The sequence below is a fragment of the Arvicola amphibius genome, chromosome 9 (genome assembly GCF_903992535.2).
Source record: "Arvicola amphibius chromosome 9, mArvAmp1.2, whole genome shotgun sequence".
In the NCBI taxonomy this organism is placed as follows: domain Eukaryota; kingdom Metazoa; phylum Chordata; class Mammalia; order Rodentia; family Cricetidae; genus Arvicola; species Arvicola amphibius.
In genome coordinates, this window is record NC_052055.2 from 41,046,863 (window position 1) to 41,109,706 (window position 62,844).

General features: G+C 44.3%; 3 protein-coding genes and 1 long non-coding RNA gene across 9 annotated transcripts; 1 reads left to right on the forward strand and 3 right to left on the reverse strand.

The window, feature by feature from the left end:
- Window positions 1-16,163: 16,163 nt before the first annotated feature.
- On the reverse strand, window positions 16,164-20,479 carry LOC119823027 (cytochrome P450 2D20-like). Of its 3 annotated transcripts, none has more exons than XM_038342766.2 (9): window positions 20,209-20,478; window positions 19,283-19,454; window positions 18,888-19,040; window positions 18,648-18,772; window positions 17,758-17,934; window positions 17,432-17,573; window positions 17,047-17,234; window positions 16,521-16,662; window positions 16,164-16,420 (listed from the first exon to the last, which is right to left on the reverse strand). In XM_038342766.2, exons 1-9 carry the CDS (start codon window positions 20,395-20,397, stop codon window positions 16,242-16,244), a joined length of 1,467 nt encoding a protein of 488 aa, XP_038198694.1. In that variant the 5' UTR covers window positions 20,398-20,478; the 3' UTR covers window positions 16,164-16,241. The 3 variants fall into 3 exon arrangements, with proteins under 3 accessions (XP_038198694.1, XP_038198693.1, XP_038198695.1); XM_038342765.2 differs by having other exon boundaries at window positions 18,648-18,808; window positions 20,209-20,477; XM_038342767.2 differs by lacking the exon at window positions 16,521-16,662 and having other exon boundaries at window positions 18,648-18,808; window positions 20,209-20,479.
- Window positions 20,480-20,584: 105 nt separating this feature from the next.
- On the forward strand, window positions 20,585-26,465 carry LOC119823031. The gene is made up of 5 exons (XR_005286890.1): window positions 20,585-20,756; window positions 21,126-21,229; window positions 21,369-21,613; window positions 25,096-25,275; window positions 26,074-26,465. It is a non-coding gene; the product is annotated as an uncharacterized LOC119823031 (long non-coding RNA).
- Window positions 26,466-26,743: 278 nt separating this feature from the next.
- LOC119823022 (cytochrome P450 2D3-like) lies at window positions 26,744-30,989 on the reverse strand. 3 transcript variants are annotated; one of them, XM_038342758.2, is made up of 9 exons: window positions 30,668-30,989; window positions 29,694-29,865; window positions 29,286-29,438; window positions 29,046-29,206; window positions 28,218-28,427; window positions 27,946-28,087; window positions 27,589-27,776; window positions 27,099-27,240; window positions 26,744-26,998 (listed from the first exon to the last, which is right to left on the reverse strand). In XM_038342758.2, the coding sequence occupies exons 1-9, from the start codon at window positions 30,854-30,856 to the stop codon at window positions 26,820-26,822; spliced, it is 1,536 nt and encodes a 511-aa protein (XP_038198686.1). In that variant the 5' UTR covers window positions 30,857-30,989; the 3' UTR covers window positions 26,744-26,819. The 3 variants fall into 3 exon arrangements, with proteins under 3 accessions (XP_038198686.1, XP_038198685.1, XP_038198687.1); XM_038342757.2 differs by having other exon boundaries at window positions 28,218-28,430; XM_038342759.2 differs by having other exon boundaries at window positions 28,218-28,394; window positions 30,668-30,988.
- A 23,389-nt stretch (window positions 30,990-54,378) lies between these two features.
- Window positions 54,379-58,651, reverse strand: LOC119823024 (cytochrome P450 2D20). Of its 2 annotated transcripts, XM_038342761.2 has the most exons (9): window positions 58,362-58,650; window positions 57,446-57,617; window positions 57,030-57,182; window positions 56,790-56,950; window positions 55,990-56,166; window positions 55,664-55,805; window positions 55,276-55,463; window positions 54,734-54,875; window positions 54,379-54,633 (listed from the first exon to the last, which is right to left on the reverse strand). In XM_038342761.2, exons 1-9 carry the CDS (start codon window positions 58,548-58,550, stop codon window positions 54,455-54,457), a joined length of 1,503 nt encoding a protein of 500 aa, XP_038198689.1. In that variant the 5' UTR covers window positions 58,551-58,650; the 3' UTR covers window positions 54,379-54,454. The 2 variants fall into 2 exon arrangements, with proteins under 2 accessions (XP_038198689.1, XP_038198690.1); XM_038342762.2 differs by lacking the exon at window positions 54,734-54,875 and having other exon boundaries at window positions 58,362-58,651.
- Between the last annotated feature and the right edge of the window lie 4,193 nt (window positions 58,652-62,844).

The window sequence follows — 62,844 nt, forward strand, 5'->3', positions numbered from 1 at the left end:
CTTCATGTTTTTTTTTTTTTTCTTCTGAGACGACATGCAGGCAAAATGTCAGGAGGCAGCTTAGGAGATGGCTCTGGGGTTAAAGAGCTTGCTGTGGAGGCAAAAAGATCTGAGTTCAGATCCCAGTACCTTTGCAGACCTGGGCTTGGTGGTATATGACAGTATCCACTTCTGTGGTGGCAGAAACTGGTCCATCCTGGGAAATCACTGGCCAGCTACTCTGAATGGATGATCTCCAGGTTCTCATAATAATAACAGTAATATTAGTAGTAATAGTTAAAATAGTAGTAGTAGTGGTAGTAGTAGTAGTAGTAGTAGTAGTAGTAGTAGTAGTAGTAGTAGTAATGTGCGGGCTGGAGAGATGGCTCAGCATTTAAGAATACCAGCTGTTCTTCCAGACGACTAGGTTGAATTTCTAGCACCTAGATGGCAGCTCACAGTTGTCTAGCTCTACGATCTGACACCCCTACACGGACAGATAAACAGGCAGAACCCTACTGCACATAACATAAAAATACCATTTAAAAAAACAAGGTGGAGGAGGACATTGAAAGACGCTTGAGATTGCCCTCTAGTGGCCAAACATAGATTCACAGGCAGTTGCACTAACCAGGAGTGTGCACCCTCCCACATATATATAGCATGGAGAAATACACACAGACACATATGCCACACATCCACAACTGTGGACATGTGCACACACAGATGTGTACACACAGACACATACATGCACATAGAAACATAAACACGAGATATAAATACATGCACACATACTCACACACAGACACGTGCACTTACTAGATGCATACAAACACAGAGACAGACAGTAACATAGACATGCACACACACAGACACACATGTGTATACACAGAGACACATGAATTCACATACACGCAGACCCATGCACACACAGAGCTACATGCACACAGATACATGCATACACCACAGACAGACACATACACATAGACTCATGCATACCCAGATATATATGTATATATACATATATATGTATACACACACACACACACATTCATAGACTAGGTGCACACACATAGAAACATACTCACACAGAGATTCATGGGAATATCAGGTGGTAGAACACTTCTGGAAATCTGTATAGTGGATCCAAAACACAGAGAAAAGAAAATAAAAAGTCCAAGGACAGAAATTATCTAAGTTTAATAAAAGAGAAATACCACGTGCTTCATGTTTTTTTTTCTTCTTCTGAGACTATATTCAGGCAAAATGTCAGGAGGCAGCTTGGGAGATGGCTCTGGTGTTAAAGAGCTTGCTGTGGAGGCAGAAAGATCTGCGTTCAGATCCTAGTATCTATGCAGGCTTGGTGATGCATGACCGTATCCATAGCTGTGGTGGCAGGAACTGATCCATCCTGGGAAATCACTGGCCCATAATAGTAATATTAATAGTCATAGTATTAATAATGTGGGGGTTGGAAAGATGGCTCAGCATTTAAGAACACCAGCTGTTCTTCCAGAGGACTAGGTTGAATTTCTAGCACCCAGATGGCAGCTCACAACTGTCTCACTTTAAGATCTGACACCCTCACATGGACAGACAAACAGGCAAAACCCAATGCACATAAAATAAAAATATCAGGGAGGAGGACTTTGGAAGACACTGGAGATTGACCTTTAGTATCCACAGGCAGATGTACAGGCAGTAGCATCAACACAAGTGTGTGCGTACCCTTTCATATATGTACACACATAGACATACACACAGACACACATGCCACACACCCACACCTGTGGACACATGCACACACAGATGTGTGCACACGGACACATACACACATAGAAACATAAACACGAGATATAAATGCATGCACATGCATACACACACATACTCACACAAGATACATGTACACTTATTAGAATGCATGCAAACACAGAAACAGACAGAAACATAGACATGCACACACAAGTCACACATGTACACACATAGAACCACATGCATTCACACAGGCAGACCCATGCACACACAGAGCTACAAGCACACAGATACATGCTCACACTCACAGACATATGCTCTCACACACACATTCATAGACACAGGTGCACACACATAGAAACATACACAGAGGTACCTGCACACAGACACATGCACATATACATGCATACACAACATTCACATACACCACCACACACGAACCTACACCCCCCACATGCCTACACACCACACACATGCCTATTCAGAAATGCACCTACACCATAAACACATATACCTACATAATGAACATATGAATCCACACTCATACACTCTGAGGCATGGAGCACTGGAGCATGCTGGCTGAGCATGAATAAGTCCTTGGGATCAATTCCCAACACCATGAGAAATAAAATGGTAAGGCTGATAAATATAGTGATGTCTATCCAACATAAAAAGAAAGATGCTCAGACAAATATGTCAATTTGCGTGCAGGCCAAGGAGCATGACCAGGGCAGTAGAATGACCTCAGCTTGGGCAGTTCTGTATTGCACCTTCCTGTACATACGCTTGAGATCCATGAGCCCGTGGGGAGGCAATGTCTGAGACCTGGAACATGTTGATAGCAATGTCTCTGCATAGCTAGTGCTGAGGTCACTCATACCAGCAATGGAATTTAGGAAAGTGACCTCAGATTTCCTGAGTCTGACTTTGAGGGGGTGGTGTTACTGAACTCATAAAAGGGGGATGAGGACAGGAGTCAAATAATTCCAAACTAACTCCAAAAGATTCCAGTTACTATTCCTTATTGTAAGGGGAAAACTTACAGAACGGGAAACAAGAAGTTTAACCTCAAGGTGTGTAACAAGGGAAAGAGGGGAAGGAGGAGAATGAGTGCTGGGTACCCAAAAAGTGACATCGTAGCCAGGTCCAGCCTCTTAAAGGTCACTGGGTGAAGCAGGATCCCTATCACCTCCCCCTTTTTTCTAAATAAGAGAGTTCCAAAACCCAGTACAAAACTTTATACACTAGGAACAGATATCAAGTATAAAATTAGGGTTACAACCAGCATAAACAATATTAAGCAAGGAACATATGCTAAATGTTTTAATAATCATTCTATCCTAAGGAGTCTAAGTCTTGCATAGCAAAAGACTTGGCTAAATCATAAGAGGAAGATAACTACAACTATCTAATTTATCCCTTCGAAGGCCTGAGAAGGGAGATAATATTACTTGAGTAGGCAGGATGTACAGTCTAGCAGCTTCCAAAATGTGCAGTATATGACAGAGAAAACTGGCTACCTGAGCAATCATCCAAAGTCTCATTTGTAATGTTGAAGTAACCAAGTTTGGCTAAGATCTAGAGTAACTGACAGACCATTTTTAGAGGCATGAAAAATTTCAAAATGTCTTACCCTATCTTGGCATGGTTTTGAAGTCTTTTTCCTTGTATCCTGTTTGTCCAGTCCGGACACCTTGCACTTTGTCAGTGGTCGAGGCATGGGTAGTGTTTTTTCTCCAAAGGCCAGTTGTGCCAAGAAGAAAACAAACTCTAAGTGGAGTGTCTTCGGTGCTCAGTATTCTCTCAGGAATAGATTGGCGCTGTCATGAGCAAACGTGTCTCACATCAACAGAACCCTAAGTTATTTAAATGTTCTATAGACCTTTGAAGTGGTTGAAGATTACATATATATATATATATATATATATATATATATGCAGAATACAATCTCTATGTATCTAATGAATCTAATTCGTCTGATTATAAGTATAACGATCATGAATGACTATTGACCTATAATACTTAATACCTGTATAACTTAAAGACTAAGACTTCATCAGAATATTAAATAATCTATAAGTATTGAGGACCTCAAAATGTAAACAATGTATAAGTATCTTGATCAGAGGTAGAAATATATAATGCAATATGATAAATATATCCTAAAAATTGTATTAATATACAAAATGTCTTAAACAGAAGTAGTAACATGCATGTATACAAACTGATAAAACAACTTTGCATAGGTGTACAAATATTATAAGCAGAAATAACAAATATAATTTGAACTTGTATCAGTATACAAGAATCTATACCAGTGTAAATTGTTAATAAATAAGAGCTCACAAGTAATCACTCTATTACTCACTATTATTATTAGTGTGAGTAAGTTCACAGTAAACTGCGTATTATCCCATTCAATTTCCCCCTTTATTTTTAAGGAGATATGTGGGCCTACATAATTTCCACCCAACCCTCTACCATATACAAGTAATAATCAACCCTTAAATAGTATCCCCAACCCTGAGAATAAACTTTGTTGGGAGAAGGAATGTCATCTTCTAGAATTGCTTCCAGCTGTCATGGGGGCAATGTTCTTTCTATGAGATCCTGTAAAAGTAAAGCTATGGTTTGAAAGACCCCCGAAGAGGACCTTTCCTCAGGAGGAGACCCCGGGACCCAAGGATCAAGCCGAGACCACGGATGCAAACTGCAAGAGGTTTATTAGGTAGTCACAGGTACCTGCGGGCGGCAAAGTCACTCGGGAGACTTGCGCTCCGCTAGGCAAGGTGACCCCCCTTTTTATAGGGTAGGGGAAGCAAAAGCGCGCGTACAGAAGCAGATGCCTGGTTACAGGGTTGTCATTGGTGGATTCAAATAGGGTGGTGGGTTCACCTTGGAGACATGCAGGGGACTCAGATAATAGCTGACTTGGCCCTATCTAAGGTGTGGAACGGGTCCCAGGGACTTTCTATTCCCCGTTTAGGGCCAGATGGCTGACCACAGATATCTTTTTGGTGCCTAAGGGCCCTAACCTTTCATCTGCCCTGTTTGTGCAAGCCCTGCAAAATGGTGTTACTGCTGCTAGCTTATTGTCTTTGGGTAGAGGTTTCAGGGGTCTTTCAGGTTAAGTTTCAAGATCACTGTCTAGCATAATTGAAAATGATTTCTGAGTAGCTGATAGCTTTTTTCTAAAGTTCTTATTTGGAGTTCTGGCCAGAACATTGTCAGAAGGTGCACTATTTCAGCAGCTGGTACCCAAAACTGTTCTTACAGTAGTGCTATCAGCATCATGATGCCATCTCAACCAGGGGGAGTCGTTGCTGTGGGGCCCCATCTTCTTCCTGGAAACTTCAAAGATTACTGCAGGAAAAAGACCTGTGGAAAAATCCACTCTTCATTGTGGAAAACATAAGCATTATTTATATAGACATATATTCAATGAAAAATATGGCATGGACAAAATAGGATGGAGAAAGTAAAATTTTTCCTAAATTCTTTCTATTTTTGTCCCATACCAGATGGCTTCTGACATGAGACAGAAACTCTGAATTTTTCTTTAAACAACATACTTGGATTTAGAGAAGGCTAGCCATTGTCCAACTCCAAAGCCCCTCCCCCCCATGTATATATATTACCTATCCTCAGAAGTCATTCCTTTTTGCTTGGTGATCCTTTCTGGACAGTTACCTTTTCCTCTTTCAGCATCTAAACATCCAGGATCTGTTGTCTTTTTGAAGATGAGTATTTTCCTGCAAAGACAAAAAGAGAACTCTGCCACAACCCTATATGAGGTTTCCTTACCAGCTGTATGGTTGTCACCTCTGTGGATGAGCTGTCATTTCTCTTTCTCAAGAGGCTTCTTGTCTTCAAACCGGATCTTTACTAATTTTGATGGTATTTATAGTTTTTCTTCTCCTGTGGAAACAAGAGCGAAACCCCTTCCCCAATGTATCACGTTTCCTGGTTTCCATACTAAGGTCAACACATCCTTGAAATGTACTAGCTAATTCAGAAGTTTTTTCTATTATCCAATGTCTCTCGGCTGCCATTGTTCCTTTCTCATTAGCCTTAAGAAAATTCAAGGTTAATAAAGCATTATTTTTGGTGGGCTACCCCAACCTAAGACAGGAAATAACACCCGATTCTGTGTTACCCCCTCGGTACCACTGTACCATATGCAAGTCAAGCAAGGGCCTGGAGATTGAAAAAACACACAAAGAGACCTGGGTCATTCGAAAGATCAGCCGATTGCCGTTTATTTAGCCTTGGAGAAAATCTTATATACCCCACTCCTGCCCAAGGAATTCCACCCAGGCAGGTGGGAAATTACCATACCAACAATAGAGTCAATAATGTCCTACAGCAAATCACCAGGCGGGGCAGAGGGAGCACAGGAACAAACAGAATGCTTAGTCATCTGACCAAAAACTGTCCTCAAGATGAGCCCCAGGAACAAGGGCAGACCCGGGCCCTACACATTATGGAATCTATTTCTGGGGGTATGTTCCATCCCTTTCTGTTTGTTTAGCATATCCTTTATAGTTTGATTTGATCTTCCTATAACTGCCTGACCTGTAGGATTATTTGGTATACTTGTAATATACTTTGTATCATAATAAGCAAAAAACTGTTTCATTTTCTTAGAAACATATTCTAGACCATTGTCTGTCTTTATTTGTGTAGGAACACCCATGATGGCCATAACTTCTAATAAATGCATGATTACTGAATCAACCTTTTCTGAGCTCAAGGCAGTTGCCCATTGGAAACCTGAATAATGTCAATAGTGTGGTGCACATATTTTAATTTTCCAAATTCTGTATGTCAGTAGTGTGGTGAACATATTTTAATTTTCCAAATTCTGTAAAGTGGAACACATCCATCTGTCAGATCTCATTCCTTTGGGTACCATTTGGGTTACTCCCTGCAGGTAACGGTATTTGATTATTGAAAGAGCAAGTAGGACATCTCTTTATAATCTCCTTAGCTTGTTGCCATATAATAGGAAACTCTTTAAACCATTGCTATTGACATGGTGTTTTTCATGCAATTTTGAGGCCTACAACACACTTTAGATCAATAATCGATCAATTTCTACATTACCTTGTGCTAGAGAATCTGACAGACCCGGAAGTCTTTGGTTTTTCTCTTTATCCTGGTCACCAACTCTTGGAATTACTTTGATTGCTCGCTTTAATAACCACTCTTTTTAAAAAACTGTTTTTAGCTCTCTCTTCCTGTCCCTTCTCAGCTTGCACCCAGAACCCCCTACACCACCTCATCCTCCCGTCTTTGGGGCCACAAAATCCCACAGCTCAGCCTGTTTGGGCGCCGGGGTCCTGGAATTGAGTGCACCCAGGCCAGTGGGAGGTCCCCTCCTTCATTAGCCTGCCCCCAGCAAGGCAGGCCCTTTGTCAGCGAGCCACTTGGCCTGATGTTTTTTATGAAATTCAGAGGCCTGCAGCACACTACCAATCAACAATTGATCAATTTCTGCATTACCTTGTGCTAGAGGACCTGCCAGACCCGTATGGGATCGGATGTGTGTTATATACATAGGGCAAAGCCTGTTCCTGATCATGTCTTGTACCTGGATAAACAATGAGGTTAGTTCTGTATCATCAGGTATAAATTCAGCAGTTTCAATATGTAAGATTACTCTTTCTACATATTGTGAATCAGTAACTATATTAAGCGGTTCTTTAAAATCCCTTACCACCATAAGAATGGCATATAATTCTGCCTTCTGGACAGAATCATAAGGACTTTGTTCCACCTTACTCAAATCTTCTGATTTGTAACCTGCTTTCCCTGATTTATTAGCATCAGTATAAAATGTACGTGCTCCAGTTATTGGAGCATCACGGATGATTCGAGGAAGAATCCAAGAAGTTCTCTTTATAAAGTTAAGCCTCTTGCTTTTCGGATAGTTGTTATTGATTTCTCCCAAAAAATTAGCACAAGCTCTTTGCCATGGTTCGTTATCTTCCCACAACTTTTTTAGTTCATCAGCAGTGAAAGGCACTATAATTTCTGCTGGTTGACGAAGTCTCAATTTGCCTTTTATAATTAATGCAACAGACAAAGGTCTGATCTCCAAAATATATAAGGAACTCAAGAGACTAGACTTTAAAATGCTAATGAACCCAATTAAAAAATGGGGCACTGAACTGAACAGAAAATTCTCAATAGAAGAAGTTCGAATGGCCAAAAGACACTTAAGGGCATGCTCAACCTTCTTAGCAATCAGGGAAATGCAAATCAAAACAACGTTGAGATACCATCTTACACCTGTCAGAATGGCTAAAATCAAAAACACCAATGATAGCCTTTGCTGGAGAGGATGTGGAATAAGGGGTACACTCATCCATTGCTGGTGGGAATGCAAACTTGTGCAACCGCTTTGGAAAGCAGTGTGGAGGTTTCTCAGGAAATTTGGGATCAACCTACCCCAGGACCCAGCAATCCCACTCTTGGGAATTTACCCAAGAGATGCCCAATCATATTTCAAAAGCATTTGTTCAACTATGTTTATAGCAGCATTATTTGTAATTGCCAGAACCTGGAAACAACCTAGATGCCCTTCAGTGGAAGAATGGATGAAGAAAGTGTGGAATATATACATATTAGAGTACTACTCGGCGGTAAAAAACAATGACATCTTGAATTTTGCATGCAAATGGATGCAAATAGAAAACACCATCCTGAGTGAGGTAACCCAGGCCCAAAAAGATGAAGATGGATGTACTCACTCATAATTGGTTTCTAGCCATAAATAAAGGACATCGAGCCTATAATTCGTAAAAAGTCCTAGAGAAGCTAAATAAGAAGGTGAACCCAAAGAAAAACATATAGTTATCCTCCTGGATACTGGAAGTAGACAAGATTGCCGGACAAAAAATGGGAACATGGGGGTGGGGTGGAATGGGGGGAGGGAGGGATGGGGAGAGAAAAGTGTGAAGTGGAGGATGGGAAGAGCTTGGGGGAATAGGATGGTTGGGATATAGGAAGGGTGGATATGGGAACAAGGAATTATATATCTTAGTTAAGGGAGCCATTCTAGGGTTGGCAGAGACTTGACTCTAGAGGGGTTCCCAGGTGTCCAGGAAGATGCCCCCAGCTAGGTCCTTGGGCAGCTGAGGAGAGGGTGCCAGAAATGTCCAGATCCTATTGCCATACTCATGAATATCTTGCATATCACCATAGAACCTTCACCTGGCATTGGATGGAGAAAATGACAGAGCCCCACATAGGAGCACCGGACTGAGCTCCCAAGGTCCTGATGAGGAGCAAAAGGAGGGAGATCATGAGCAAGGAAGTCAGGACCGTGAGGAGTGCGTTTACCATTGAGACGGTGGGACAGATCTAACGGGAGACCAAACCGGACTCTCTGAATGTGGCTGACGGTGGAGGAGGACTGAGAAACCAAGGACAACGGCAATGAACATGAACTCTACAGCATGGACGGGCTCACTGTGAACCTTGTCAGTTTGGTTGCTCACCTTCCTGGACTTAGGGGGAGCTGGGAGGACCTTGGACTTAACATAGTGAAGGGAACCCTGATGGCTCTTTGTCTTGGAGAGGGGTGGAGTGGGGGTATGGGTGGAAGGGAGGGGAAGGAAGGGGGAGGAGGAGGGGAGGAGATGGAAATCTTTAATAAAAACAATGAGAAAAAAAGAAAAAAAAAGAATGGTAAATATTCAGGGAGTCTGGATCCTGTATGGGGCTTTGTTGACTTTGAATGCTGATGAGTGAACAACACTGCTGAGAGACATGGGATTGATTGTCAGGGATTGCTGAATTTAACCTGCCTAGATACTTTAGGGATTTATTAACTTTAAAATGGAATTCACAAAATGTGTTGGGTAAAATATTATATTTTGTTTCCACAGGAAATGAAAGGCTGTGGATTCCTTCAAAATTAACAGAGACTAGATCTGATTGGGGAGACCCACTGAAAATATTGGTTACAGACATAAAGAAATAAACCTAGAAAAACTGTAAGACAGGTGATTTATATGCTGATCCATTGACATAAGAATATCTGGGGGACTGGATGAGATATAATAAATCTTTTTGGCTACAGAGTCCTCATGACTTATTATTATATGCTATACTTTCATCTGGCAATGAGGTTTTGTTTTACAGTCTCAACAAGTATATAAAGTTGACAGATGTCTTTTATCTGCTCAAATATAAAACAGAAAATCATCTTTCCTGCCTTGTGTATAACACACAGTCCATACTTGTGTTAATACAGATATATATGTTACTTTTGAAAGTTTGTATGTTTTCAGACAAGAGGATCAGACACCTGATAATGGATGCTATAAAGTAATTCCACACTAGCTCAGAATTGAGTATAATAAAGGGTTTTTATTCATGGGTAGACTCACAGATCATAGTCCTCTTCATGAATGGGGAACAGGAACCGAATCCAGCGGCAGAGAGAGACTGGATGCAAGCTTTATAACTACAGTTATAGTATAAGAGGCCATGCCCAAGTAGGCTGGTTTCTTAAAGGCTATTGGCTGAAGGAGTTTCCACAGCACCTCTCCCTTTTGTCTTTATAAATAAGAGAGTTCTAAGCCAAATATAAAACATTATACAATAAGAATAAATATCAATTATTAAAAATTAGAATTATAACCAGCACAAAGAATATCAAGCAAGAAACATATGCTAAATATTTCAATAATTATCCTATCCTAAGGAGTCTAAGTCTTATATTAGATATGGCTTGGTCAAGTCATGAGAAGAAAATAACTACCACTCTCGTCTTCAACCCCATTGAAGATATATTGTGAGTCAGTAACTATATTGAGAGAGTATTTAAAATCCATTAGTATCATGAGAATGACATATAACTCTGCCTTTGGACAGAATTATAAGGGCTTTGTTCCACCTTATTGAAATCTTCTGATTTGTAACCTGCTTTTCCTGATTTATTTGCATCAGTATAAAATTTATGGGCTCCAGTTATTGGTGTGTCACATACAATTCAAGAAAGTATCCAAATAGTTATATTTATAAGGTTGATTTTTATCACTTTTGGGATAATTGCTATTAATGTCTCCTAAAAATTAGTACAAGCTCTTTACCAGGGTATATTGTCTTCCCATAATTTTTTAATTTCATCAGTAGTAAAAGGCACTATAATCTCTGCTGGGTCTACTCCTGCTAGTTGACAAAGTCTCTATTTTCCTTTTATAATTAATTCACAGATCTTTTCCATATGAGCTTTTAACTTTTTCCTTGGTTTATGTGGTAAGAAGATCCGTTCTAAGATATTTTTTCTCTGCATTAAAATTCCTGTAAGGGAAATTCTGGAAGGCAATATGACTAGACTACAATTAAAATTTGGATTCACCCAACCCACATATGCCTTCTGTAATTTCACTTCAACCACAGTTAATTCTTTCTCAACTTCAGTTGTTAATTCCCTGGGAGTATTTAAGTCTTTGTCACCATCTAAGGTTTTACTTAAAAAGTTACAACAGCAGGTTTTATCCCAACAGCTGGTCATAGACTGAAAATACTACCTAATAATCTTTGAATGTCATTAAGAGTCCACGATTGTTCTCTCCTAATTTGTACCTTTTGTATTCTAATTTTCTGTAAACCTATTTTATATCCTAGCTAATTGACAGAATCTCCTCTTTGCATTTTTTTTCAGGAACAATTTTTAATTGCCATTTAGGCAAAACTTTCTTTACTTCTTCAAACACTCATTCTAAAGTATCTACATTTGAATCAGATAGCAAACTGTCATCCACATAATGGTAAATTATAGATTTAGAAAATTATTATGTATTATTTCCAATGGATGACTTACAAAGTATTGGCACAGGGTGGAGATATTGAGCATTCCCTGTGGGAGGACCGTTCATTGAGATCTCCTAGTAGGTTGAGAATTATTATAGGTAGGCACTATGAAGGTAAATTTTTCTCTGTCCTTTTTTTGTAAAGGTATAATGAAGAAACAATCTTTTAAATCAATAACTATAAGAGGTCATCCTTTGGTAACAGAGAAGGTAGAGGAATTCTAGATTGTAGAGGGCCCATAGGTTAAATGACCTCATAGGTTGAATGACCTCATTGACAGCTCTTAGATCTGTCACCATTGTCCATTTACCAGATTTCTTATTAACAACAAACACAGGAGAATTCCAAGGACAGTTGATTCTTCAATATGGTAAGTATATAGTTGCTACTGTACAAGCAGTTCTAAAGCCTGCAGTTTGTCTTCTGTTAAAGGCTATTGTTTAACCCATACTGGTTTCTCAGTTAACCATTTTAAAGGTAGGGCCGTTGGCACCTCTAAAGGTGTTTGGGTTTTTGTACAGCCTCATTGGCTGATGACCTTTGTATATAGTACCTTATAATATCCTTCCCAGAAATATGAGTTTCTGGGACTGCAGGAATGTTAATTGGGGAATTCCATTGCTGCCACACCTCCAGGCCCCATAAATTCCGTGTAATATTAAACAAATATGGCTTCAGCCTTCTTCTCTGCCCTTCTGGCCCCATGCGTTCAACCCTTCTCGTGCTTTGTTTCACTTAGGATAGGGTTCTAATTCCAAGGAATTGAACATCTGCCTCTTGGAGAAGCCAATTCAGATACCAAGATTCTGGAGTAAAGAGAGTCATATCTGTACCTGTGTCCAGTAATTCATTAATTACAATGTTTTAAATACACACTCTTAGCTTTGGTCTTTGATAATTTATAGAAGTCTGCAAAATATACACCTCCTATTTCCTATTGGCATTTTTGATTCATCTTCCATGTTTATTCCACCATTCAGAACAGTATGGTTTGTTACAGCAGGCAATAGGTTTTTAATTTTCCTGGTGAGACATGTCCTCCACAGTGACTGGGAATAAGTGGGCCATGTTTGACTTGGGGGCCTGTGAGGAGCCTCCAAGGAGTTTCCCAATAGTACCAGGTTGCCTTGTCTGTCTTTTGTTGATCTACATTCATTCATTCAGTGTTGGCCTTTGCTACATCTTCTATATAATACAGAAGATTGATACCTCCTATTTTTGCCATTCCCAGAGTTAGCCAATAAGAAGTTAGAGCTAATGGGCCAGGCAGTGTTTTAATACAGTTTCTGTGTGGTTATTTTGGGTGTAAGCTAGCCAGGTGGCGGGATTGAGCAAGCAGGCCCTCATCCACCAACAAGTGGCCCTTTCCACTTTTAACAGTAGGGTGGGTGTTTTTTGGTCATTCAGTGGGTTATGGATATTTGTAATCATTTAGTTGGAAAAAAAGACAACTATTCATCTCAAATATTTTACATTGGTAGAGTTTTTTGTATGTGATACAAATTTAAGGTTATTTTGTTATACTATATATATGATTCTACTCTTGTTTAAGCTATTTTACCTATGTAGCTCATTTAAAAATATATATAAAGTTTTGGTTCTTGAAAGCTATTATTACAAAATGTTTATGATAATTAAAAATGCAGACTAGTAGTTAGTTTTCTATGGCAATCAAACCTGTAGTCATGTTAGATATGTTTTCAAGGCTATACAGACATATTTTAATGTTGGTATTCAAATGCTTCAGAGACCTACAGGATATGACATGTTAGGTATTTGATAGAGTAAAATTATTATGAGAGTGAGACATATCTGCTCTTAGCAGTACCAATCTACTTCATCAAAGGATGATGGACATCGAAGAACCTTCATATAGGGTTTGCTTTCATTGTGGCAAAGCTATCCATTTGGGCAAGAAACTGCCCTTGCCTCAACCACTGATAGTATACTGTACAAGCTGGACAACTGGAACACAAAGCAAAAGGATTGCTGAACATTACTAAGACAAGGAATCGTTTAAGATTCCTGCTTCATAGAAAAGTCTGTCAAATATTCTAAACCTGTGACCAAAGACAGATACCCCAATGGTTCAGAGGAACCTTGAGTGACTGTCCAGGCAGCCAGCTGCTACTGTCATTTCTATAGTTTTGGAAGTTCCTTGCTTTGCACTTCCTTTTACTAAGTACTATTATGTCCTTCCCAGGATTACAATGGAAGCAAAGACAAGATAGTTATATATAAACAGAAACAGGTTAAATTGAGTTTAAAAAGCTAGTGAGACAAGCCTAAGCTAAGTCCAAGCACTCATAATTAGTGATAAATCTCCATGTCTTTTTCTTAGGGAGCTGGGTGACTGCCTAAAGAAAACTGCAACTATATCTGACTCCTTTATACTCCACTTACCAGCAGCCATGTGCTGCCACACTTCCTGGTCCTTCCATCACACTTTTCACTAAGAAAGTCCAAGTAACCTCAGACTCCACAGAGCCCGTCACCAGGAAGATACTGAGTTTTTTATGTGGTGGTCCAACTCCCTGTCTCTCTGGTGGCTTCAGCACCATTGTGTGCTTCTAGAGGCACTGCAGTTTCTGTTGCTCTTAATTGATGTGTGTGTGTGTGTGTGTGTGTGTGTGTGTGTGTGTGTGTCGCGCAAGGTATACTGCATGTCCCTGCCCAGTTGTGGCAAGGGCCTGGCAGGTAGCTGAATTTCCAGAAATTGCACCATCGAATCAGGTCTACCATTAAAAGAAAATGACCATGAATATGACCACAGGCCAAAGTTCATCTCCAGTCAGCTACCTCATGGGCACATCACAACTTCTAAGTCTTTCTGCAAACATCTTAACCACTACAACCACGCAAGGTCAGGAAGGAGACCTCTTACTGAAACCTGACTTTTGGTCCCCAGTAAAGGTAGCAAAGCTGTCCTTTGTCTTATGGTTTGAGTTGAAAGCCTGTTTTCAGTCTGAGTGACAGGAAGAGCCAGAGCACTCTAGGAAAGTTTGCCTCAGTTTCCCCCTTCTTCCCTCCCCAGGTGCTTACTCTCTGGAGGGCATCAGGAAGTGGGAGTAGACTCCATGGCAGCTGTGCATGCTGGTTATGTTAGACTGAGGACTGTGAGCTTGGGGCACAAATGTTCAGTGAACCCCTGTTCCCAGGGACATAGAAAAGTCACTCGTCTGACATCCCACACATGCAGAGCTTAAGGAAATATAGGACATCGCCTCAGACTGGAGTAAGACCTTCCAGAACCACTAAAAGGGGGAAAGAGGAAGTCCAGATGTCCTGACAGCAAAGCATACTGACTTCCTGAGGACCCAGGCTTGATTACCAGCACCCAAAGGAGGTTTACAACTAACTGTGACTCAAGTCACTGGAGATCCCATGTGCACTCCTGTCCTACTCAGGCAACACACACATGCAAGCAAGTACTCATGAATTTAATAAACAATAAAAATTAAGGGTGAAAAAAGGGAAGAAGAGAAGCTGGCAAACGATGTGCAACAAGGAGGGGGGCTGCAAAGTAAAGTTACCCCAGCTTGGTGAGTGTTTGGTTCTGAACATTACAAAATTCAGTGTCTGACTACTGGTGGGCTGTGTGGGCTTCCATAACATTCCACGGCAGAGAACCAGTGGGAGGACTTTTTTTTTTTTTTCAGAAAAGCAAAATCAAAATCACTCTGCACTCTGTTGTGTTTCAAGGCACGCCATAGATTTCGGGGTCTTTGGGATACTTCTGTCTGGTCTCAGATTATATGGAGACTAAGATGAGCCTTGAGAGGTTCAACATGCCTCCATGTTCTCCCTGGTCCCAGAAACTCCCAAATTTCCAAGATTCTTGAACTTTCATAATGAGTATAACACATTATATCTGTCCTACATGCTTGCCAGGAGCACTTTCCTCAGTCTGTGAATGGTCCCAGACAGCACAGCAGGATCCTGCCCATCCTCCTGGATTCTGTCACCTTTTGCTACAGCAGATGTTCTCCTGCATCCCTTTACTGAAGCAAGCCTGGGCTGTGAGGTCTACCAATGAGAGACCTCTTAACCATCTGTGGCACTTCAGGATCGCAGGGACCTATACAACATCTGTCATCAATACAAGAATTGTTCGGATTTCCAGCACAAGCCATTCACATTTCCTCACAAGGAACATAAGAGTATTGACTTCTGTCTGTGGCTTGTCACCACCTAGGAGCCATAGATGGGTCTTACCTGTGATCTTGGCTCAATCATTGAACACCAGCACAACAAACTCCCTTCCTACCTTGTCCCAATGCTTCCCCCCTCATTCTCCAATTTTTCCCCTCTTCTGTTTCTTCATCACCTCCTGACCTCCTCCACCTTCTACCTTTTTTTTTCAGAAAGGATCCCATTAGATACTTCAGGCTATATAATTCAGGCTGGCCTTGAACATGCAATCTTCTTGCCTCTGCCTCCCTGGTGCTATACTGCAGGCCTGTGCCACAGCTCTTGCCTCAGTAAACTCTTTTTCTCACAACATTAAAGTTATTCAAAGGGGTGGTGTGGGGCAGAGGGGAAAGACTGATTATAGCCTGTTGTCTTGGGACACAGTGGAGACAAGAATGGAGTTGGACCAGGAATCTGAGTGGAACCACAGACCAAGTTTATTGGACATCAATCAGCACAAGCTGGGGAGAAGGAAGGAGCTGCTGTCCTTGCTAGCGCACAACTGCACAGAGCTCATAGGGGATTGGGGTAACTGGCAATGAGAAGAAGCCATAGTCGCTGGGTCGGGGCTGTCCACTGGGCACTGAGAAGCTAAAGCGCTGCAGGAGGCAGGTGAAGAAGAGGAAGAGCTCCATGCGGGCCAGGGGCTCCCCCAAGCAAACTCGGCGACCTGTAAATAGAACAGGGCCTCAGTCAGTCTGGGGCCTGAGAGATGCTTCACCCTCCAAGGCACCCTGGGAAGAGACATGGAGCCAAGCATCCCACAGGACCTGCTGAGAAGGGCATGAAGGCCTCATGCTTCACAAAACGGCCCTGGGCATCCAGGAAGTGCTCAGGATGGAAGCGGAGGGGCTTCTCCCAGACAGTCTCATCCTTCAGCACTGAGGACAGGTTGGTGAGGAGGGTCGTCCCCTGGCAGGAGGCACATGGTGGAACATGGATTGTGATGGGTGTGCCAATACCCTGGTTACCATGGTCACACGCACAACCTCTCCCTGTACACACAGGATTCTTTCATTCACCTCAACCTCAGATCCTCTAGGTACCATTTGTAGTACCATTCAAGGCCATATGACAAAGCCACCCTAAGTACCCAAATGAGAAGCTGCAATTGTGTGTAGCGCTCCCTGCAATCCTGTGGCTTATTCCACTAGCCATCCCTCTTCCCTGGGGAGTCCTGGGCAATGGCTGCAGTGTTATACAAAGGCTGGTCCATTCACTATGTGGAAATCCAGGTCTTAGTGTTTATAGCCTTTTTTTTTGTCTAGTGGTGACCCCTGTGGTGACCATGCATACCTTGGGGATGAGGAAGCCCTGTACTTCAATGTCACGGGATGTCATATGTGGTACATTGGTTGGAACGATGTCTCCAAATCGCTGTACCTCATGAACAACAGCATTGGTGTAGGGCATGCGGGCCTGGTCTGCCATCTCTGGACGCCGCACCTGCCCTATGACTTCATCAATCTCCTGTTGGACGCGGCCTGGAGGAACAGCCTCCCCTCAGTGAAGCAGTCCCTTAGTTGTTCTTCTTTGACCTTCTACCACTGGGTGAGTAGGTCACTTAAGTCTCCCATCAGAATTGTGGGAGTCTGGGTCAAGGTGATGCTGGAGCCCCCAGCTTCTCAAGTACTTCTACCTTTCTTCCCTCATGCTCTCTCCTAGCCCCAGCCAGGCTCACTCTGCACATCGGGGTGTAGGATCATGAGCAGCAGGGCCCAGGACAGTGTGGTTGAGGTCGTCACCATTCCAGCAAAGAACAGGTCAGCCACCATGACGCGCAGATTCCCATCATTGAAACTGCTGTCAGGATTCCCCTTGGCCTGGGCAGACAGAGAAGGTAGGCTCAGGGACACAGGGAGTTAACATCAAAATGGTCCACCATTGTGTTCAAGCATTCCAGGTGTTGGGTTCATGGATGACATACAAACCCCACGTGCCTGGCATCACAACTCACAGAACACTTCAGCCCAAAGGTCCTGTCCCTATCTTTATTGCTATCCTCACCTTCTCCATCTCAGCCAGGAAGGCATCTGTCAGGTCTCGGGGTAGCTGGGCAGGGTCCCAAGTTTTCTTGTGCTCAATCAACATCTTATCCATTGAGTCCATGAACTCTGTCATCTTGGGGAAGGCTTTACCAGGCAGCCCAGGGATGCGAAGGAGCACCGGGACTGCATTCAGCACCTGTAGAAAAAAGCAGGTCTACTTGTTTTTATCCCTAATTAAGAATAATTTGTGTGTGTGTGTGTGTGTGTGTGTGTGTGTGTGCCTGCATGTGTACTCTTACACGTACATGTGCATAAAGAAACCTGCTTGAGGTCAGAGAACAACTTGTAGAGTAGGATCTATCTCCACATGAGTCCCAGGGATCCAGCTTAGAACTCCAGGCTTCCCTGGTAAGTTCCTTTATCGTCTGCCATCTTTCTTGTCCCTGAATGCTGTTTCTGCTCAGTGTTCACCTGAACCAAACTAGTTCCAGGCCTCTTTTTTTCCTTTTTCTTTCCTTTTCTCTTCTTCCTTCATTCCTTCCTTTCTTTTTGTTTTTGTTTTTAGTTCCCAGCCTCTTCCACCAAGGACTCAGGATCCATTTGTCCCCAGACATCACCTGCTTCATCCTCAGGTCCTTTCTGTAGGTTGTCTTGAGCCCAAGGTGAAGAAAATGCCTACTTTATTCTACAAATCTAACAGTCTTATGTGGTTTCCATGTAGACAGGGGACAAGGCCTTTCTAGAGTTCCTGACCTTCCTCCCTTCCTCCCCTCCTGTTATATGAAATTTGCCAAGGTCAAAGTCTTTCTTCCTGCATTTGACTATCCCACAAGGCTGTCGACCTATTGCTCCGAATGAATATTCTGATAGGATTTACAGCACAAATGCATACTGTCCTAAGCCTCATACCTCTGCAATGAAGCCAGTGTCCTCTCCCAAGCTTTCCTTTAACGTTTTCTGCAGCCTGCTGAAGAAAGGGTCTTCATACTCAAAGCGATGGGCATAAATGAGGGATGAAATCACATTGCATACACCTTTACTCAGGAGGGTGATGGGATTAAATGGTTTTCCTAGGTGCAGATATGCAAACAAGTCATGACATCACTCATAAGTGCCTGCCCATATGGCTACCATATGCCCATCACCCACCAGCCTCCTTGGTGAAGGTATCACAGAGGTGTCCAGCCTCCTCCGTCACCCACTGCTCCAGGGATTTCTTGCCCAGGCCAAAGTCTCGCATGGTGGACAAAGCAAATCGCCGCTGTTCTCTCCATTCGGGTCCATAAGGAGCTAACACCACACCTGCAGGGACATCTGTGTGTAACCAAGGATACAAGGCTGTGCTGTCTGCCCTGCTCCCAACATTTCCCTGTGGTCAGTCTGAGCCATCAGTGCCCAGTACTTTGCTATCACAATCAGCACGTGCAGCTTTGGAAGCTCCACCCTCTGTGCAGTGATTTTCCCTCCATTAGGCCCTGCCCATCTTCTGGTCACTGCTCCTCAAGCCCTGTTCTCTCTGCCCTGTCCCCACTATAGCTCTTTGCCTTTTGCTTTGGGCCCATAGCCCATGTGATCATAGATGGGTAACGGAGGGCGGTCAGCAGTGTCTTCTCCATAGGTCACCAGCGCTTCCCGCACCGCCTTCAGTCCATTGATCACAACCACGGGCTTCCAGGCCATCTGCAGGCTGAACACGTCACCATAGCGCTGTCGAAGCTGCAGTAGAGGGACAGAATGCTTAGAAAATGGAGGTCCCTAGCAGACTGGAAGATCCATGCACAGCACATGTATCTCTGTGTGTATGTGTATGTACATGTGTATTGTGTATGTGTGCAAACGTGTGTCCATTTGCATGTTACACATTATAGAACCTTGATCCCACCCTGTGCTGGACAAATGCTCTAACACTGACCTACATCTCTAGCCTGAGGTATGAAACCTTGTGATTGCACAATTCTTTCTAATAATCCAACAAAGTTCTTATAGTAGATATGCTTATTCAGAGGTCACCTTGCCAGAGAAATATCCTTCATACCCCACTATACATGAAGAAATTTCAGGTTCCTGAGATGGGTAGCAAGGCCTGAGACCTCATAGCAGCAAGAGATTATAGCAGACACAGCCTCTCTCCCAACTTTGCTTTCCAGACTGACAGGCTACACTGGAACTTGACTCCTCCCCTCTGCCCCTGAGACCTCGCCCATTGAAGGGATCACAAAGGACCTGGGGCCTCCCTGACCTCTGTCCTGTCCAACCACACTCCACGCCTACTTTCATGGCCTTTTCCATGCTGAACCTCTGCTATTAGAAAGTCCACAGTATCCTCAGACCCAGAAGCAACTGCCACAGGGCAACCACTAAGCCTTCTTCCTCTTGATGGCCATCTTCCTGTCTATTCTGTGGCTTCAGCACCACATGTACTGCTGGGGGCCCCATGACCTCTACTGCCCCCCACTGCCAGCTCTCTTACCTTGTACAAGCTATACGACATGTTCTCGAAATCCACTTGGAGGAGGTTGCCCAGCCCAGGCAGGGGCACAGGACCCGGAGGGTAGCGGGCAGTCCAGAACTTGCGTCGGTGCATCAGGTCCAGCAATAGCAGGAAGATGGCTGTGAATAGGAGCATAGACCACAGGCCATCTCCAGTCAGCAGTGCCATGGCTTCCCAGGCTGGTTGGGGAAATGCCTGCTCCAGACACCTAGGATCAGGAAAGACACTCTGAGGACAGACTGGGCACCTGGTCCCTTATAAAGGGGAGAAGGCTGCACTTTGTTCTCTGCCTTGAGCCAGGTAGCTCTGTTTACTGTTCAGTCAGGTTGTGTAACAAGACGTCGGGCATGTCCAGGGCAAGTCAGCTCAGAGGTTCATGCTTTCTCTTCTCTCGATGGATATTTATCCATGGGAGTAGCTTCAGCTTCTCCTCAGGGAGTTGACTACAGTGGTTATGTAGGGTTTGGCACTGTGAGCACAGTGGGCAGAGGACCAGTGGACCCTGCCTCAAGGTGCAGGATCACAAGGTATAGCAAAGTCAGTGATGTGCCACACTGGAAGAGCTCTGGGTGCCTGAGGACATTGTCTCAGAATGGATCTAGATCATTTGAGGCTCCACTGAACACTTGGTTCATAGGACATGAGATTGGAGCACAGAGACAGATATTTCTCCTGTTCCAAATTGGCCTGAATGGACCTGTGAATGGGGTCAGGACACCAGTCTGGGTCGTGGTCAGGAGTGGGGGGGGGTAGGGACAGAGACAACTGTGCTCTGGTCACTCATAGGCTCAAGCTGGTGGCTTCCTCCTCTTTGCTCTGGGACCCTTCCAGGGTAACTTCAGAGACCTCATGACTAGGCCTGGATGCTAGTTGTCACATGTTCTGCCTCTCCTCAGGTCTCTACCTCTCTTCTGTGTGTCACGTATGATGACGTGAAAGAGAAACCATGGTGCCAACTGGGTCTGAGCTTCTTACTTCAGGCTGAGTGAGGCCCTGAGAGGTAAGTGCACCGAGCACGTGAGGGGGGTCACACACTGTATGATGTACAGGTTCCTGGTCTGTCACCAGCTCATGGGAGATGACCCGGATGCTCTGGTAACATCTGCCTGCTGGCACTGTTTGCTTTCCTTCATCCTCAGTCCCTGGCCCCTCAGCCACGTGAGCACGTGTGTCCTGTAGATCAGTGTGACTTCCATGGGCACTGGGGTCTTGGAGTTCATGTCAGCTGCACAGATGTGCCATGTCTACAACAGGAAGGTGGAACTGAGTCCCGGGCTGTCATTGGCCAGCAGTGTTCCCAGATTCACAATTCTCTGTATACCTGTCAACAGATGATTAATCATTGTCACTTGGACTCCACTGGAAGAGGACAAATGGAACCTGGGTATGTCTGTCCTGGATTGTCCTGTATGCCCTTCCCTTTGCTGGCTTCAACTGCCTGGGTTCACTGAAGTGAAGACGAACAGTGCCACCTAGAACCATTCCTAGCTCTGTGCTTTCTTTCCCTAGGCATGGTGGGAAGTGCAAAGCTGGTTTGCCTAGGAAGAGTGATGTGACTCACTGGGGTCACTGTGACCCTTGGGAAAATTCATTTGGGTAAAGGAAGGCCTGGGGTTGTTTGGGGTTGGTGAAGCCTTTGTTTAAGGATAGTTACTTCACCCTTCATGGTTTGAGGCCACAGTGGGAGCTTGGGCAATTGTGATAGGATGTTACCTATGGAATCTCAAACCACAGAACCAATGGTATTAATGGCATACAGTTTGTATGTAAAGATATGTAGAGTTTATAAATATTTTGATTTAAATGAGAAGGTAAACATGAGAAAACTGATAAAAGACAAAACTGAAAGGAATAGGGAATCACATGCAGCAGAAGAACATCAGTTAGGTCCCAGAGGGAAATGGCTTGGAAGAACAAAGAGTCAGTTCCAAGAATGGAGGGCCTTGATCCCAGGGATCCACAGCAACTGAAGTAGCTGTGCATTCGTGGTCTTTGTTTTAAAAGTACTCATGATAGCCCAGGAGAACATTTTTGAGACATTGAGTACACTGAACAGATGGGAGCATTAGTGAGAAGCTCCTAAACACAGTGTTCCTGGGGCTTCGATATTGTGATTTCCTAGTGTGTTGAAGAAATAGATAAGTGATATGCTGAGTCACACAGGCTGACAGACTTGTAGGGATGTGTGCTGGACCACACAAAGCTGATGGACATGTGGGGATGTGTGCTGGACCCCTCAAGATTCACATTAGGACCACATTAAACAGACATGTAGTAAAGCAGTGAGAGCTGCTACTGTGGAGGATTCTGTAGAACCTGCTGCACATTTAACACTAAAGAAAATGTTTGTGGGTTGCATTATAAAAGATATAGGAGAACAATAGTTTGGCCAGACTAACACCATAGAGGTTGTGGAAACTGAGTGGAGCCTAGAGAAGTCAGGACAGGACCTGAAGGCAGGAACTGATGTGGCGACCATGGAGGAGTGAGTGCTGCTTCCTGGCTCACCACTGTCATTTTTATATCACTCAGGACCACCTGCCCAGGGCTGGCATCACCCGGTGAGCTGGGCCCTCCCACATCACTGTCAGTCAAGAACGTGCACTGTAGACTAGCTCACATACAGTCTGATGGGCTCATTTTTACAATTGACACTTTCTCTTTCTATAGGACTCTAGCTTGTTTTCAGAAACAGTAAGTAGGGGGGATTTATGACAGCACTGGTGTTAAAATCAAGGAAGTTTGGGTGGTGCAGAGGACAGGAGGTTTTGAGAGGAGGTGGGCAAGGAGAGATTGACTAACATAAAACATTATCTTAAAACAGTTTAAAGAATAGAAAACAAAAACAAGCAACAGCCAAACCAAACCAAACAAACCAATTTCTTCTAAAAATAGAAAGGAAAAAAAAAACAACGAAACAAAATAAGCAAAAACCCAGAGCTATTGCAGAGTCAAGGATGTAGCTCAGTGGTAAAGCTTTTGTTTATCGCATGCTTGAGGCCAGGGGGTCAAAGATAGCATCTCTACTTATTAGGATTTCAGCTCCACTGGGCCAGGCACAGGATGGCTTCCCTTAGCATAGAGGGATAAGCAAGATGACAGGATGTGGCCACGCAAGAGCAGGGAAGAGGGATCCTTCAACCTTGCAGGTTCTTCCTTTCTGCCACTGCTACATCGGCTGTTCCTTTCTAGTCTACTTAGAGATGGTTCAGCCCACAGGCCTGTGACCTTCACCCACCAGAGGCATTTCAGGAAGGACTGAGGCCACCAGAAGCTAGAAATGCTGGAACATCGGGAGGTTACAGGTTGGCTTGGGCTGCTGAGACTGGGCCCTCCTCCTTCTCTTCATGAGAATGTCAGGTGGTAGAGCACTTCTGGAAATCAGTATAGTGGATCCAAAACACAGAGAAAAGAAGAAAAGAAAAACTCCAAGGACAGAAGCAACCTAAGTTAAATGAAAGAGGAACACCATGTGCTTCATGTTTTCTGCTTCTGAGACCACATGCACGAGACCTGGCAGGAGGCAGCTTGGGAGATGGTTCCGAGGTTAAAGAGCTTGCTGTGTAGGCAGAAAGATCTGAGTTCAGATCCGAGTACCTTTGCAGACCTGAGCTTGGTGATGCATGACCGTATTTACAGCTCTGGTGGCAGGAACTGGTCCATCCTGGGAAATCACTGGCCAGCTACTCTGGCTGAAAGGATGAGCTTCAGGTTCTCATAATAACAACAGTAATAATAATAATAATAATAATAATAATAATAATAATAATAATAATAAATGTGGGGGATGGAGAGATGGCTCAGCATTTACGAATACTAACTGTTCTTCCAGAGAAACAGGTTCAATTTCCAGCACCCACATGGCAGCTCACAACTATGTAACCCCAAAATCTGACACTCTCACATGACAGACATACAGGCAAAACCCCAATACACATAAAATGAAAATATCGAAGGGGACATTGGAGGATGCTTGACATTGACCTGTAGTGTTCACACACAGATGCACAGGCAGTAGCATCAATACAAAAGCACATGCACCCCACCACAGATATGTACACATATAGAGACATAAACACAGATAGATATGCACACATCCACAACTGTGCACACATGAACACACAATATGTACACATGTGGACACACAATACACAAAGACACATAATCACAGATATGCACACACACGTACGCACATACTCACACAGACATATTTACATATACTAACATGCATACAAACACTGAGACGTACACAAACAATACATGCACACACATAGACACACGTGTACACACTCAGTGACACATGCATTCACACACACAGAGGTACATGCACACACACATATATGTTCACACACAGAAAGACACATGCCGACAGACACATGGTCCCATAGATATACATGCACACAGATCCATGCTCACACAGATATATATGCATTCATCGACACAGGCCCACACATATAGAAACATACTCACACAGAGATACATACACACACAGACACATGTATATATACATGCATATACAACCATCTTATATGCCAGCACACGAACCTACACCCCCACATATGCTTACACACCACACACAAGCCTATATACAAATGCACCTACACCATAAACACATATGCCTACATAATAAGCATATGAACCCACATTCATACACTCTGATGCGTGGAGCACTGAGCATGCATAAGTCCTTGGGATCAATTCCCAACACCATGACAAATAAGATGGTAAGACTGATAAATACAGTGATGTCTATCCAACATAAAACCAGAAAGATGCTCAGAAAAACACTTGGATTTGTGTGCATTTTAGCGTGACCAAGACAGTAGAGTGACCTCAACTTGGACATTTCTGTCCTGCCCATTCCAGGACAAGTGCTTGAGACCCATGAGCCTGTGAGCAGGCAATGTCTGAGACTTGGGACATGTTGATAGCCGTGTCTCCACATAGCTGGGGCACCATTTGTACCAGCAATGGGGTTTAGGAGAGTGGCCTCGGATTGCCTGAGTCAGACTTGGATTGTGTGAAGACTAAGATCAGCAATGCCATGTGAGTATACCCCCAAACCATCCTTATGTCTATGGGACCCCCAAATCCCTTTGCAGTGAGACTTGGTGATCTTCCCTGTGAGCAATGTCCTCAACCTGAGTCACTTTGGTGGCTGGGAGTCCACCACCCCTGACACATCTGACTGACAGCTGGTAGTGTGATCAACTCCCTGAGCTCTGCTGTCCCTTTACCTGCTGCTGCTTCTCTTCTCTGTCCTTTCTCTGCAGCCATAACTGTGAGGACAGCAGCCGCCCAGCTCTGGGAGCCTTTCCAGGTGCTCATGCACCTCAGGGGACCATGCCGATTCTTAGTGGAAGCCTATTACACATGTCCCTGAGACCCGTGGAGGCCTGACCTCTACTTGCAGTGTGTCACCACCTCAGTCCCCACTCACGTGTCTTTATGATTGACAAAGGGTCACTTGTCACTTCTGAACCTCAACACTTTCTTTTCGTTCCTCCCGTCTTGCTCTCCTGCTTTCACTTCTTTCTTTTGAGTATTTTTCTCTCTTATCTCCCCTAGCTATGTATACACGAGACAGGGTATCGTCATCATGTAATCTGACAGCCCTAAACCTTGCTTTAGAGCCCAGGCTAGCCCCAAACTTGCCATTCTCGGTCACAGATTCCCAAGTGCTGAAAGTGCAGGCTATAGCGTTGCACTAGGTGAGTTCCCATTATATCTGTCCCACGTGCATTCTGGGGACACTCTCCCCAGCCTGGAAAGATGGCCTGAGACAGGACAGCAGGGTCCTACACATCTTCCTTGATTCTCACCTGTCACCTTTGTCCTTGGCAGGTTTTCTCCTGCATCCCTTCACTGCAGCAAGCTGAGCTGGGAGGACAGCAGCTTTTCTAGCAGTGAGAGACCCCTTAACCATGTGTGACACTTCAGGATCCTGGGGATCGACACCAACATCTGTTCCCAAAACAAGAATTGTGCTGAATCCCACAAGTCATTCACACTTCCTCACAGCAACTGCAGAGTTCTGTGGTTTGTTCCCAATCCAGCAGAGGATGGGCGGGTCTTTCAGTGTGATCTAGGGTCAATCACTGGACACCAGCACAACAACTGCTCTTCCTATTTTGTCTCGATGCTTCCCCCTCTCATCCTCCTTCTCATTCCCTCTTCTATCTCTTCATCACCTTCTGACCTCCTCCTCCTGCTACCTTTTTTTGTTAGAGAGAGAGAGAGAGAGAGAGAGAGAGAGAGAAAGAGAGAGAGAGAGAGGATTCTATTAGATATTTCAGGCCATATAGCCTAGGCTGGTCATTGAACTTGCAATCTTCTTGTATTGACCTCCCTTGTGCTATACTGTAGGCCTGTGCCACAGCTCTTGCCTCAGTAAACACTTTTCTCACAACATTAAAGTTATTCAAAGGAGAGGTCTGAAGAGGAGGGGAAAGACTGATTGTAGCCTGTTGTCTTGGGCCACAGTGTAGACAAGCATGGGGTTGGACCAGGAATCTGAGTGGAACCACAGATCAGGTTTATTGGACATCAATCAGCACAAGCTGGGGAGAAGGATGGAGCTGCTGTCCTTGCTAGCGCACAACTGCACAGAGCTCATAGGGGGTTGGGGTAACTGGCAATGAGAAGATGCCATAGTCGCTGGGTCGGGGCTGTCCACTGGGCACTGAGAAGCTAAAGCGCTGCAGGAGGCAGGTGAAGAAGAGGAAGAGCTCCATGCGGGCCAGGGGCTCCCCCAGGCAAGCTCGGCGGCCTGTGGGTGGGAAAGGGGCTCAGTCAGCCTGGGGCCTGATGGATGCTCTGCCCTCCAAGGCACCCTGGGAAGAGACATGGAGCCAAGCATCCCACAGAACCTGCTGAGAAGGGCATGAAGGCCTCATGCTTCACAAAGCGGCCCTGAGCATCCAGGAAGTGCTCAGGATGGAAGCGGAGGGGCTTCTCCCAGACAGTCTCATCCTTCAGCACTGAGGACAGGTTGGTGATGAGGGTCGTCCCCTGGCAGGAGGCACATGGTGTGAACATGGACCAGGGTGGCAACACCAAGAGAGTGGTTACTGAGTTCACATGCACAGCTTCTTGCTGTGCTCTCTGAATTCTTATCCCAGAGTATCTTTGCACCTTCATCACTGAAAAAGGTGTCCCTAACCAAAACCTGTCCTTGTGTGCAGTGCTTCCAAAATCCCCCGTGGTTTATTTCATTGGATGCCTAACTCCCCTGCAGAATCATGGGCAATGGCTGCAGGTTGGTCCCATCACCATGTGGAAATCCAGAATGTGGCTGTCTTGGTCTTTACTACCTTTGTTTGCTAGTGGCCATGCTATGGCAGGAGGGCCCATGCATACCTTGGGGATGAGGAAGCCCTGCACTTCAACATCATGGGATGTCATATGTGGTAAATTCATTGGGACGATGTCTGCAAATCTCTGCACCTCATGAATGACAGCATTGGTGTAGGGCATGTGGGCCTGGTCTGCCATCTCTGGATGCCGTGCCTGCCCTATGACTTCATCAATCTCCTGTTGGACGCGGCCTGGGAGAGGGACAACATTCCCTCAGTTAAGGAGCACCCCCCCCCCCATGGAGTCCATGGAGAAAGATGGCCATCGTCCCTTGCTGGAGAGCCACAAGTGTCCTAAGTAAGCTTAAGGAGTGCACCTCTGCCTTCCTTCTTCTTTCCTCCCTGCCCCAGCCAGACTCACGCTGCACATCCGGGTGCAGGATCATGAGCAGCAGGGCCCAGGACAGTGTGATTGTAGATGTTACCATTCCAGCGCCAAATAAGTCAAAGACAACCAAACGTAGATTTGCATCATTGAAGCTGCTCTCAGGGTTCCCTTTGGCCTGGGCCAGAGAGAGACAGTAGACTCAGAGTATGGAGGAAGAAGCCCCACAATTCCCTCCCATTGTCTCCAGGAGACACTTTGGGGTTGACCTCACAGTGCACCAGACACCACATCCCATAGTCTCTCACCTTCTCCACCTCAGCCAGGAAGGCATCAGTCAGGTCTCGGGGTGGCTGGGCAGGGTCCCGGGTCTTCCTGTGCTCAGCCACGATGTCATCCACCATGTCCATGAAGATCTTTTGCCCAGCGAAGACTTTGTCAACCAACCCCGGGATGCGCAGGAGAATCGGAAATGTGTTCAGAACCTGGAGCAGCGTGCAAAGTGCGTGGTGTTCCTGCTGCTTTTAAGTTTAATGTGTCAAGTAAATAAGATTTCTAATATAATGATTATGATTTCAGTGTTTGTATATGCATGATGTGAGGAGTTGCCATGACAATGATGCAGAGGCCAGGGGAACACTTCCAGAGTCAGTTCTCTCCTTACTACATGGCTCCAGGAATCGAACTCAAGCACCATGCTTGCTTGGTGAGCTCCTTTTCCTGCTGACCATCTGTCTGGCTCATGGCTACTTTGGTTCAGTGTTGGTCTCAACCAACCTCAGTTCCCAGCCTCTTCCACAATGGACCCAGGGCCTGTTTTTCCCCACCCATCACCTGTCTCCTCCTCTGTTCCAACCTTTACACTCTTGCAACCCAGGGTAACAAAGGAATAGTCTATCCTGGAAACCACAGGCTTGTGTGGCTTCCATGTAGACAGAGGGCACAAGTTCTCTCCCTTTCAAGAAACCCTGAGTTTGATCCATCCTCCCTGTTTGTTGTCTGAGGTGTGTCAAGGTCCAGGTCTTTCCTCCTGCAGCTGACTCCCAGAAGGCACCTCTCACAGCCTTCACACACAGCTTCCTCTGGGAGGAAGGACGGCATAGATGTGGCTCTGCAGGCTGCCCTGAGCCTCCTACCTCAGGAATCAAGCCAGTGTTCTCTCCCATATTTTCTTCCAATGTTTTTAGCATATTGCTAAAGTGTGCGTCTCCATACTCAAAGCAACGGGCATAAATGAGGGACGAGATCACATTGCACGCAGCTTTGTTCAGGAGACTGTGGGGATTGAGGGGTTGTCCTGGGAGTAGAGAGGTTAGCAAGTCACTGTGCTGCTCGTGTCTCCCTGTGCCCCTCTGCACCACTCACCCATCACCCACCAGCCTGGTCTGCGAGGGCATCACAGAGGTGGCCTGCCTCGTCCGTCACCCACTGCTCCAGGGATTTCTTGCCCAGGCCGAAGTTGCGCATGGTGGACACAGAGAATCGCCGCTGCTCTCGCCACTCAGGCCCATACGGTGCTAACGCCACACCTGCAGGGACATCTGTGTATTACTAAGGACACCTGGCTGTGCTGTCCTCTTCTCTGGGATCAGTATCACCATAACCTCGCACCTTCAACCCCAAGCCATCTCCACCCCTCTCCAGCATGCTAGGTAGGCTGTGTGATGGATCAGTGGCCTTTTGTTAAACTGCCGAACCGAATTGCTTCCTGTGTTCTGTCCCTTCTCAGCTCACGGTCACCCATGCCTTCTTGATTTCCTCTCCGCCCCCACACAGCATTTTGCCTTTAGCTTTGGGGCCAGAGCCCATATGTTCAAAGATGGGCATGGGAGGGCGGTCAGAGGTGTACTCTCCACAGGTCACCAGCGCTTCCTGCACTGCCTTCAGTCCACTGATCACAACCGTGGGCTTCCAGGCCATCTGCAGGCTGAAGATGTCACCATAGCGTTGTCGAAGCTGCAGTAGAGGGGCAGAGCACTCAGGGAGTGGCAGTCCCCTGAAGATCCTAGAACTAGGTTCTTTCTCTCCTGTATGTGTGTGTGTGTGGTATGTGGTGTGTGGTGTGTGTGTATGTGTGGTGTGTGTGTGTGCGTGTGTGGTGTGTGTGTGTGTGTGCATGCGTGTGTGTTTGTGTTGCTGTTATTGAACCTTGGTCCTCACATACATTGGGCAGATGCTCTTCTACTGAGCTCCATCCCTAGCCAGAGTCTGCCATCTTGTGGCTGGGACATCTCATCTTTTACATTTATCAAAGGACTCAGTAGATTTGGTCACCCAGCTGTGGCCTTACAAGGGCCAGAAAACTGGGGCCCCTCAGCATCTCAAACTCTGGTTCCTTGAGATGGGCAGTGAGGCCAGAGACCATACAGCAGAAAGTTTCAAGCAGCCACAGCCCCTCTCTTTGCACTTGGTCTCCTGAAAGGCGTGCTGCACTAGGCCTGTGATCTGCACCGTACTGAGACCTCACCTGCGACAGAGTCATAAGGGACGTGGGACCTTCCTGACTGCTATCCTGTCCAACCAGATGTGAACTCTGCTGTCACAACGTGCCTCACCTCCTGTACTTTGCTTCCCCACCAAAACCTCTTGCTCCGGAAAGTTCAGAATGTCCTCAAATCTGGCATTGCCTGCCACCAGGAAGCTGCTAAGCCTGTTTCCTTCCGGGGGTCCAGCTCCCTGTCTAACCTGTGTTTCCACCCCACTATGTACTTCCGTGGGCACTGTCACCTCTGTTCCCATCCACCGTGGACTGCCTCACCTTGTACATGCTGTAGGGCATGTTCTTGAAGTCCACCTGCAGCAGGTTGCCCAGCACAGGCAACGGCACAGGGCCTGGTGGGTAGCGGGCAGTCCAGCGTTGGCGCCGGTGCATCAGATCCACCAGCAATATGAAGATGACTGTGAATATGGCCAAAGGCCACAGGCCATCCCCAGTCAGCAGCCCCATAGCTGCCTCACTGCTGCCCAGGCTTCCTAGAGAACAAGGACCAGCACCCACGACAGCCACCTGGAGTCAGGAAGTCCCACAGCTTGGAACCTGCCACCTTATAAAGAACTGCCAGTGCTGCTCTTTGTCCTTTGCTTCCAGTGGCTGTGTTTTATTTAGTCAAGTGTAAGGAGGGGCCAGAGGTGTGCAGTCCCTCCCAGAGCTGAGCACAGTGGTTCCGCTGGTCTGAGCATGGTAGGCAGACACCCAGGGCATCCCTGCCTCAAGGTGAACCACCATGACACGTAGTGAAACAGCCAGAAGGCCACACATAAAGCTTCGAGAGCTTGAGGACAGTGCCTTAGGGGACAGTAAGACCTCACCAAAGCCTCATGGGAGACTTGGTTGTGGAGACACTAGGGACTGGCTGTTAATGGCTTCTGTGGGTGTGTGGACAGTGGGAGGTTCTCCCCTGCAGTTGTGGGAAGGAGGCTGTAGCTCCTGTGGGTGAGTAAGGGGCAGCTGGGGAAGGTAGTTGGAGCCTCTGTAATCTTCAGTCCAGATCTGAGGTCACTCAGTTGATGAGGAAGGCCACACACACAACTTGGAGATTTTTTTCAGATCCATTCTGAGATAGCTGAGCATGAGCTGAGAATCCTGGAGAGGCCACTGATTTGGAAACATGACACATGGTGGTCTCTGTCTCTTTTCAGTCTTTGCTTCTTGGAGGGTCCATCTCTCTCCCAGCGCTCCTCCACATGGGGATATGCAGGCAGTGTCCTCCTAATCCCAAAGGGCTGTGGTTAGGATGGGTGACCATGAGGAAAAGAAGATGACCCTAAGCCTAAACAACAAATGGCAGTTGTGCGCTGGGCAGGGCCGGGAACACGGCACATGCCAACTTATCACTCCCTGGTGTTAGTGAAGGTGCAGACTGTGTCCTTGCTGGGGATGCAGACCTCTGAAGATCAAAGTCTCAGAAGTCCCAGTGGAATCCAGGCAGGCACTCTCTGCTGCCCACTCCAATGTGGCAGAAGGGAGGCAGGAACTGAAGTAGAGGAAATGAGCCGAGTTCACACCATGCAGCCCTCAACAAAGACTAGACCATGGGTCATCTCCTCTCGACTGCACCTGCTGCCCCCTTCTCTGCCCACATCTGTGTCACCAGGGCCTCTGGAGGACTCCATGCTGGTTGACGTCTGCTTCCTCTTCCTCTTGCAAAACCCAGGTACACAGGATGGAGCTCTAGGTTGGAGCACAGACAAGGGTCTTTCTCCAGCTCCAACTTGGCCTGAACAGACATCCGAATGGGGTCAGGACACCAGCCTGGGTCACAGTCAGGAGGGGAGGGACAGAGACAACTGTGCTCTGGTCACTCATAGGCTCAGGCTGGTGGCTTCCTCCTCGTTTGCTCTGGGACCCTCCCAGGGTAACTTCAAAGACCTCGTGGCTAGGCCTGGATGCTAGTTGTCACATGTTCTGCCTCTCCTCAGGTCTCCTCTTCTTCTGTGTGTCACGTATGATGACGTGAAAGAGAAGCCATGGTGCTGACTGGGTCTGATCTTCCTACTTCAGGCTGAGTGAGGCCCTAAGAGGTAAGTGCACCTGTATACTGTACAGGTTCCTGGTCTGTCACCAGCTCATGGGAGATGACCCAGATGCTCTGGTAACATCTGCCTGCTAGCGCTGTGTGCTTCCCTTCATCCTCAGTCCCTGGCCCCTCAGCCACGTGAGCACGTGTCCTGTAGATCAGTGTGACTTCCATGGGAACTGGGGTCTAGGTATTTGTGTCAACTGTGCAAGTGTGCTGTGTCTATAACAGCAGGCTTGAACTTAAAGTCCCTGGTCATCTGTGTTCAGGGGTGCTCCAAGTTCACAAATCTCTGTTCACATGTCAACAGATAGTTAATCACTGTCCTTTGGACTCCACTCGAAGAGGACAATTGGAACCCGGACATGTCTGTCCTGAACTGTCCTCTGTGCCCTTCCCTTTGCTGGCTTCAACTGATTGGGTTCATTGAAATGAAGACCAACAGTAAATACCAGAGCCATTCCTAGCCCTGTGCTTTCTTTCTCTAGGCATGGTGGGAAGAGCTAAGTTAGTTGGCTTCTGAAGAGTGAGGTGGCTCATTGTGGAGTGACTTGCCTCTGACCGTTGCCTTAGGAAATCTTAGTTTGGGGAAAGGAAGATCTGAGGTTGGTTGGGGTTGGTGAAGTTCTCATACACCAATGGTTACTTTACCCCTCATGGTACTGTAGAATTTTACCTATGGAATTACAAACCACAGAACCTGTGCTTGAGTTGACATAAGTAAAATATTGAGAGTCAACCCATACATAATTCCTGGATCAGGCCAGGTGACGGTGGTGCAGGTCTTTAATTCCAGCACTTGGGAGGCAGAGACAGGTGAATCTCTGTGAGTTCGAGGCCAGCCTGTGAGGTCCAGGACAACTGGTGCTGTTATAGAGTGAAACTTCGTCTTGAAAAACAAAAAAATCCTATATTAGCATTGTTTATTCCCAAAATGAAAACAAAAGAAACTGATGAGCTATATCATCACACTGAGCGAATCTTCATTTAACCTCCTGTGTTGTAGAGGTAGTTGTCAGTAGGGTGAAACTGTTCTGGAACCTGAATAGGCCCTTGACTTCTGGGCACAAAAACAGAGTCCAAGGGGGTGGGGTGTAGGGCAAAGCCCAGCAGCCACTGAATTGAGTTACCCAGTTGCCTTCTTTCCCATGCAGGCGAGCAGGGTCATCAGTCTCAGGAAAACCTGAACTCCAACGGAATATGCTGGGCACACGGGAGGCTCTTGGTTCTGAGTGTTGTACAAGTGTGAGCATGTCTGGGAGACACAGGACCACCGCTCACTTGAGACCATGCATCCTGGATTGTAGATTATTTAATTGTGCACGTAGGACACAGGGAGGTTTCACAATACCATGCTGAGAACATCAAACAAATTCAGTAAAGTTCAGTGAAACCATCTCAATAAACAAGGTGGGGAAGACTTGAAGAATACATTCAACTTTGACCTCTGCTTTCCACGCAGAAATGAAGGCGTACATACATGTGCATTCGTTCCCCTCTGAAGAAGTCACACACATACACACACACACACACACACAAATATGTACACACACACACAATGAATAAAATGTTTGCACAGTAACCTATAAAAATCGTCAGCAGTGACTGAATAATATGTAAATGGATGCACAGGGGAAGGTAGAGTTTTAAAGAGAACATTAAGACAGGAAGGCTTGCTTCATTGTTCATGAGTTGGAGAGAAATCCTGGGAAAAGATCTGGTACTCAGTGGGATCTACGTATTCAATTTAATTCCTATCTGATTCCAAGATTACTAAAATTTGTATGGAATATCAAGGGACCACAAATACTGTCAAATATCTTCAAAATGGTACGTTTAGGGATAGTGAGATGGGCTTAATTAGTAAAGAACTTGTACAGGAACATGAGGGCCGGAGTTCAGATCCCAAGAACCAAACATTGGCTCATGCCTGTAATCTAACACTGTACCTGAGAGGACAGAAAGACCCTGGGGTTTGCTACCCAGACAAACATACCCAGAACCAGACTCAGAAAAGGGCCCTGTGTTTAAAAACAAGATGGATAGTGATTGGGGAAAGTACCTGACATTAATCACTGAGTTTCACATGCATGTTCCTATGCACACACATGAATACACACATGCACAAACACAGACACACACACACTTGGAAAATTTATATTTCCTTTTTTTGGTTTTTTTTTTTTCGAGATAGGGTTTCTCTCTGCAGCCCTGGCTATTCTGAAACTTGCTCTTTAGACCAGACTGGCCTCAGACTCAGAGATCCACCTGCCTCTGCCTCCATGATGGGATTAAAGGTACATGCCATCACCGCCTGGCTACAGCTCCTGTTTTCAAACAGGATCTCAGCTCTGGCTTATGATAGGGCTAAATCCCAGAAGACCCAGTGCATAAGATAGAATGCATTTCACATTCTAACCTACAGCACAGCACCATGGCACACTGCAGAGCTTTGGAGAGTCATTCTTGAGAGACTGGGGCCAACTACTTCCTGACCTCCATCCCCAGAGGTTCCTACTCATGTGGGCTAAGAAGACAATATTCAAAATCTGGAGTATGCACTGAGCGTGTGACACGTTCCTGTGAGCTCATCATTTAGGGTTCTGATTAGGAAGTCTGACATTACTCAGGATAGCCAAGGCTACCTTATTTGAGCTAACAAAACCCAAGTCGAACAAGAGTAAAAACATATGAAGTTTAGTTCCCTCTGGAATTCTATCACTTTTGATATAACACAGTGAAAAAAGCCTGTCACACCAATGTTCTGCATTACATATATGAACCTAATCATGGTATTATTACACAAAGACGACATTTCCCAAAGGAGACCACCTAAAAATCACTCCTCAAGACAGTCATGTGACCATTAGTGCCTTTCGGTGAAAGGTCACATACTTGTATGTACGTATGTATGTATGTATGTATGTACTCTGATAAGGTTATAATGCTGCTGAACATTGCTGTCACCTAGCTCAATGTACTCATGCCACGGTGTTACCATTGTCTGTGGCATTGCTTGGTAGCCTCGGAACAGCACTCTCTTCCTCCCACTGCTGGCATGCAGTAGGACCCCCATCTGAGTTTGAATCGGTAAGGTTCTGTGAACTTCATGAGGAAATTACCTAATGTACATTCTAGAATGCATGCCCTGGTGTAATATGGATGGGTGAATGATGAACCCTAAGAATGTTCCATATAGAAAATAGTTTGGAATGACGCTGGGCAACCCAGCAACCACGTGCACAAGAATGCGACTAACAGTAGCCAATACTACACACAAAGATGAAGTTTAAATAGATCAAAGACCTGGAGGCATGAGTTCACCTGCAGTGATGCAGGGGACAGAAGCTTCAGTACAGTTGGCTGTTGGTGGTCACTTGGATAGGACACCAGAGGCACAAACATCAAAGAACTGAAGATAAGCCGAGTTTTAAAATAGTTAAAAACTTTGTGTCTCACAAGTCACTGCCTGAGCGGGTGAGATGGATTAGTGGGTAAAATGCCTGCAACCCAGCCCCACAGTCTGAATTCAATCTCCTGAAGCCATATGGAGGAGAGAGAGTTCCAACAGCTTCCAATTTAGCCAATTCCTGTAACAGAGACTGCTTTTCAGTTTCCCAGCTGCTCAGACCCCAATAATCACACAGAAAGTGTATTAATTACAACACTGTTTGGCCAATGACTTAGGCATATTCCTAACTAGCTCTTACATCTTAAATTAACCCACTTCTATTAATCTAAATATTGCCACAAGGCTGTGGCTTTCTGGTAAGGTTCTGGCATCTTTCTCTTTCAGCAGCTACATGACATCTTCTTGACTTCACCTTCTTTCCCCCTGCATTCAGTTTAGTTTTTCCACCTACCTATATTCTGCCATGCCAGATTATATTTATTATATATAATATATAATGTTATGTATTATATGTTATATGTGCCATACCACATCAAGTTCTCTCTTACCACCTCATGCACACATGGCACACTCACCTACACACACCTCAATAGAAAATAAATGTTCTTTAAAACAGTCACCGTCAAAAGAGGGGAGGAGGAACAAACCATGAGAGGGAGAAGCTGATAACAAAACAGTCATACCCAGAAAACAAACAACAGAACAGACCAAAACCCACATGTGTATCAGATATCTGAAGCAAAACCTGAGCCAAAGCCTTGCATAGACATTTCTACAAACAGACAAACCACCAACAGGTGCAAATACCGCCCAACGTCACTCATTGTTAGGACAGTGAGGCCACAACTACACGGAGACACTTCACTCTCATTACTGAGGCCTCCATCACATCAGCCCTAGGTGGGCTGGAGAGATGGCTCAGTGTTGGGACTAATGAGTCCTGGCCTTCAGCTGGATGTTGGGACTAATGAGTCCTGGCCTTCAGTTGATCTTCCCTGCTAGAACCTTCTAATTGAAGTTACTAGAAGCTGTGCCTAGCTTAGAGGATCAGAGGATGGGATTTTCACTTGTTGGCCATTGACTGCAGTATATTTAAGCCTCCATGGTGCTATTAAAGAGGAGCTTTTGGTACCAGTGATTGAAGGTCTATGTGTCAGTCTGTCTCTGCGTGTGTTTCCTCAACCTCCAGCCCCTTGCCCGAAGCTCGCGAACTGGGCTCTAGCGCATAGAGCACAGACCGGGGCCGTGGTTCAATTCTTAACAATCTCATGGTAGCTCACAGCCATCTGAAATGAGATCTGGTGCCTTCTTCTGGCCTGCAGGCATACTTGCATGCAGAATACTGCATACATAACAAATAAATAAATCTTTAAGAAAAGCAGTCATAGATCATATCTAGGAGGTGGAACTTGTGGAGCCTTTTGCATTCTACACAGGAATGTCAACTGGTACAACTGGCTCTGAGGACATCTGTACAGTAATTCCTCAACAAAACCATTAAGAATGCCATCATCCAGGAGTTCCCCTCTGAGAATGCATACAGAATGAAAAAGATGTTCCCAGAAAGGTCATGGGACATCCATGTACCCAGATCCATGGTTCACAAGTGTCCACTGACAGATGAGTGGGCAAACAAAACCTGGGGCCGTAATGGTAATCACCCCTTTCCATGGGACTAAGCTCCAAGGTCACCCAAAAATGACTGATTGAATCAAGCAATAAAACATACTATTGCATTTCCTATGCACACACAACTACACTAACGATTACATGCTGTATTAGGGCAATGAGAAGTCCATAGCATTAACAGAGCAATGTGATGATAGAGACAGTGGCCCTGAAGATGCTTTTTTGCTGTACACACTTCTCATAGAATGAAGGGAGATGATATGCCGTGGAACAATCCTTTTGTATACTGTAAAGATGACAGTGACATGACAGCTCAAGGACATGTGCCTAAGGGTTGGTGCCACCCACAGTGGGCTGCACCCTCCTATATCAATTAAATAGGCAAGACAACTCCCACTGACATGTCCACAGTACAATCTGATCTAGGAAATTCCTCAACTGGAGTTTTCCTTTCAGATAACTCCAAGCTATGTCAAGTTGTCACTTAAAGCTACCTAAGACACCATAACCCTTGTCAACTTGACTTATACATACAAACCTTTAAAGCCATAACATTTCTTTGCTTGTTCACTATGATCTTATGTGAGTATCGTAATATAAAATCCAGTCCATAGGCTCAGTGGCTAAGACAAGGAATTATTCTTCCAAAGGACCCAAGTTTAATTCCCAGCACCTCATGAGGCAGCTCACAACTGCCTGTAACTTCTGTTCCTGGGCAGTCTTCTAGGCAAATTCCTCAGTTGAGGCATTCATTTCAGACAACTCTAGGCTGTGTCAAGTTGACAATCAAGGCTAAAGAGGATGCACTGCCAACCTGAAGAGGTAAGAAGAGGGGGAGGACATTAGCATTATGACATTTTATTTCTCTACTGTGGTGTTTTTTAAAAAGTTATAGGCAATATGGTCATACAGTATTTAATGTGATAACAGGGCTCTCTAAAAAGTGATTGTCTTGAAAGTAATTAGTAAGTCCATTACTGCACAACTTGAATATAGTAGAAAAGGCATCATTTATAACCATACCAAGTGGGGGTGAGGTTTGGGCAAGACTCTGTCAGAAAAGGAAAAAAAGGTAGAAATCTGACTCATTTGTAGAGCACTTGCCCAGCACAAGCAGCTGGGGCTCTGCTCTACAACTTGAATATAGTAGAAAAGGCATCATTTATAACCATACCAAGTGGGGGCGAGGTTTGGGCAAGACTCTGTCAAAAAAGAAAAAAAGGTAGAAATCTGACTCATTTGTAGAGCACTTGCCCAGCACAAGCAGCTGGGGCTCTGCTCTATGACATACTGTTTAGAGCAGGGCCTTGGTGTTTTGAAGACTGACCCAGAAGTGTCTTGAGTCTAAGGATGATCTGGTGTGGTACCTTGTGTTACCAGAGTAAACCTTCCAATTTACTTACCAAAACCAAAATTTTGAAGATACCAGGATTATTAAGTGTTCTTACATTCAGAGATACCAATCACACATGTCTCTCTTCTGTTTGGACAGTGGGGATCATGCCCATCTTATTGGTCTCTGGCCTATCATCCATCTCTACTGCTGTTTCCCTTTGTTTCTATCACCAACAAAGGTCTGAGCTCTGAGGACAACAGCTTCTTCTGTATCAGACATCAGCAATCTGTGCCAGCTCAGGGTCTTGGGGACCTTCACCAATTGAAGATGGATGCTAAAAAGAAATCCCACACTAGCTCAGAATTGAGTATAATAAAGGGTTATTTATTTAGGGATAGACTCATAGGTCACAGTCCTCTGCACGAAGAGGAACCAAATCCAGAAGCCTGAAGAGAACAAGTGAGCATGTGCTTTACCTTGGCATTTATAGTATAAGAGACCACACCCAAGTGGGCTGGTATCTTAAGGGCTATTGACTGAAGGAGCTCTCACAGCACCTCCCCCTTTGTCTTAATAAGAGAGTTCTATGCCTAGTAAAGAACTATATACAATAAGAACAAATATCAAGTATAAAAATTAGAATTACAACTAGCATAAACAATATTAAGCAAGGAACACATGCTAAATGCTTTAATAATTATTCTATCCTAAGGAATCTAAGTCTTTTGTTAGAAATGGCTTGGCTAAGTCATGAGAGGAAGACAACTATGACTATCTAATTTTCAGCCCTATTGGAGGCCTGAGAAGGGAGATAATATTACTTGGGTATTAGGAAGTGCAATTAAGCAGTTCCCAAAATGTGCAATAGATGACAGAGACAGCTGGATACCTGGGCAATCACCCAAAATCTCATTTGCAATGTTGAAGGAACCAACTTTTGCTAAGGCCCAGAGTAACTGACCATTTTCAGAGGCAGGAAAAATTCCAGAACATCATAGCCTGTCTTGGCAAGGTTACAAAGCCTTTTTCCTTGAATTCTGCTTGTCTGGATATCCTGCACACTGGCAGTGGTTGAGGCAGTTCCTTGTCAAAGGCCAGTTGTGCCAAGAAAACGAACTCTTAGTGGAGTATCTTCAGTGCTCAACATTCTCTCAGGAATAGATTAGTGCTGCCAGGAGCAATCATGTCTTATGTCAACAGAGCCCTAAGTTATTTAAATGCCACATTCTACAGATCTTTGAAGTGGTTGAAGATTACCTATCTATACAGAATACAATCTCTGTGTATCTAAAGAACCTAATTAATCTGAATATAAGTCTAACAAACATAAATTGCTATTGACCTACAATACTTAATACCTATATAACTTAAATACTAAGACTTCATATCAGAATATTAAGCAGTCTTTAAGAAACTGTGTATTAAATGAGAACAATGACATCAAAATGTAAACAATGTGTAAGTATCTTGATCAGAGTAGAAATATATAATGCAATACTATAAATATATACTAAAAATTGTATCAATATATAAAATGTCTCAAACAGAGTTAGAAACAAGCATGCATATAATCTGAAAAATAACTGCATAGGTGTACAAGTATTGTAAATAGCAATAGGAGCATATTCAATATAACAAATACAATTTGAGCTTATATCAATATACAAAAATCTATAACAATGTAAATTATCCATAAATAATAGCTCACAAATATTCACTCGATTATTCACTATTATTATTATTAATGTAAATAAGTTCACATGAATCTACCTATTATCCCATTCAATTTTCCTCTGTTTCTACATTATTTCCACTCTTACCTCCAACTCTATATGAGTAATTACCAACCCCTAAATGGTGTTCCTAACCCTGAGGACAAACTTTGTTGGGAGAGGGGATGTCATCTTCTAGAATTGCTTCCAGCTGTCATGGGGGTGCTGTTTTTTTCTATGGGAGCCTATAAAACTAAAATGATGGTTAAGTTTCAAGATTACTGTCTGGTATAATTGCAAATGGCCTTTAAGTAGTCAATAGGATTTTTCTGAAGTTCTTATTTGGAGTTCTGGCCAGAATGTTGTGAGAAGATGCACTATTACAGCAGCTGGCACCCAAAACCCATCATAGAGTCACATTATTAGCATCATGACATCATATGAACCAGGTAGAGTCATTGTTATGGGGCCCCATCATCTTCCTGGAAACTTCAAAAATTACTGCAGAAAAATCTACTGTTCATTGTGGAAAACTTAAACATTATTCATACAGACATATATTCAATGAAAGATATGATATAGACAAAATGGGCATGGAGAAAAGTAAAACTTTTCCTAATTCTTCCTTCTTTCTGTCCCATACCAGATGGCTTCTGACATGAGACAGAAATTCTGAATTTTTCTTTTAACAACATGCTTGGATTTAGATAAGGATAGCCATTGCCCAACTCCAAATTTAGCTTTATATATTTATAAATATGTGTGTACATATATATATATATATATATATATAATGAATGTTTTCTTTTTTCTTTTTTTCAGATCACCTGTCCTCATAAGTCATATTCCTTTTTTGCTTGGTGATTCTTTCTAGATAGTTATTTTTTCCTCTTTAGGCATCCAAATATCTAGAATCTCTTGACTTTTTGAAGATGTGTATTTTACAGTAAAGACAAGAACAGAACCCTGCTCCAACCCTTATGAGGTTTTCTTACCACCTATATGGTTGTCACCTCTGTGAATGAGCTGTCATTTCTCTTTCTCAAGAGGTTTCTCTTTTTCAAAGTGAATCTCTATTAATTTTGATGGTATCCATAGTTTTTCTTCTCTTGTGGAAACAAGAGCAAAATCCCTTACCCAATGTAGCACATCTCCTGGTTTTCATAGTGAGGTCAACACGTCCTTGAACTGATTTAATTGCACTGACTGATTTAATTGAGAAGGTTTTCTATTATTCAATGTCTCACTGCTGCTGTTGTTCCTTTCTCATTAGCTTTAAGAAAATTCAAGGTTAATAAAGCATTTCCATCCATTTCTATTTGTTTAGCATATCCTTTATAGTTGATTTGATCTTTCTATAACTGCCTGACCTGTAGGATTGTTTGGTATACCTGTAGTATACTTTATATTATAATAAACAAAAACTGTTTTATTTTCTTAGAGACATATACTGGACCATTATCTGTCTTTATTTTTACAGGTATATCCATAATAGATGAATAAATGTATGATTATTGAAATACCCTTTGCAGAATTTAAGGCAATCACCCATTGGAAGTGTTAATAGTGTGGTGTACATATTTTAATTTTTCAAATTCTGTAAAGCAGAACACATCCATCTACCAGATCTCATTTCTTTGAGTACCCTTTGGGTTACTCCCTGCAGGTAATGGTATTTGGTTATAGAAAGAGCAAGTAGCAGAACCCTGCCCCAACTCTTATGTTTATAATCTTTTTAGCTTGTTTCCATGTAATAGGAAACTCTCTAAACTGTTGCTATTGACATGATGTTTTTCATGCAATTCTGAGGCCTACAGCCCACTGTCAATCAATAATCAATCAATATCTGCATTACCATGTGCTATAGGACCTGGAAGACCCATATGGGATCAGATGTATGTTATGTATATAGGACAAAGCCTATTCCTGATTATGTCTTGAACATGAATGAATAATGAAGTCAATTCTATATCATCTGGTATAAATTTAGTGGTTTCAATATGCAAGACAAATATTTCTGCATATTGTGAATCAGTAATCCCTTAGTACCATGAGAATAGCATATAACTATCTTTTGGACAGAATTATAAGGGCTTTGTTCCACCTTACTTAATTCTTCTGATTTGTAAACTGTTTTTCCTACTTTATTTGTATCAGTATAAAATGTATGGGCTGCAGTTTGGTGCATTATATACATTTTGGAGAAGAATCCAAGTAGTTCTCTTTATAGGATTAATTCCCTTGCTTTTGAGATAATTGCTATTAATTTCTCCCCAAAATTTAGCACAAGTTCTTTGCCATGATTCATCATCTTCCCATAATTTTAAAATTTCATCAGTAGTAAAAGGCACTATAATCTCTGAAGGGTCTATACTTGCTAGTTGACGAAGTCTCAATTTTCCTTTTATAATTAATTTAGAGAAATTTTCCACATATGTTTTAATTTTTTTACTTGGCTTATGAGGTAGAAAAATCCATTCTAAGATAAGATCTTCCCTTTGCATTAAAATTTCTGTAGGGGAAATTCTGAAAGGCAATATGACTAGAATACAATTAAGATTTGGGTTCATTCTATCCACATGTGTCTCCTATAATTTCTCTTCAACGACCATCAGTTCTTTTTCACTTCAGCTGTTAATTCTCTGGGACTATTTAAGTCTTTGTCACCATCTAAAGTTTTGTTTAAATTAATTATTAGATCAGGTATTATCCCAACAGTCAGTCATAGACTGGAAATATCTCCTAACAATCTTTGAAAGTCATTAAAAGTCAACAATTGGTCCCTCTTAATTTGTGCCTATTGTGTTCTAATTTTCTGTAAACCTATTTTGTAAACTAGGTAATTGACAGAATGTCCTCTTTGAATCTTTTCAGGAGCAATTTGTAATCCCATTTATGCAAAACTTTATTTCTTCAAACATTCTTTCTAAAGTATCTGTATTTGAATCAGATAGCAAAATGTTATCCATGTAATGATAAATTATGGACTTAGAAAAATGTTTATGTATTATTTCCAATGGCTGACTTACAAAGTATTGGCACAGGGTATGGCTATTGGGCATTCCCTGTGGGAAGATAGTCCACTGGTATCTCCTAGTAGGCTGAGAATTATAACTAGGTACTGTGAAGGCAAATTTTTCTCTGTTCTTTTCTTGTAAAGGTATAGTGAAGAAACAATCTTTTAAATCAATAACTATGAGAGGCCATCCTTTTGGTAATAGAGAAGGCAGAGGAATTCCAGATTGTATAGAGCCTATAGGTTTGATATCCTTGTTGACAGCTCTTAGATCTGTCACCATTCTATATTTTCTAGATTTCTTTTTAACAACAAATACAGAAGAATTCCAAGGGTTGGTTGATTCTTCAATATGCTGAGTATTTAGTTGTTCCTGTATCAGCTCTTCTAGAGCCAGTAGTTTGTCTTCTGTTGGCCACTGTTTAACACATACTGGTTTCTCACTTAACCATTTTCAAGGCAAGGTCATTAGCACCCCTGAAGGTTTGCTAGATACTTTGTATTCTTGTACAGCCTGAATGACTGGTGACATTTGTTTATAATACCTTATAATATACTTCCCAGAAACATGAATTTTTGGAACTGCAGGAATGTTAATCTGGGTATTCCATTGCTGCAATAGGTTACAGCCCCACAAATTCACAGCAATATTAGTTACATATGATCTAAGCCTTCCTTTCTGTCCTTCTGTCCCTATGCATTCAACCCATCTTGTGCTCTGTTTCACATGAGATAGGGTTCCAATTCCTAGGAATTGAATATCTGCCTCTTGAAGAGGCCAATCTGTATGCTAAGATTCTGGAGTAATGATACTCACATCTGCACCATGTCTAGTAATCCCTCAACTACAGTGTTATTTATAGATACTTTGATCTTTAATCTTTGATCATTTATAGTAGTTTGACAAAATATACGTTTTCTATTTCCTACTGGAGTTTTTGATTCATCCTTCATGAACAGTATGCTTTTTTACAGTAGGCACTGGATTGTTTAATTTTCCTGGTGAGACATGTTCTCCACAGTGACTGGGAATGACTGGACCTTGTTTCATGTGGGAGCCTGTGAGAGACCCCTCCCAAGGAGTTTCCCGATGGTATTGGGTTGCCTTGCCTGTCTTTTGTTGCTCTACATTCATTGGTCTAATGTTGGCCTTTGCACACCTCCTACATATACCAGAAGGCTGAGACTTAGACTGCCCATTCATGTCATTCCTAGAGGAGACATTGTTCCTAGGAATTCCTTATATACAATCTCTTCTCAGATGTCCTATTCTATCATAATTAAAACATTTGGCATTTTGGTGTCTCTTTATACCATTGGAAATCACTTCTTCCACCCAAGCCTCAGTTCTATAGTTAAATGTCTCAACATTCATTGTATGCAAGATCCATTCATCTATGGATACTGATCAGACATTTAAAGGCCTGAGGATGTTTTTGCATTCTACGTTGGCATTCTCAAAAGCCAAAGATTAAGTAAGTACATGTTTAGCTTCTGGGTCTGTTACTTGTACAGCCTTAGTTAATCTTTGTTAAAAGTCACTAAAGGGATCTCTGGTCCTATTTAACCCTAATATATGATTCAATTCTCTTTTTTTGGTTCCTAAATCCTGTCTCAAGCATTTAAAGCTGCTGTGCTACATAGGAACAGGTGCATTCATCCTAGAGAGTGTGGTCCTGAGGATCAGAGTAATTGTCCTTACCAAGAATTTGATCTTGTGGAGTCTCAAAATCTTTTGTTTTCCCCTGTCATTTTTCCCTCTTCTCTCAAATAACACTTCCAAAGCAGCTGAAATCCGTCTTCTAGGACCGCTGAGATTAACTGAAGCCTGTTGTATGTGGTAGCCCTATTGCTTGAAGCCCACATTTTCACCATTTCCCTAACAAATGGCAAATGTGGTCTGTAAGCTACTATTGTTTATTTAATGTCTTTTAGATTGCTCATACATATTGGTTCCCATGAATATTCTTTGACCACTTTAGGGTGCTTTGGGCCAGATGGTCTTTCCAAGGAAATTACCAGGTTGGCTGTTAAAACTCAGGTAAGTCATCCTGGAGTCTGGCATTGATGAGACTAAATCCTGCCCTTGTACCTTCTGTCCCTGATCATCAATTTCAATAAATTTTTCAATCTTTTCAAATCTTTTTACTACTGCCATTTGTAAAGTCTGAATCTCCTGTTCAGTGTTCTGTTCTAATGTCCTCACTGAGGATTCCAACTTGTTCGGTAAAGATAATGTCTCATCCTTGGACATAATTTTGATGGTGTGAATATTATCTTCCTGGAGAGATATCTTATCCATTAATCTATCATAACTTTTCAACAGATCCGATTATTATATTCAGCAGCACAAATTCTTTCAGATAATGTCTCAGCACCCTTCAACATTGACTGGATTTTGTCTGTTAAATTAATGGTATCTCTCTCCAAAGTACTGATTTTTTTCCCAGCTAGCTGTTCATTATTAGTTTTTAAAGACTGTATCATTTCTAAAAGTGCTTCATTCTTGGCTCTGTTATCAAACTATTTTCTTAATGAGATAATATGAAAAACAAAGCTAATCCCTAGCATCAGATAAAGGGATGTATAAGGAAAAATCACATAAGCCTTGTAAAATACCATCCATAGCATAAGTAAAATAATTATTATACTCCTAGATGGTTATGTTATAGGTAATGTTTGTAGTTTTTCAGATCTTACCTGCCATAAGGCAATTACAGTGAATTGGAGTAGGTGCAATAATCATTATCAGCCAGCAGGTAGCACGGTTGTAGCCATGTGGTAAAGAGACACTACTGGCTGTGGCACTAGTAGTCCTGTGCCATTATGGTTTCTCTCATTGGTGCTTGGTTAAATATTGACAAATATGCTTTGATTGACAAATTAAAAGCAATTAAATCAATTCTGTACATGGAGCAAGGAGCCCAGAGCCATGAGCAGGGAGCACAAAGTGGAAACTGCACATGTCACCATGTGGAAGGGAAAATGACAGTGGGGGTGGGGAGCATGTGTGAGCGTGGGAAATTTCCAAGTTGCTACACTTAGCTCCACTGTGGTGTGGTTTTTCAGAGAGAGAGAGAGAGAGAGAGAGAGAGAGAGAGAGAGAGAGAGAGATATTAGTTATATGTATGTACATATATATTTATAAATATATAAAGCTGACTTTGGAGTTGGACAATGGCTACCCTTTGTGTCATATGGAGATGGATGTCAAAAAGAAATCTCACACTAGCTCAGAATTTAGTAAGTAAAGGGTTATTTATTTAGGGATAGACTCACAGATCACAGTCCTCTGCATGAATGAGGAACAGGAACTGAATTCAGCTGCCAGAAAAGAGATAGTGAGGGTGCACTTTACCTCAGCATTTATAGTGTAAGAGACCACATCCAAGTGGGCTGCTATCTTAAAGGCTATGGGCTGAAGGAGCTCCCACAGTATCTAATGTCTGTTTTCCAAGCAAGAACTGTGCTAATTACCAAGAAAAACCATTCTGACTCCACCCCCGCATCACCCCTACCACTCTGAGACTCAGAGTCTTGACTTCTTCTAGCAATTTGTCACCAGCCCAGTAGCCAGTGTTGGGTCTCTTTGTGTGATACTCGGTGGAGCTTTTGTCATTTGCTTTATGCACTAGTTCTTTTTCTTCATTCTTAGTTTCTCTCTATCTTTTCCTGTACTATACTCAGGTATTTGAGACCCAAGTGTAGCCCTGTGCATTTAGAACAAGGGGCTTTTAAAGGCAAAAACTACATCCTGCTATCTTGCTTGGCATCACCCAGGTAGGTTTTGTGAAAGGAATCAGTTTAACAGAAGGCAAGGTAAGCAGTTAGCTGGACAAAATAAATAGAAGCTAAAATAAAGTAGCTGGGGCTCTTGACCTTGGATTCCCTAAAACAGAGTTGGGTAATTTTCCATGGGATTTTCCATCAAGCAAATCAAACCTAAAATTTTTGTCAAACATAAAATGGCTTCAGCAAGAATATGAAATTGAGGAACCTCTGCACTGTCTTACTCTGTCACAGTGTGTATATAGTATGTGTTTATATTGTACGAATGTGTCCATGTGTACACGTGTATACGAGTGTAGTGTGTATGTGTTTGTTCATAGTTTGTGTGCATATGTGTAAGAGTGTGTGCATAGTGTGCATGCATATGTGTGTAAGTGTGTGTATGTTGTAGGTGTTGCATGGTGTGTGGTGTGTGTCTATAGGCACACTTGCCATTGGGAGAATGTAGAAGACAGTAAACACTTATAGAGTCAATTCTTTCCACCTGAAATGAGATCCATAGATTGAATCAGGTCTCCAGGCGTGCTTGGCAAATTCTTTACTCACTGTCTATCTGGCTAGCCCTGAGTGCTGATTCTGTTCAGTGTCCACCTGGACCAACCTTAGTTCTCACCCTCTTTTACTAGAACTCAGGCCTGTTTTTTTTCTCATCAAAAACTTCCTTCCTCCTCAATTCTAACCTTTAGGCTCTTGCAGCCTAGGGTGAAATTAAGGAATATTCTACCCCAATAATCTCACAGGCTTGTGTGACTTCCATGTAGAGAGAGGGCATAGGTTCTCTCCCTTTATAGAAACCCAGACCTTGGTCCACTTCTTCCCTCTTGTTATCAGAGGTTGAATCAAGTTCAAGGTGTTTCCTCTTGCAGTTGACTCGCTGAAGGTCTCTCCCACAGCCTTGACACACAGCTTCCTCTGGGAGGGTGGACAGCATAGATGTGGTTCTGCAGAGTGCCCTGAGTCTTCTATATCAGCAAGGAAGCTAGTGTTCTCTCTCAAACATTCTTGTAATATTTTTAGCTGTTTTTTTAAAGATTTATTTATTTATTATGTATACAATGTTCTGTCTGCATGTATGCCTGCTGGCCAGGAGAGGGCACCAGATCCCACTACAGATGGCTGTGAGCCACCATGTGGTTGCTGGGAACGGAACTCAGGACCTCCGGAAGAGCAAACAGCGCTCCCAACCTCCGAGCCATCTCCCTAGCCCCATTTTTTAAAATATTTATTTATTTATTTGTTTGTTTATTTATTTATTATGTATACAATATTCTGTCTGTATGTATGCCTTCAGGCCAGAAGAGGGCACCAGACCCCATTACAGATGGTTGTGAGCCACCATGTGGTTGCTGGGAATTGAACTCAGGACCTTTGGAAGAGCAGGCAGTGCTCTTAACCTCTGAGCCATCTCTCCAGCCCCACTGTTTTTTTAAAAAAACAAAATCTCAATCATTTAATTTTATCAATAAAGACTCGGGAACCAGATGTTGGGGTGAAAGCCTATTAGCTCAGAGAGGCAAAGAAAGCACTAAGCTGACAATCCACCTCATTCTATGTCCCAGAAAAAACCTCTCTCCTCCTCCACCATCTCAAGCAACTCTCTCTACAAACTCCATGTCTCCCCTTTCTACTTCTTGAGAATCTATCTATCCTCCTGACTCCCCCTACAGGTCAATTGGTTACTTGCTCTACCTCTTGTTTTCTTTGAATTATTTGAATGCTGATGAGCAAATAGCAGCTGAAGAGAGACATGGAACTGTAAAAGGAATTGCTGAATTTAACCTGCCTAGATATTTTAGGGATGTCTTAAATTTAAAATGGGATTCCAAAAATGTATTGCATTGCAGAAGAGCTTATGTTTTTGTTTCCACAGGAAATAAAATGCTGTGGATTTTGTCAAAATTATATAATAGAGACTAGATTTTATTGTGAGAGACCCCTATAAATCCTGACTACAGACATAAACAAATTAACCTAGAAAAACCACAAGACAAGTGACGTGTGTGCTGACCCAGTGACATAGGAACAGTGCTGAGACTGGATGAACCATGATAAATCTTGTTGTTTATAGAGTCCTTATGACTTACTATTACATGCCATCCTTTCATATGGCATGGATAGAGGTTTGGTTATGCAGTCCAAATAAACTTATAAAGCTGACAGATGTCTTTACCTACTCAAAAATAAAACAAAAAAATCATCTTTGGGTAATTTGTGTACAACCCAGAATCTGTGATTGTGCTAATGAACATATGTGTGTTTCCTTTGAAAGTCTGTGTTTTTCACATGTGACCAGACACCAGTGAAAATGGGTTGCCCAGGTGATCCAGACTTTCAAAGTAGAGTTCTGAATTCAGAATAACTTCAAGGTATCTAGCTGAGATGGTTCAGCTTCACAGACTATTCTAGCCAGGACTTCAGATAAGCTTTGCAGTTCCCCATTACACAGAGGAGGGACAGCAAATGTTATGCCTAGGTTTCTTAGGACATGCCCATTATATCAATTTTCACCTGGGGATGCTGTCATCCCCAGATAATAGTGATCAGTCTAGAGAACACAACAGCCACATTCCCAAGAGGTTGGGTAGGTGGTTTTTGGTCATTCAGTGGATTATGGATGATTTAATCATTTAGTGGGAAAATAGGAATAGAGGATAAAAAGATAAATATTTCATCTCAAATATTTTACATTGGTGTGTTTTTTGATATGGTGATACAAATTTAAGGTTATTTTTGTTATACTGCATATACGTTTCTATTCTTGTTTAAAGTATTGTACTAATACAGTTCATTTAAAATTATAATATAAAGTTCTAGTCCTTGAAAACTATTATAACAAATTAGAATAATTAGAAAATGCAGATTAATATTGGCCATCTATGACAATCAAACTTGTAGTCATGTTAGGTATATTTTCAAGCTTAAACAAATATATATTAGATAGGTAACCTTTAAACCCTTCAGTAACCTACAGAATATAATATTTAAGATGTTTAATAACATAAGACATTTCATGGCAGTGAGACATGTCTGCTCCTGGCAGCACCAGTGTACTTCATCTAAGCAAGATGGGCATCCAAGATCCTCCATATGTTGTTTGTTTTTATTGTGGCAAAGCTAGCTGTTTGGGCAAGAAACTGCCTTGCCTCTACTGCAGACAGTATACTGTATAAACTAGACAAGCAAGACAAAAAGAAAAAGGACTTCCGAACTTTGTCAAGAGAAGGTGGGACAGTCCTTCAAAATTCCTGTATCATAAAAGTCTGTCAGATATTCTAGGCTTGTGGTCAAAGACAGATGCTCCGATGGTACCAAGGAAACTTGGATGACTGTCCAGACAGCTAGATGCTTGTCATTTCTATAGTTTTGGAAGTTTCTTGCTTTGCATTTCCTGTTTACTTAGATCATATTACATCCTTCTGAGGTCTCTGATGGAGTTGAAGATGAGATAGTTTAGTTGTAGTTTTCCTTGTTACCAAATTCAGAAACGTACACAAAAAGATGTAAAGTTTATAAGGTTGAGAAACATAATAGCTTAAATTGTTCCCTAAAAATGTTTTGAGTTATGAAAAAGATAATTTGGGATTGGTAATACAAGTTAGTATAGAAAGAAAATTAAGTACACAACTTTGTACTCACCAAGATAGGAAAGGATAATGAAGTATTTTCTTTGAATTTTCCAAATGAACTGACTATTGTAAATGTAATTCTTACTTAATAATTGTTCTTATTATATATAGTCTTATTATATTAAAATGAAAATCTTTTTATTTAGACAAAAGTGGGGAAATCTTGCGGAATATTGGCTTAACTATGCAAAGAAGTGTTGCATTTGTTTAACTATGTAAAGATACGTTGTATTTGTTTATGTTGCAGCATAAGACATGTTTCTGTTTTTACCTTGCCTGCCAAAGGCAGTTGATTTAGTCTGATAAAGGTCTGAATGACAAATAGCAAGGGAAGATGTATAGGTGGGACTTTGTGGCAGGGAGAATAGGTAGGAAAAGGAATTTAGGCTTAAGGAAGAAAGAAAAGGAGACAGCAGAGAGACAACAGAGGTCAGGCAACCAGACACAGAGGAAGTAGGAATGTAGGACATACAGAATGAAAGAAAGTTAAAAAGCCCCAACGCAAAATGTGGATGGATAAAAACGAGTTAAATCAAGTTAAAAGAGCCAGTGAGGTAAGCCTAACCTAAGGTCAAGCATTCATAATTAATAATAAGTCTCCGTGTCTTTTTTGGGAGCTCATTGACAACCCAAAGAAAATTCTAAATACACCTGACTCCTTTACACACCATCCATTAACCAGGATGACAGAGGAACAAGGATAGGAAGACAGTGGACTCCTCAGTCAACCACTGCTCCAGGGACTTCTTGGCCAGGCAGGAGTTGACAAAAATCACCACAGCTCTCACCATTCAGACCCATAAGGTGAGAAGACCACACCTGAACATACATCGTGTGAGTGTAACCAAGGAGACCCGGTTATGCTGTCATCTGTTGCCAACATTCCTCTTCTCATTGGGGTCCAGTTCCATCCATGGGTCCTCCAAAATGTGCCACAACCTTCTAGCACATGCCCCTGGTGTTCCACCTTGAAATTCAATGGTTTCCCTTTCATTGGCTGATCACACACCACCACTGTTGCTCACGAAGCTCAATGCCCACATCCGACCGACTGCCAACAGAATCTTTGACTTTAGAATTGGGCATGAAGCATGGTTGGTCCAAGATGGAGACTAGAAGAAGGTTTGCACCACTGTCCCCTGCATAGCCTCCTCTTTATTGATCACAGCCTCAGTCTTCACTCTATCTGGAAGTGGGACACATCTCTGTAGTTTCTTGGGAAATGAAGATAAGGGTCAGAGTACCTCCAAGCAGAGGTCCGTGAGAACGTGAGAACAGGACTCGGCACACAAACCTTCATGTCTTGAGAGTTTGGGTAGTTATTGTACCTAGTCTCTCCTATGTATCTCTGCTCTATATGTTACCTTGTTTCTGGGCATGCCACATCTTGTGAGTTCAACAAAGAGTGCCTATTGGAAGGATGTGTCATCCGAGCTGTAACCTTGACCTTGTCAGAGCCTGGGAATTACCATTGTACCTCTTAGCATGCCACCATATACAAATCAAGCTAGGTTCCTTGAGCCAGGCAATGTCGTCAGGATCCCACAGCACGTCTCTCCATGCGCTTTCTTGTCTAAAATGCTGCACTAGACCCTAGTTCCTCATCCAGACGCTCAAGACCTCATCCCTTAGTGGGATCAGAGGTGACTTGAATGGACATGACCACAGGCCAGAGGTCATCTCCAGTCAGCTACCTAAGGGCTACAGCACTGCTCCTAGGTCTTTCTGGAAACATCTTAAATCAACCACCTCAGCCAGATAAGAGGAAGGAGACCTCATATTGTAACCTGACAGCTAGTTCCCAACAAAGAAAGCAAAGCTGTCCTTTTTCTTATGACTTGAGTTGAGCTGCTGTGTTTTCTCTTTAGTCTGAGTGAGGGGAGGGACCAGAGCACTCTAGGGAGGTTTGCCTCAGTTTCCCAGCTCTTCTTCCCTCCCCAGGGTCTTACTCTCTGGAGGGCATCAGGAGATGGGGGCAGACTCCACAGCAGCTGTGCATGCTGGTTATGTTAGGCTGAGGACTGTGAGCACTGGGCACAAAGGTCCAGGGAACCCCTGCTCCCAGGGACATAGAAAAGTCACTCGTCTAACACGCCACACATGCAGAATTTGAGGAAATATAGGACATCACCTCAGACTAGAGTAAGGCCTTCCATCGTGATTCAAAGGGTGAGAGAGGGCTGTCGAGATTGCTCCACAGTGAAGCACACTGACTTCTCTTCCTGAGGACCCAGGGTGGATTCCCAGCATCCACAGGAGGTTGACAACTAACTGTGACTCTAGTCCCTGGAGATCCTATGCTCTCTCCTATCCTCCCCAGCACTGAACACATGAAGGCAAATACCCATGCACAAACAATAAAGACGGAGAAAAGATAGATGAAGAGAAGATGCTGGCAATCGATGTGGCTATTCCTGTAGGCAGTGAGAAAGTGGGACCGTGAAGTTACAGCAGCATGCTGAGCGTTTGGTCCTGAACATTACAAAAGCCATGTCTGACTACTGAAGAGCGGAGAAAGATCCCTAACATTCCATGACAGAGAGTCAGTGGGAGGACATTTTCTTCTTTTTACAAAAGCAACATCAGGGTCTGCACACAGCTGTTTCCCCAGGCATGCCATAGAGGATGGGGGCTTGGGATGCTGCTGTCTGGCCTCAAATTATATTGACATCAAGGTGATCCTTGAGGGGTGATGCATACCTCCATGTTCTCCCTGGTTCCATCAAACCTCCAAATTTTCAAAACTCCAAGATTCATGAGCATAACACATTATATCTGTCCCACGTACTGGACAGGAGCAGTCTCCCTGGTCTGGAGAGATGGCCCCAGACAGCACAGCAGGATCCCGCCCCTTTCCTACAGCAGCTTTTCTAGCAGTGAGAGACCCATTTGTGGCACTTCAGGATCTTGGGGACATCTTCAAACGTCTGTCACCAAAGCAAGAATTGTTCTGATTCCCAGCACAAACAATTCACATTTCCTCACAAGAGCCATGGAGCACTGACTTCTGCCGTGGCTTGTCACCAACCCAGCAGCCGTCGATAGGTATTTTCATGTAATCTATGGTCAGTCACTGTACACCAGCACATGTCCTCTCTTCCCCCAATGCTTCCCCCTCTCATTCTCCCTTTCGTTCCCTCCTCCATCTCTTCATCACCTCCTGACCTACTCCACCTATTTACTCTGCTTGAGCAAGGATCACAATGAATAGTAAGGCCATACAGCCCAGGCTGGCCTTGAACTTGTAATCTTCTTGCCTCATCCTCCCTCATGCTATACTGCAAGCCTGTGCCACAGCTCTTGCCTCAGTAAACACTTTTCTCACAACATTAAAGTTGTTCAAAGGAGGGGTCTAAAGAGGAGGGGAAAGACTGATTGTAGCCTGTTGTCTTGGGCCACAGTGGAGACAAGGATGGGGTTGGACCAGGAATCTGAGTGGAACCACAGATCAGGTTTATTGGACATCAATCAGCACAAGCTGGGGAGAAGGATGGAGCTGCTGTCCTTGCTAGCGCACAACTGCACAGAGCTCATAGGGGGTTGGAGTAACTGGCAATGAGAAGATACCATAGTCGCTGGGTCGGGGCTGTCCACTGGGCACCGAGAAGCTAAAGCGCTGTAGGAGGCAGGTGAAGAAGAGGAAGAGCTCCATGCGGGCCAGGGGCTCCCCCAGGCAAGCTCGGCGGCCTGTGGGTGGGAAAGGGGCTCAGTCAGTCTGGGGTCTGATGAATGCTCTGCTCTCCAAGGCACCCTGGGAAGAGACATGGAGCCAAGCATCCCACAGAACCTGCTGAGAATGGCATGAACGCCTCATGCTTCACAAAGCGGCCCTGGGCATCCAGGAAGTGCTCAGGATGGAAGCGGAGGGGCTTCTCCCAGACAGTCTCATCCTTCAGCACTGAGGACAGGTTGGTGATGAGGTTCGTCCCCTGGCAGGAGGCACATGGTGTGAACATGGATTGGGGTGGGACTGCCAATACCCTGGTTACCATGGTCACATGCACAACCTCTTCCTGCACACATGGGGTTCTTTCATTCACCTCAACCTCAGATCCCCTTGGTATTATTTTCTGGTATCATTCAAGGCCATATGATAAAGCTACTCTAAGTGCTCAAATCAGAAGCTACCACTGTGTGCAGCGCTCCCTGCAATCCTGTGGCTTATTCCACTTGCCATCCCTCTTCCCCGGGAGTCCTGGGCAATGGCTGCAGTGTACTCACACCCAGGCTGGTCTCTTCACCATCAGCAAATCCAGGATGTGGGGGTCTTGGTCTTTATAGTCTTTGTTTGCTGAGTGGTGACCCTGGGACGACAGTGACCATGCCTACCTTGGGGATGAGGAAGCCCTGTATTTCAATGTCACGAGATGTCATATGTGGTAAATTCACTGGGACGATGTCACCAAATCGCTGAATCTCATGAACAACAGCATTGGTGTAGGGCATGCGGGCCTGGTCTGCCATCTCTGGACGCCGCACCTGCCCTATGACTTCATCAATCTCCTGTTGGACACGGCCTGGAGGAGCAGCCTCCTCTCAGTGAAGCAGTCCCTTAGTGGCTCTTCCTTGACCTTCTACCACTGGGTGAGTAGGTGACTTAGGACTGCCATCAGAATTGTGGGAGTCTGGGTCAAAGTCGTACTGGAGTCCCCGGATGCTTCTCAAATACTTCTATCTTTCTTCCCTTACCCTCCCTCCCAGCCCCAGCCAGGCTCACTCTGCACATCTGGGTGTAGGATCATGAGCAGCAGGGCCCAGGACAGCGTGGTTGAGGTGGTCACCATCCCTGCAGTGAACAGGTCAGACACCACCATACGTAGGTTCCCATCGTTGAAACTGCTGTCAGGATTCCCCTTGGCCTGGTCCAGACAGAGAAGTTAGGCTCAGGGACACAAGGAGCAAACCACAAAATGATCACCATTGTGTCCATGCATCCTGAGGGTAACGTCCATGGGTGGCACATAACCCCCACGTGCCTGGCATCACAACTCACAGGACACTTCAACCCAAAGGCCCTGTCCCCATTTTGATGGCTGTCCTCACCTTCTCTATCTCAGTCAGGAAGGCATCTGTCAGGTCTCGGGGTGGCTGGGCAGGGTCCCAGGTTTTCTTGTGTTCAATCAGTATCTTATCTAGTGAGTCCATGAACTCTGTCACCTTGGGGAAGACTTTGCCAGGTAGCCCAGGGATGCGAAGGAGCACGGGGACTGCGTTCAGCAACTATGGAAGAAAGAGAGCAGGTCTAGTTGCTTTTAGTCCTAATTAAGAAGTGTGTGTGTGTGTGTGTGTGTGTGCGTGCGTACTGTCACACATGCACAATGGTACCTGTTTCGTGGCCAAAAAACAACGTGCAGACTCAGCTCTGTCTCCCATATAGTTCACAGGCTTCCATTTAGATCTCCAGGTTTGCTAGGTAAGCTCCATTACCTTCCTTATCTATCTTTCTGCCTCTGGATCCTGTTTCTACTAGGTGTTTCTCAGGTCTCAGCCTCTTCCACAAATGACTCTGGAACTGTTTGTCCCCACCCACCCCTGCTGTTTCCTCAGGTTCTTCCTTCAGGCTCTCTTGTAGCCCAGGATAAACAAAATGACTACCCTGCAAATCTAAGCGTCTTGTGTGGTTTCCATTGGACAGGGGCAGAGGTTCACCCTCTTCGTACAGTGTGTGATCTTGGTTCTCTCTTCTCCCCCCCCCCCCGTTCTCTAAGGTTTTCCAAGGTCAAGGCCTTTCCTCCTACATTTGACTATTAGAAAACAACCTCACCCTATTAACCCTGAACGAATATTCATTCTGATAGGATTTACAGCATAGGATTTCATGCACACTGTTCTGAGTCTCGTACCTCAGCAATGAAGTTAGTGTCCTCTCCAAAACTTTCCTGTAATGTTTTGATCAGCCTGTTGAGGAAAGGATCTTCATACTCAAAGCGATGGGCATAAATGAGGGATGAGATCACATTGCATACACCTTTGTTCAGGAGAGTGGTGGGATTAAATGGTTGTCCTAGGAGCAGAGATGACAGCAAGTCAGGGCATTGTTTTTGAGTGCGAGCCCACATCTCTACCTCTCACCCATCACCCACCTGCCTCCTTGGTGATGGCATCACAGAGGTGTCCTGCCTCCTCTGTCACCCACTGCTCCAGGGATTTCTTGCTCAGGCCAAAGTCTCGCATGGTGGACACAGAGAATCGCCGTTGTTCTCGCCATTCAGGCCCATAAGGTGCAAATACCACACCTGCAGGGACATCTGTGTGTAACCAAGGATACATGGCTGTGCTGTCTGCTCTGCTCCCAACATTTCCCTGTGGTCAGTCTGAGCCATCAGTGCCCCAGTACTTTGCTATCAAATCAGCATGTGCAGCTTTGGAAGCTCCACCCTCCATGCAGTGATTTTCCTTCTATTATCTGATCACAGCCCCTCCATTAGACCCTGTTCATCTTCTGGTCACTGCCCTTCAAGTCTTTTTTTTATGTCTTGTCCCCACTATAGCTCTTTGCCTTTTGCTTTGGGCCCATAGCCCAGGTGATTAAAGATGGGCACTGGAGGGCGGTCAGAGGTGTCCTCTCCACAGGTCACCAGCACTTCCCGCACTGCCTTCAGTCCACTGATCACGACCGTGGGCTTCCAGGCCATCTGCAGGCTGAACACATCACCATAGCGTTGACGAAGCTGCAGTACAGGTTCAGAATGCTTAGTGAGTGGAGGTCCCTGCATACTGGAGGATCCAAGCTTATCCCATGTCTGTGTGAGTGTGTAATGCAGACATGAACATGAATTTCACACACATAAACTTGAGTTTCTTTGTATGGCATTCCTTATTGAACATTGGTCCATTCCTATGCTGGGCAAATGCTCCATCACTGAACTACATCTCTAGCCTGAAATTTAACACCTTGTGACTGGGGTAGCCAGACTTCTAAACCCAGATAGGTCTCATAGTAGATATGGTCATTTTGTGGTGACCTTGCCAGAATAATGTCCTTGCCACCTTCATACCTTTCCATACAAGAGGAAATTAAGGTTCCTGAGATGGGGAGCAAGGCCTGAGACCACACAACAGCAAGAGATTATAGCAGACGAAGCCCATCCTGACTGACAGGCTGCAATGAATCCTTATCCCCCCCTCTGTCCTTGAGACCTCAGCCACTGATGGGATCACAAGGGACCTAGGGCGTCCCTAACTTCTGTCCTCTCCAACCACTCTCCCTGCCTGCCACTGTGGCATTTTACATACTGAGCTTTTGCTCTTAGAAAGTCCACAGAGACCTAAGACATGGAACAAGTGCCACAAGACAACCACTAAGCCTTCTTCCACTCGATGGCCATCTTCCTGTCTATCCTGTGGCTTCAGCACCACCATGTACTGCTGGGGGCCCCATGACCTCTACTGTCCCCCACTGCCAGCTCTCTCACCTTGTACACACTATACGGCATGTTCTCAAAGTCCACCTGCAGTAGGTTGCCCAGCCCAGGTAGGGGCATTGGACCTGGAGGGTAGCGGGCAGTCCAGAACTTGCATCGGTGCATCAAGTCCACCAGGAGCAGAAAGATGGCCGTGAATAGGAGCACAGACCACAGGCCATCTCCAGTCAGCAGTGCCATGGCTGCCCCTGCTTCCCAGGCTGGTTGGGGAAACGCCTGCACCAGACACCTGGGATCAGGAAAGACACTCTAAGGACAGACTGGGCACCTGATCCCTTATGAAGGGGAGAAGGCTGCACTTTGTTCTCCGCCTAGAGCCAAGTAGCTGTGTTTACTGTTCAGCCAGGGTATGTTGGATGGGTGAGAAAAGGTCAGTGAACATCAGCCTCAAAGGTTCCTGCCCTCTCTTCTTTCCGCGGGTGTTTATCCATGGGGGCAGCATCAGTTTCTCCTCAGGTAGCTGTACATAGTGGTTATTAGGGCTGGGCACTGTGAGCATTTGCCCAGCATAGTGATGGACCAATGTTCAATAAGGAATGCCATACAAAGAAACTCAAGTTCATGTGTGCGTGCACACACTCACACAGACATGTGATGAGCTTGGCTCTTCCAGCATGCTGGAACCTCCCCTTACTAAGCATTTTGAACCTTTACTTCAGCTTCGTCAATGCTATGGTGACGTGTTCAGCCTGCAGATGGCCTGGAAGCCAGCAAAGGGACGGTCACACAAGACAGACATGTCTGAAGACACTGAATTAATAGGAAGGTCAGACTCAGAAGCGGACACTCAGTCCATGGGAAGTGAGAAAGCTGTGGGAATGTCAACTCAACAATTGTCACCCGCCAGTGTGGCAGAAGGGAGGCAGGAGCTGAGTTAGAGGAGATGAGCCGAGTCCACAACATGCAGCTCCTCAGCAAGGCCTGGGTCTCTTCCTCCGAGTTCCTCTGCCACCCCCTTTCTACCCACTTCTATGTCACCGTAGCCTGTGGGGGACTCTATTGTTGTTGCTGGCCTGAATCTCTCATACCCTGCCTTAATTCCTCTTGTCCCTGTCCAAAAAACTTATGGTCAGGTGGCACTCTGCATTGGTGAATGGTCAACAGCTTTGTCTAGCTCCACCTTGGCATAATAGGAATCTCTGCGCAGTACAGGAGCCAACACAAGCATGTCAGGGTGTGGGGTAGGAGTACTGAGACTTAGTCACTGAGAAGCTTTGACTTAGTTTTCTCCTCGGCTGGCATAGCTTACTCCCAGGGTAAGACCTGACACCTGACAGTTAACCCTGGGGGCTACCACCAGGACATTTCCCCCCTCAGCATCTTTATCTGTGTGTCATGGCCGACATTATGAAAGAGAAGCCACGGTGCTGATTGGGTGTCGCCCCTTGTGTGGGAGGGGCCAATTGAGGCTGAGATTTCCTACCTCAGGCTAGGTAGGCCCTGAGAAATAAATGCACACAGCACGTGAGCGATGTTACACACTGTCTCTGGTCTGTCACCAGCCCATGGGAGATGACCCGGATGCTCTGGTACCATCTGCCTGCTAGCGCTGTGTGCTTCCCTTCATCCTCAGTCCCTGGCCCCTCAGCCACGTGAGCACATGTGTCCTGTACATCAGTGTGACTTCCAGGGGGACTGGGGTCTTGGAATTCATGTCAGCTGCACAGTTTTATGATTTAAAAAAATACTTGTGAGATCCCCGGGCGGTTCCCCGAGCAGCTAGCGGCGGGAAATGCTGGCGAGTCCCACCCGGAGTGGCTCACGGCAGAGGCGGTGGACAGGAGACAGAGACATGGAAAGACACAACATGTTGAATATTTATTCAGGGGGTTATGAAGGGGAAAGGGAGAAGGAGGGCGGGTGGGGGGGGAAGAGGGGAGAACACGTGTGCAGTAAGAGAGAGATCCAAGATGGCGGTGAGAGGTCAGGGGTCGCCGGGAGTGGGCGTGGCTTGCCCCTCTAAGGGACAGAAAACATAACACACAGATGTGCCTTATCTACAACAGGAAGGTGGAACTGAGTCCGCGGCTGTCATTGGCCAGCGGTTTTCCCAGATTCACAATTCTCTGTTCACATGTAAACAAAAAGTTAATCACTGTCCTTTGGACTCCACTGGAAGAGGACAAATGGAACCTGGGATTGTCTGTCCTGTGTGCCCTTTCTCTTTGCTGGTTTCAACCACCTGCGTTCACTGAAGGGAAGACCAACAGTGCCATCTAGAGCCATTCCTAGCTCTGTGCTTTCTTTCCCTAGGCATGGTGGGACATGCAAAGCTGGTTTGTCTGAGAAGAGTCATGTGACTCACTGGGGTCATGTGATTCTGAGGGTGCTCTCTGGGAATGCTTGGTTTGTGCAAAGGAAGGGCTGGGGTTGTTCGGGTTGGTGAAGCTCTCATAACCAGATGATTACTTTTCTCCTCATGGTATGAAAGGATGTTACCTATGGAATTACAAGCCACAGAATCTATGCTTGCAATGATGTATGTAAAATATCAAGAATCACTCTCATATATATTTCCTGGATAAATGTTTATTACCAAAATGTAAACAGAGGAGGCTCCTGAGCTAGACCATCATGAACTAATGTTTTGAAATATTAGTTAAAAGATGTGTTACATTCTTTTATTCTGTGGAATATTTTTTAAATAATGCAAAGATGTATTTCATTCTTTATGTTACATTTGTTTAAATCTGTCAAGTGTTACTTTTCCTGTCTAAAACACCTGATTTGTCTGATAAAGAAGCTGAACATCCAATAGCTAAGCAGGAGGGGGATAAATGGGGCTTCCAGGTAGAGAAAATAAATAGGAGGAGGAGAACAGAAGAGGGAGAAGCAAAAAAAGGAGGGGAACATCAGGGGTCGGCCACCCAGCCACCCAGCCAATGAGGGAGTAAGAAGCAAAGACAAGAACACAGAACAGAGAAAGGTAAATGCTCAGAGGCAAAAGGTAGACAAGATAATTTAAGAAAAGTTGGTTAGCCGGGCGGTGGTGGCGCACGCCTTTAATCCCAGCACTCGGGAGGCAGAGGCAGGCGGATCTCTGTGAGTTTGAGACCAGCCTGGTCTACAAGAGCTAGTTCCAGGACAGGCTCCAAAGCCACAGAGAAACCCTGTCTCAAAAAATTTAAAAAAAAAGAAAAGTTTGTTAGAAATAAGCCAAACAAAGGTTGGGCTTTTTATAAGTAAGTATAAGTCTCCATGTATGTATTTGGGTGCTGAGTGGCAGGCCCCCAAAGATTAAGAGGAGAGAGAGAGAGAGAGAGAGAGAGAGAGAGAGAGAGAGAGAGAGAGAGAGAGAGAGAGAGAGAGAGAACACCAACTACATTTTTGGCATTCCAACAGATCCCAAATTTCCATGAAGGTCCTAAGAAAGCTCACAGGGAAAAAAAAGAGGATATAGCTCCTTTAAGAGTTTCTGCTGGAAATTTCTCTAGTTCCAGGTTTCTCCCTAGCTTTATAATGGCTTCCTCAGTAAAGATATCTCTTTCCTAGCTCCTTGTCTGTCTTTTTCCCATCTCCACCATCCCTCTTCCTTATGTTCTCCTCTCCATCCACTTGTTCCCTCCGACTCCCCTTCCTCCCTCCCTTCTCTTCCCCTCCATGCTCCCAATTTTCTCAGCGATCCTCTCTATTTCCCCTTCCCAGGGAGATGCATGTATTTCTCTCTTAGGATTCTCCTTGCTACCTAGCGTCTCTGGGGTCCTAGCCTATAGACTGGTTATCCATTTCTTTATGTGTAATATCCACTTATGAGTGAGTACACACCGTGATTGTCTTTCCCAGGAATCCACATGGACAATCGAAGCGTAGAGCTGAAGCAGTAGCGGAAAGGGTTCCTGAACTGGCCTTCCCTTGTCAGATTGATGACTACCTAAACTGTCATCATAGAACCTTCATCCAGCAACTGATGGAGACAGATGCAGTGATCCACAGCAAATCACTGTGTTGAGTTCCCAAAGTCCAGTGAAAGAGAGGGAGGAGCGGTAATATGAGCAAAGGTTCAAGACCATGATGGGGATACCCACAGAGACAGCTGATCTGAGCTAGCAGGAACTCACTGACTCTGAACTAACAGCAGGGAAACCTTCATAGGACCAAAGTAGGCCTCTAAATGTAGGTGACAGTTGTGTGACTGGGGCAGTCTGTGGGGCCATAGGCAGTGGGACCAGGATTTATGCCTGCTGCTTGAACTGGCTCTTTGGAGCCCATTCTTTTTGGAGGGATACTTAACTCAGCCTAGATATGGGAGGGGGGAGGGTCTTGGTCCTGCCTCAAAGGGATGTGCTAGACTCTGTTGAGTCCCCATGGGAAGCCTTATTCTCTCTGAGGAGTGGATGGTGGAGTGGTGGGGGTAAAGTGGAGGAAGTGTGAGGAGGGCAAGGAGTGGAAACTGGGATTGGTATGTAAAATGAGAAAGGAGTGTTTTTAAAAAATAAATTTAATTAAAAAAGAGTTTCTGTTGGATAGTGAGCCC

Excerpts from the sequence above, each read along its gene's own strand:
- LOC119823027 (XM_038342765.2), bottom strand. The coding sequence starts at position 20,397 with ATGGCACTGCTGACTGGAGATGGCCTGTGGTCTATGCTCCTATTCACA. Across the intron at positions 17,935-18,647 it reads ACACTGGCTTCATTGCAGAG|GTGCTGAATGCAGTCCCGGT; the intron begins GTATGAGGCTTA and ends TTTTTTCTACAG. Across the intron at positions 17,574-17,757 it reads TCCTGGCTGAGATGGAGAAG|GCCAAGGGGAATCCTGACAG; the intron begins GTGAGGATAGCA and ends CTGTCTGCCCAG.
- LOC119823022 (XM_038342757.2), bottom strand. The coding sequence starts at position 30,856 with ATGGGGCTGCTGACTGGGGATGGCCTGTGGCCTTTGGCCATATTCACA. Across the intron at positions 29,866-30,667 it reads TGCCCTACAGCATGTACAAG|CTTCGACAACGCTATGGTGA; the intron begins GTGAGGCAGTCC and ends CCTCTACTGCAG. Across the intron at positions 29,439-29,693 it reads CTCTGGCCCCAAAGCTAAAG|GTGTGGCGTTAGCACCGTAT; the intron begins GCAAAATGCTGT and ends ATGTCCCTGCAG.
- LOC119823024 (XM_038342761.2), bottom strand. The coding sequence starts at position 58,550 with ATGGCACTGCTGACTGGAGATGGCCTGTGGTCTGTGCTCCTATTCACG. Across the intron at positions 55,806-55,989 it reads TCCTGACTGAGATAGAGAAG|GCCAAGGGGAATCCTGACAG; the intron begins GTGAGGACAGCC and ends TGTCTGGACCAG. Across the intron at positions 54,634-54,733 it reads GTTCATGCCATTCTCAGCAG|GCCGCCGAGCTTGCCTGGGG; the intron begins GTTCTGTGGGAT and ends TCCCACCCACAG.